The 60948-nt window shown below is 40.4% G+C and overlaps 2 protein-coding genes across 2 annotated transcripts; one reads left to right on the forward strand and one right to left on the reverse strand.

Moving 5' to 3' along the window:
• The first annotated feature begins 3580 nt into the window (after positions 1 to 3580).
• RPL31 (ribosomal protein L31) lies at positions 3581 to 8947 on the forward strand. The gene is made up of 5 exons (XM_067294665.1): positions 3581 to 3652; positions 4358 to 4474; positions 6027 to 6152; positions 8192 to 8304; positions 8881 to 8947. Exons 2-5 carry the CDS (start codon positions 4368 to 4370, stop codon positions 8910 to 8912), a joined length of 378 nt encoding a protein of 125 aa, XP_067150766.1. The 5' UTR covers positions 3581 to 3652; positions 4358 to 4367; the 3' UTR covers positions 8913 to 8947.
• Positions 8948 to 9500: 553 nt separating this feature from the next.
• Positions 9501 to 60096, reverse strand: TBC1D8 (TBC1 domain family member 8). The gene is made up of 20 exons (XM_067294675.1): positions 59970 to 60096; positions 47315 to 47425; positions 42924 to 43042; positions 40326 to 40554; positions 36385 to 36625; positions 28426 to 28633; positions 27044 to 27238; positions 24624 to 24806; positions 24065 to 24215; positions 22954 to 23168; positions 21978 to 22095; positions 17401 to 17686; positions 16741 to 16870; positions 16378 to 16476; positions 15706 to 15774; positions 14155 to 14395; positions 12808 to 12873; positions 12097 to 12186; positions 11770 to 11870; positions 9501 to 10473 (listed from the first exon to the last, which is right to left on the reverse strand). The coding sequence occupies exons 1-20, from the start codon at positions 60094 to 60096 to the stop codon at positions 10015 to 10017; spliced, it is 3438 nt and encodes a 1145-aa protein (XP_067150776.1). The 3' UTR covers positions 9501 to 10014.
• Between the last annotated feature and the right edge of the window lie 852 nt (positions 60097 to 60948).

A 60948-nucleotide genomic window follows, 5' to 3' on the forward strand; every position in this document is an offset into this window, starting at 1 on the left:
TCTACAGCTCATAACCCTTGATTTAGAATCTGAACAGTATTATGCAGCTTACCCTACCTGTTCATCATGACTAAAAACAAAAAAACACTGGACTGTTTTCTCTGTGAATTGCGATTGCAAAGGAGAATCAAATTATAAGCACAATCATGCAACTCTCCAAAAACACAACGTGGATCCTTCTTCGAACTGAACTAACTCACCCACAGCAAATCTCTGAGAAATATGCACTGTGTTTTGGCCCATTGACTCGGGATGCTGCAGACTATTACATATCTCTTTCATTATAATATTTAGGATTGAATTTTCCTTTGGCGGGAAAAAAAGAAATGCACTTTTTGCTTTTTTTGTATGTTTTCTGTTGGTATGTTTCTAAGAAAGATTTTATGTAATTATTAAATAAAAAGTAGTGTATTGTACAGCTGTTGTAATAATAACCTATTTCTATATAAAATAAAACTATATGGAATTATGTGGAAATTATTTTGTATATGAAATATCAACTCATTTCACAAGTATAAAGATTGTGCTTGTGCTTTTTTGTGAGTGGATATTTTGTAATAAACTAATGAACTAGAAATGTTTTTGTGGAGGAAACTACTGTTTCATGCTATATACAATTCAAATTATTATTTTTTTCCATTTAATGATGGACAGTTGTCTTTATTTGTAGAATAAAATAAAATAGCCACAAGGCTTTATTGCAGGACTTGCACACATTTTCCTTTGGCTGTTCAACTATGTCATTCACTTCAGATTTTTAATATTAGCTTAGCCTTGCAAGATGTTTGGCACCAAGTTAACAAAAACATGTACTATTCTATGGGATCTTTGTTATATCACAGACAACAAGAATGATAGTTTAAGAAGCTATATTAGCTGCTAGCCAAGACAGCTTGTTCCTCCCTAGTTCACTTAAAGCTTTAAAGACCACAAGCCAGCCCTGTACTTCCAACCAGCCAGTTTTAGATTAGGACAAAACAGAGAGCCCAACAGGCAGCTTGAAGAGTGGTTTGACCCGGGATATAACAGGGCTGTGATCCACGTCCACTAAGCAACAGCTTCATTGTTTAAGACGCCACTGTCCTGAGTTGTTTCGTGATACATATCTGCTGGAGTTGCTAACATGCCCACACCACAGTCTCATTCCCACTTTGGCATCATTGTGCAGACTCTTCTTCACGTTAAATTTAAATTGACTACCAGATGGAGCAGCCAAGGTACAGGTCTGCTTTCACTCTGCTGACTCTGTTGCAGGAAGGAGCAGCAACCTCCAGCAGAGAAGCAGGGTGGATACCACTTAATTCACCACAGCAAGATCCAAAGGAGATGCCCCTCAGAGCCCCCTAGGACAGCTCGCAGCTGCCTGAGCCAGCATTAGTGTCACGGGAGCACAAAGCCAGCTGGTGAGGGGCCTTCCCACACTGCTGTATCAAGGGTCATGCCACAGGGGCCCATGGGTTCAGTTCTGGTTTCTGTGCGATAGAGGAACAATGGAGAGTTGGGCTGGGGGCTGGAAATGGTAAAACTTTCAGAAAAAAACAAAAAGCTTCACTTGTCATGAGTTCCGGAAAAACACCCGAAAAAGCTAACAACTTCCTGGAAAAGACCTGCTGGCAAAGTGACCCTGCTGCTTCTGCAGCAAGGCAGGATGGGAGCACTCATTGGTGCACAGGCATTTCAGTCCCCACAATCCCTTCATTTTATTGTATTGAAGGAAGATGAGGGAAGCAAGTATCTGGTCTCTAAGAAAGTCTTTTTACCTCCAACTTTAGGCACCAATACTAGCTATCTGAGTTAGCCTGCTTATCTCCAAGTTCTTACATTCAGTGAAGCAAGAGTGACCCCACCAGATGAAAAATTAGAGAGCTAAACCCTAACTCAGGTATTTGTACTTGATGTCTGAAGGAGGCTCTTTTCATTAACTATAGACAAAGCCTAATGGAGGCTGGTCAGCTAAGTTGGAAGCCTAACTTCATTAATATCATCTGCTCCTTTAAGGACTTATTCTGGGAAAGGGGAGGGGAATGCATTATTTGTCTGTTTGTAGGCTAAAAAGTTAATGCAGGAAAGAGTAACAAAGGAACATGAGCATCTCAGAGGAAATACCTGTCGAAGTAACACTTGATGGATCTCAATTACTATGATGGAAGTCACAGGAAGAGAAAATTGCTGAGAAATTGTTTTACTGTCAGGGACAGGCATAATGCACCCACATCTGTCCTGATTTCCAGTCAGTATGCCCAAACCAAGCTCAACCTTAGAGCAAATACTTATCTTTCTAAAACCAGCAGTACTGTAAGTAGTTAAGAGCAAGAAGCTGTAAAGGGCGTGGGGTTGGCTTTCAATAAACTGGCTTATTATATTGTTTGGAAAGATACAAAACACTTGTGAGACAAGATTTACGTCACTATCTAGTTTTTCGTGCTGTCTCATTTCTCCTCTGTACACTCATTCTAGTTTTGGATTGCTGCATTTGTTCCCTGTTGCATGTGCATGGATGCCAGTCCTCTTTTACAGAGTTGTGCTGTTCTAGTTTACTATAGCTGAGATCTGGCTTGTTTCCCTGTAATCATTCAGTTTAGATTATTTTTCTAGGCAGTCAGCCAGACAGGGCAGTTATTGCAGACTACTGCCCTATGCTGGAATACTTAAGTTTTTCCTCTGTTCAGATTTGCAACTTCTATTCCTGAGACAATCTGTCTGCTAGATGTACAGTCCTCAAGCCAAGCTTCCTATACAATGCAATGCACAGCCTAAAAGAAAGACTCCTAAAAGATAACAAGTAGGTAGGGAGCAGCTCCAAGTCACCGGGATCAAACACAGAAAGGAGGCAGGTTCCTCAGCTGTGAGGGGGCGCCTTCCTTCAAGACCAAAGTGTTGTGAATCCTTTTCTGCAACAAGTCCCACAAGTATAGCAAGACAGCAAACAGGCCAGGGTGTTTTGTGTATTCACCAGGATTATATGTGTCCAGAGCACACATGTAAGAGCAGCTCCCACTTGTAAAGACAGACAGTTCCCTCTGTTTACAAATCCCACTTTAGGCTCGAGCTAGGGCCCCAAGCATCTCACTGGCCATCAGCTGACAGTACTTAAGGGCCTGCGGGGGCTGCCACTTCTGGCAGCGGCAACCAGCGAACAAGAAATGCACGGCCCCGATGAGGGGGGCAGCGGATCTGGGCTGTTGCAGGTCCTAAGCGCTGGCCCTTTGCTCGGCGAGGGCGCTGCCCTACGCTACAGACGCCGGCGGCCTCCTCGGACTGCGGCTTTCACGCCAGCAGCACCGCCATGTTGCAGCTCGGCCCCGGGCCTGCGCTCGCCGCGGGGCGGCCCCTACTTGCTCAGGGCCTTCGGGTCGGACAGGCGCAGCGACGCCGGGAGGCGGCTGGGCTCCTTCCCGGCAGCAGCCGGCCCTGTCTGCCGACGGCGACTACCGTGCGGCCCCGCCGCGGCCTCCTCGGCCCGGCCCGCTCAGCGCCCGTAGCTCCGCTCGCGCCCGGGGAGAGCGCTGCGCATGCGCGCCATCGCGAGACGGCCCCGCCGTGCGTCGGGAGGGAGCGCTCGCGCAGGCGCAGTCGGCCCCCGCGGCAACCCGGAAGGGCTCCTCTCGCCCACAATCCTCTGCGCGCTCCTTCCGGCCTGTGCCCGGGCAGGGTGAGTGGCCGTCCCGGGGGCGGCCTCTGCAATCCGCCTCCATCCGCCGCGCAGACCCCGCTGCGGGAGGGGTCCCCGGCGCGGCGCGGCGCGGGGGGCGGCCCTGCGCGCGGGGCACCGGGCGTTTACTCTCGGGGGCCGGCGGGGCCGCGCTCGATGGGGCTCGGGTCCGCCCCCCCCCCCCCGGCCTGCGCCGAGGCGGGCGGGGCGCAGGTCCGGGGAGGGCTGGGGCGCTGCGGGGCTCCTGCGGCGCTGCGCGGGCCTTGGTGAGGGAGGGGGGCCGCCGGCCGCCCACAGGCTGCAGAGAGCGTCTCTCTGCTGTAGCAGCATCCTTTCCTTTTCGGGACGGGCTGAGCTGCCTTCCCGGGTGGCCCGGGAGATGGGAACTGGAAATATAGAAGCAGCAGAGGGGGAGTGTTAGGGACGCTTGGGGCTGGCCGGGAGCCCGGTCGCCTTGGGAAGTGAGCGGGGAGCGTCAGATGTGTTTCCCGTTGCTGACGGGGAGATGGGAGTAATGTGTTTGTAATGCTGAAAAGTCACTACTTAAATTTGCAGGTGATGTGACCCAAGTAATCGTTTAATTAGCTTCTGAATGTGGGATTTGTGTGACTTGTAGTGAGCAAGAGAAAATGGGAGGAAGGGTGACTTGGGAAAAGCCCACGGGAAGTTCGCTTTGTGTTTGACACGTGCACACATGCTTTTCAGTGTTGCTCAGATGGCTCCTGCAAAGAAAGGTGGTGAGAAGAAGAAGGGACGATCTGCCATCAATGAGGTGGTAACTAGGGAATATACGATCAACATTCACAAACGGATCCATGGAGTGTAAGTTCTTGTTTTACATCAGTGAAATTAGCCTTATATAAAGTGGCATCTGGAAATGGGTTCAGCAGATTTTAAACTGTAGTGAATGACAGTCCTTGCTGGAGCTGATTCTGATGTGTGGTGTTTTAGTCCCTTGTTCTACAGCTGTGTCCCCAAGGGCCAGCTCTGCACCTGCACAGATCTATACAAGCAAATGGCTTTCAGGAACAAGCTTGTTTCCTTCATGAGTGTCCTTGGATTTAATTTGATATTAGAGCTATTTACCTCTGTGCCTAAGTCCTAATTCTTTCCTATCTGAAGTTAAAATTTTGTCTACTGTATTTAATTTATAGAAACTAAATATTGTTGTAATCAAATATTTGGTTCTATGCTTATTGCTGAATCGTATGAGGTTTAAATTGGGATATGATTTGACTTAAACAGTATTCATTGGTCAGTGCTGTGTAGATAAGAGTAACTTTGTATCTGACAAAGTGTTGAAGAGGGCTTGTTGTGAAACTGTTGTCTGTCTTAGATGCTCTTTAAATGTGTATGACTACAGTCACATGGAAGAAAACTATATCCAAAGCAAAACAATTACCTAAATTGCTAAAGTTAGCTTACAAGAGAGTAAGAGAGAGATGAGACGGGCTATTTTAAAACCAGGGGTAAGGATAGGAGGCCCTTGAATGGAAGGGAGATGTTCTGGCTTTGCCTGTTGTTTGTGGCAGTTCATTTTAATCTTAATGCTGATATTCCTGTTTTAAGGCTCTCCCCTGTATTTGGGCATAAGTGGTGAAATACTTTTTGTTTAATGCTTCTGTCACTTGTGATCACTTCCCCTCCCCCAACCCCCAATTTCTAGCACTAAATATCGAAAGTAGTGTACAAACTAAATATAATCTGCTGTGGGACCTCAGACCTGATGCTAGTAGCATGCCACAGTGTGAGTATAATATATACAGCAAGACACTCATAGTGCAGCTGTGGCTTTTAGTCTAAATGTGTGGTCTTGCAAAACTTATCAATAACTGGGGTCTAGCTGTACTCACAAAAGAATAGTTTCGGTGGTGGTATTAATGTAATCCTGATAATGCACATAAAGTACTTATCAAATAATAGTCAGCAGAAACTTATAAATAACAGGACCAGTTTTGTTCTTTTGTCATATATTGTAATACTGACATAGTTCCTTCAGGTTTGTACTGTTTCTCGTAGGCCTGCTCAGAGTATCTGTGAAAGCTCACTTCTCTTCAGTGGTACTGGCAAGAAGTCTTTAATGTCAGGATGCTAGAAAACAGTCCGAAGCCCTGTGAGATCTTGGAGTTGCAAAATTTTACTGAAATTATTCCACATAATTGTATGTGGTTTCTGTTAGGGACAGACATTAAGGCTGGCAGGTATTTACTACAGTAAAAGTCTGATCATACTATGGATGCAGCTAAGGCTGTTGAGCAATGAACGAAATTTCTTGGACTGTATGTTTAGAGAATGACATTGGTTGAACACTGCAATGGGTATCCAGTGCTGGGAGTTTCTTGAAGTTAAAGAATTACTCTTGTGTTTGTCCTAGGGGCTTCAAGAAACGAGCACCACGTGCTCTCAAAGAGATCCGAAAATTTGCTATGAAGGAGATGGGTACTCCTGATGTTCGCATCGACACCAGATTGAACAAAGCAGTCTGGGCTAAAGGAATAAGGTACATTTCTGTGACTTTCCTTATTGGATGAGAAAGGATCTTGCACCTGTGTATTTGGAGGGGTAGAAAATTTTGTATCCTTGTTGTATTTGCATTTTCTTTGCAAAAATTTCCTTTCTTACAGTATGCATAAGTGGGTAGAATCAAGGCAGGGGCTGTTTCAATTTCTTCTGATAACAAAGCTAATTTTTCCTTCACCTTTGTGTTCTGTGGAGCTCCCTCACTGAACTTGTAGCAAAGCTCCAGTAAACTCTGGAATCGGAAGATCTCTCCTCTTCCTTTGATAAGAAGAAACAAAAGGAAGGAGGGGATGAGGGTTTGGCCGCAAAACTATTGGGGTAGCATAATGTTCACTGTTGGAGCAGCCAGTTTTTAGGAACCTAGCTTTTTACTGATACCTGAAGTCCCAGGCTAGGTACCTGGGATTTGAGTAATGTGTCTGAATAGAGTTGCATATCTAAGCATACTAACTGACAGGGCCATTAAGCTTGTCTTGAAAGTACAAATGATAAGTAGTTTGGGGGCAGAGAGGAAACTTAAATGTCAAATCAACTACCTTTTAACGCATCTGAAGATGGCCTGAAGGGTAGTGACTGTGAGGAGTGGGACTTCTTAAACTGTAACAAAAAGTAAATTGGCAGAAATAAATGATGAACCGGTTACCCATGAACAGACCTCACTTTGAGCCCATGTCTTCTAAGAATTAGATGCCTAAGTCTAGCCATGTTGAGTATTCACAACCCTGACCCAGAGCTGTGTGCTTAAGCCAGTCATTTCTTAACAGAGTGGGAAGACGTGACTAGTTATTGGGTATTCGGGATTGGGGTTCTCTGTTATTCCTGTTAAGCTGTTTCATTTCAAATACTGTGAAGGGAGTAATTGAGCCAGATAACACTGTATCTGTAGAGTTTAGCAATGAGACTGCTAACAAGGACTTCCGTCCTGATATTAATGTATACAAGTATATTCTGTGGAGCAGGGAATCACCACATCTGTGTTTCCAGTGTGAGTTTACCTGTAACATCTTCCTCTTGAATGATAAGGGGAGGCAAAGATCAGAATGTTAGCTAGTGTGATGATCAGTGCTATAAGCAAAGTGGTAAAAATGCCTTCAGCTCCACTGAGGAAGGGGGAGAATTGAAACAAGTTCCCATGTCTTAATTACTGTGATCAAAAATGCTTTGTGCTGGGTGTGATTTAGTAGGTGTGCTCTGAGAATGCAGAGCAAGGAGGAATTTCCTTCTCATATTTTATGGAAGAGAGTACTTAGAGCAAGAGTTTCCCGAAATCCTAAGCTTATTTGAGGTGGGAAGGTCCTTTAAAAATGGTGTGGACAGAATGTTTTTTACTTTCCCTCAACAGCTTATTCTGGGCAGTCTAAGGGGAGGAAACTAAGCTACAATTTGCTTGTAAGAACAAAACCTGTTACGTAATTTAGTTGTTGTTCCACAGGCTTTGTGAGGAAGAAATGTTGATAGATTGCATGACCATAAATAAGACCTTGGTTCTACTGCTCTAATGTTGACCTGAATTCCTACATGACTTCTGGCATACAGCTTGGGCATTTCAGCTCTGACAGGGGCATCGGGCTTTCAGAACAGATGATTTTTTTTTTTGTTTGCTCAGTATTTTCTATTCAAGTAGAAAATACATGTTACTAACAGCTGCTTTGCTGATCATGTTTTTCATAGCATTTTCCTAGGATCAGTAGTGGACTGCTTGTGCACTTCCACCTTTGATGCTCTGGCTGGATTACGGGCCCTCATTTTATTCAGGGCTCAGTTAACTCTTACCTGCTCACTTTTTAAAAAGAGAGATGGTAGATGCTCCTCTAAGGCAAACGGTACAACTCTCTCTTATTAGGATGCTGACAGATATGGACTTGACTCATCATGTCTTTGTGCAAGTATATGAAGCTTAAGAATTTGCGGGAGTAGTAACCGTGGAGCAAAGGACCTTTACTTTCTTTTTTACAGTGAACTGGTTTCCATACATATTGTGTTGAAAATTAAACTATATAAATGTCACCTTCATTGTAGGAATGTTCCTTACCGTATCCGTGTGCGTTTGTCCAGAAAACGCAATGAGGATGAAGATTCACCAAACAAGCTGTACACTCTCGTAACCTATGTACCAGTCACAACCTTCAAAGGTAAGTTTGCATGCTCTCTTTCTTCCTCCATGCCATGCTTTTCTGAACAAGTAGTGCAGTCAGACTGCTCCTCCTACAGTGCAAAATTCAGATGAGAAGCATGCTGAGGGGGTCTGACTGCTGGCTTACCTAGCTCTGCTATAGAGGAGAGGGTTGCTAGCTTTTAATGCTGATGAAGCAAGCTAAGTGCGGAATTTAGTGGTGTGTTACACATGAATTTTGAATGAATGAGAAACACTGATCATAATTGTTAGGGTGATTTAAGGTTCGTGTTTTCCTATATAAAGTACATTCTCTGATGTCACAAGCTTGAGCAGGTTAAGGCTTTCTGCTTATCAGCTGACAAATACCTTATTTGCAAAATTGATTTAACATGAAGTTTTGTGTTTTAATATTTCTTGAAACACTTGCCTGTCTATTTTGTTCTCTCAGAAGTAAAGCAACAAACTAGCTTTCAAACTGCAGGTGCACTTTATTTTGAAGATTTGCGTGTATATATATATATATATATATATATATATATATATAGGGAATTGTCCTAGTAATAGATGATGATATAATTTTTTTGTTTTGCAGGTCTACAGACAGTCAATGTGGATGAAAATTAAACTTGATTTTCATTACAATAAAACTGTAAAAACAATCTTTATTCTGACTAAGGTTTCTTGCTGACCAGTGTCTTCAAGCTCTCGTTCCATGAAGTATTGAGCTGAACAGGTGATGAGCTCTTAAACAATCTTGCTTATTGGGGGCTTGCACATAGTGGTATAATTTTTTTCAATTAAAGATCATTTACACTTCTGTTATCTGTGAGTGGAATGAGGAGGAGGTGCAAGTGTGTTTTATGTGGGTGGCAAAGTCCCACTTTTTGTTCCTGTGGGAATTAAGAGCCATTACACAGGGATTTTAAGTTAAGGCTAAGTTTGCAAAAGATGGTCTAGCATTGATAAGTTAGATCAATACTTCATAGCTCTACTCTCCTGAAGCTAAAGCAAACTTCTCTCTAGCTTTGGTCTCCTGCTGGTCTTTTAGGTAGAATCAGTAGCCTCCTCCCAAGTAAGTCTGTGCGCTACCCTGAAAGATGGGATTCTGAGCAGTGAATTAAATGGGGAATGCACTAGCTCAGGGAATTGTTTTAATGAAGTAGGGATAAGGGCACTTGCCTTCTGTCAATTAAGAAATACTGTCACTGCAAGTCTAGTACAAAAAGGGTTTATTGAAAAGTGCATGTTTTCACAGACCAACATTAAAAGCACAGTCCATGTACACTTAACATTTCAGCAAGACATACAAATTGGGATACAGTCAAATATATTAAAATAGTTTCAATTACCAGCATTGAAACAAGTTTTCAGTATTAGTGCAAAAAAGGCAACCCAAACAAACTGCAGACAGTAGCTGAGAAGTGTTTTCCCCTGTTTAAAAAAAAAAAAAAAAAAAAGAGAAATGGAGCCAGCCTCTGCTCTCCCAGTATGGAAGAGGGCTGCAGCATCTTCACACTGCAGACAGATGTTTCCTTTTACATTCAAAACAAGAACATAATTAATAAATCAATGGCACAAAACAATCTACACACCCTTTAGCTTTTAAAGCTCTTAAACTGAAAACCACAGACAGACAAATTGTTTATCAAAAGTACACTGCTAACTGAAAGCCTCTTATATGTGCTTTGGCATAATTTCAGTGCATTTCATTTTGACAGGTTTGCTACTACTGTGTGTTCAGTTTTGTATGTTCACCTCGTGACTGGCAGCTCATTCCATTTGTTTTGAGACTATATTGATTTAGTTTTGCATTCTCAAGTTTTGGCTTCAGTTCTAAGGGTTTTTCAAAGAAATTAACTAATGACTGTTCAGTCAAGAGGGATGCCAAAATATGTTCAAAAGAGACAGTCCAGTCCCCTTCAGTTACAGGTGAAGATTGAGGGTCTTTGTGAGGGGTCTTCACAGTGTCAGTAAAAACAGCATCTTGGTCTGAAGCAGAAGCCTCGGGCTGCAAGTCCTCAGTAAATTCATCTGATCCACTCCCCAGGCTGATGCTTCTTTGTCCTACTTCTCCAATCTGAAGTAACAGTGTGGTCACAGTGGCAATGGCTTGATATAAATCATTCTCCTCTGGATCTTCATGAAACATGCTATACAAGGTTTTGCAGAATTGAATGAATTCCCTCTGGAAAGCATGAAAAACTGTAAAATCAAGCTACTGAACAGCCACAAAAAACAGTAACCGTAAGAGTCAGGAGAAGGCACAGTGCTGCAAAGGAATGCAGAGTGCTGTGTACAGTCATGCTCGTTTATATCTTACCTACTTAAAAAAAAAAAAGCTAGCAAAAGGATTTTGACCTCCACTGATTGCAGCAAACCTTGGTACTGCAAATCAAAAGGGGAACAGTAAGAAAGTATTTTGCTGCCTTAACTAGAACAAGAGATTAGGACCACACAGATGAACAAAGGGCAAGTGAAAGGATACAATCCATTACTGGTAGAAAAACAGGATGGCTGTTATTCAGAGTAAATTATGACAGAAATGGCCACCTAAAGGCCTGCAAGCTTTTTCTCCATCCTTTCCCAACTCATTTTCTTCTAATAACAACATTCAGACCTCTTCCCAGCCCAATCCCTTCTCGCCTTCCCTCACTCACCCATCACATGTCTGCCAGGCTATAAGACATTGTTTATATACCCTGTTAGGAAATCTGTGAGTCCTAGATTTTTATACGAATAATAGTAATCCAGTTTGGAAGGGACCTCAGGAGGTTCAATCGAATGATGGCTTTATGAGAGACTACATAGCCCTGCTGAGCTGAAAGATTAGGCACGTGTCACCATTTAAAAACTGAGCAGCATCAGCACAAAAGGGATTCTGGGTGTATTCTCATCTTCCTTTGCCTATCCATACATACAAATACAGGAAATAATACACTGGGGGGCTCTGTATGTCAACAACATAAACAAGGCCCTACTGGCTTTAGGAAAGAAGGTAAGATGACAGAGCCTTCAGCTGTCTTACACAGTTCTAGTCAGCATTTGGCTAAGCTGGGGCAAGTCCCAGGTAATGATGGACTGGGAAAAAAGTTATTGATTCAGTGGAAAACAGGTCCTGAAAGGCAAAATAGCAACATGCATTCTCTAAGCTTACAGGAATGCTCTAGGCTTAGGAGGAGGACTTTTTTCCAGCTTGAACAATCTGTTATGCCATGAAATTCTTTCTATTCACCAGCCAGTCTGAGCAGGGGGAGCCTCTAGAAAAGTAGCAGAGAGCTTGCAAACATGATACCTTCTCCCTCGTTCAGAACAGCCCAATCCTAGATATCTAAAAGACTGAATCTAAATTTAGGCTTAGCCTAAACACACACACACACACCAAAAAAAAAAAAAAAAGGAGCTAAACAGTTGCATTTAGTCGCATCATTTTTGAGTTCTTTCCACTTCTTTACAAATCGACTTCAGTCCCTGGTATACATACCTGGCTCATTTTTGGCAATTCCTTTTCAGTTTTAGCATCCTTTTCTTTGGCTAGATCCCTAAGCATCTGCTTCAATTGCTTTTGGTAATCTGCTGCATCCCCTTGTGTGGAACAGACACAAAGAATTAGTTTTATTATTATTTATTATTGTTAATTATTATTATTTTTTATTATCTTATTTATTGTTAGTATTTATTATTTTTAAGCCCACTGCAATAAATTTGTATTTCAAAATAAAACACAGAGTAGAAATAAGCAAATGGGGGTAACAAATGGAAAACTGGATAGCTCATATGCACATGCATTAGAGAACCATTTCAGACATACCATTCGATTTTCCAATAACTAGAGGTCTTGAAGTTGACAGCAAAGGATTCTTTAATGGTGACTGGCTGTCTCTTTCATTTTCTGTGAGAGCTATAAAAAAAAGTGAGAAATGTAGTGATTGATCCTTCAAATGTTACCTAATGGTTATTTATGCTTTTAAAATTTACATAGTTGCAGTAAGCAGAATAATAGGGTAAGGGTGAGTGTTCTTTAAACAGTACTTCATTAAATCATAGTGTAAAATTATGTTAAAATAAGATTGGTGCTGCAGTGAAAGAGTAGGAAGTTTGCCAAGAATGGCACATTAACAGAGATCTTTGCACATTAGAGAAGCTACAACAAAATTGTGTCACATAAGCAAAACAGGATCAAACTGCAATAAGGAGTTTTCTAATGTAAATGGAGTACCAGCCATTCAGAAATGTTTTTCCAATTCATATTCTGTCTGGAAGTAGCCAGATAATTGACTGCAAAACATCTCAGGCTGCAGCAGATGTGAATCTTAACATTGTAGATCTAAAAATTTCATCCCCCAAAAGTTCTGATTGTAGTGATTTTTAAACTGCAATGAACATAATTACACATGCAAATCCTATGTGCTCCCAGCTGAAGTAAGCAAGATAAGGTTCTTCATTAAGCAGCCTTTCCCAAAAGTTTTAAGCCAGAAGTTGTGGGGAAAGTTAAGTACTCATTTTCTTTCAAATTTCTTACCAGGTGGGATATGCAGCTTATATAACAGCTTTATCTTTTCATTCATTTCTCCATTATACATAACATCTGCAAGGAAAAAAAAAAAAAAAGAAGGAAGTGGACTAGAGCATTTACTTCCATAGTTTAAAATAAATCAGTCATTTCTGTGCACAAAAGATAATTGTTTGCATGGACAGCACATGCAAACACATGGCCAGTACATTACATGGAGATATTTCAGTTGTGTCCGATCAATGAGGAACAGCAGGTGACAACCATCTGCTTTGTTCTTTGTTCTTGTAAAATAGACTGCGAGCACCTAACCCTATGGAACTTGATCATCTTTTAAAAATACCAAAGAGGATGTCAGGGAATCTAGCAAAGGCTGTTTGTTGCCACAGATTAACAAGAACGTGAGAGGGGAGAGACATAAAATTCCTTTCCTTCGGGGACATATTCTTAATATTTTTTTCCTTTCAGCCCTTAACTGTTTTGGACATATTCTATAGAACAGCAGTAAGAACTTCACGTGTGACATAACTAATTTTTTAAATGACCAGTAGAAATGAGATTCTAAACTTTTAAATGCACCGAAATACTGTGAAGAGCTTTTTTTTTTTTTCCTAAAGATGTATCCCCCTAAGAATCAAAATCACATTCTAGTATAATATTCACATCAAAGAATTCTTGAAAGCTTAAGTGGCGAGAATACAGATTTACTGATTTTACTGCACCTTTGAGTACTGATTCATTTTTTTGCACTTAGAGTGAGGAACAGTTATGTGTCACTTTTATCTTCAGCAAGGTTTTGGAATGGGCGGTCTCATCTCATTGGAACAGCTGACGGCCTGGAGAACAGCTCTGTCACAGCTCTCAGTCCCTGCTGGTCATATGTTTTTGTTCTGCTAATTGTTGACATATGGGTCAAGCAACAGTCTGCTTTAGGAGACTACAATTAAAGTCTTCAAGAAGCAGTTAAAAACACGTATGCTGAGATTACAAGGGCTGAATGCAACAAGCAGGTAGAAGAGAGGATTTCCTAGCCTTCCATACAGACCCAAATGTAAGTTTAATTATGCTAAAATATTTTCTGCAAAACTACTACTATGAGAAATAAAATATTTCAATAAAATCTTCAATCATGTCATTAGGTTGCCTTTTAATTCTAATCTACATCAGATGATTGAAACGGTGAAAGTCGGTAAATATCGCTACCTACATTAATTATATGTCCAAGAAAAACATCTGTTTATATCCTCTTCTCTCAGTCATATCACATTTTAAAATCCGTGTCTCACCCAAATGCCACCCCCCATCTGTCCACCTTCCACCTGATGTGACAGCTGGGTGTCCCAGAGAGGCTGATACCTAAGCAGCTAGCGAGCCCCTTGAATTCGATGAGATGGTCCATGTTTTCATCCAGGAGTCGGAACATCCTTTCAGCGAGAACGTCAGTGTGTTCCCCGCAAGTCCATGGCGAGACAAGTTTGTAAAGGTTAGTGAACTGCTGGGAATCTATTCTGTACTGCTCAGCGTAAGGTCTGCTAGGGTCGTGTCGCTCAAAGACCGGACTTGTCATTTCCCAGTAACACCTTATTAAATGCTCTCTCTAGGAGAAATCAAAGGCAGTAGAGAAGAATTACAATGTGCACTATCAAAGAGAGTGCGACTGGCAGAAAAAAGCATTCACATCAAGGAAATGAACAAAATTCTGTGTGTGTGTGTGGTGTTATGATGATATCAAGACCATTCCTATGAGGAAAAAGGAACGTACGAGTCTTTAATTAGAGCAGCCAAGCTCCCTCATGATTTCCAAATTCAATGCAGGCTACTGAAACTCTATTAGCCACATCTGGCCCAGGATGCCTCTAATCATCAAACAGTACAAAGGATTGAAGAAAATTTAGGATGTCATACACACTTCACTTGTTCATTTATTCTCTCTGACCCCTCTATTTGGATACGGTTCCTATTTGTCTTCCTTTAGGGACCGGTTGATGTAAAACAGAGTCCTAACAAAATGAATTATCCCAGGGAAGGAAAGGACTAAAGAAAAAAGAATGATGAAGAAAACAAAAGAGAAAAGGGAAGGAGAGCAAGTGAGTCAAAGATCAAAAACGCAGCAACACAGAACAGGAGGGAAGCACTGAAGAGCATGTCATCAGCACCACTCTCTTATTGACAACTGATGGAGGGAGGATAAAACTGCTCTTCTCCAAAGTTATACAACATTAAGAACATACTACAATAACTTTCTCAGTTGCCCAGTATTTATGGCAAAAAAAAACCCACAGTTAATTACAGTATTTGTCCTTTACAGGTGATAATTACATGACTGGAGCTCTAAATCAAGCATATTTGCACAAGCTCAGATGTGTCTGTCTACAGGTGATTGTTTTATAAGAGTCTGAAAATTTTCTCCAGTTATCCCACCCAGTTCTGTCAAACAGCATCCTGATGTAACAGAACTGGAGTAGAAACTACTTTTAGTTGTAAAATAGTTTTTAGAAAATAGCACAAGTCCTGCCACCCCTTGGAGAACTGAGAATCTGTTTTTAAAAAGTATTAACAAGCAGGACTTAAAGTACTGCAGAGTAACATGTCACTAAGTTTTGTGAAAATTACCAGAACCCAATTTCTCTGAAACATTTCCAGGAAGCAAGTTAGAAAGGAAACACTGAAGTAATTCTCATTTGAATGATCAGTACATTAATACTGCTCTTTAATAACTGGATAACCACATAAAGGACAAAATGACAAGGTCCAGTTTAAGATCTCATCTAAATAATACCACACAGGCAGATGAACCCTCCCAGCAATTCCACACACAATGTCCAATTTGGCTCTGCTAAGTGAAGGCTGGAAATTATACCCAGAAGCCTCAAATAGCTTCATCCCCAACTTTTCAAGTAGACAGACCTTGAACAAGTCATACAATTCCTCTAAATCTTCAGGAAGAATCGAAACATCTGGGATGACAACTCGGAGCTTAAAAAGAAAGAAAAAAAGTACGTCAGTGACAATCCCTTCTACTGTCATCACTGACACAGGCAGGCCCATTGAGCTCTCCCAGTGACGGTACTGACGTTGTACAGCTGAGAACTGGAGTACTGAAGGTCCTTGTAACTTCTCTCCCTCCCTTAGATTCCCTGGTTGGACAAACCCATGGAAGAGAAATCCCTCAAGGGCTATTAGAAACAAAGACAGGAAGTTCCCAAGCTACAGGTCACAGGAGGCTGCGGAAGCCTCACATCATGCTTGCTTTCTTCTTATGCTGTGCCCTGGGCATCTGTCTAGGGCCACTGTCAGAGACAGGACACTAGGTGAGACTGTTCTTCAGGTTGACCCAGCAGGTTGTTCTTAATGTTTTAACAGCCCTGGAGATAATGCACTTAGCTGCCAGAGAAAAACAAAAACATCAGCATCCGAGAAAAGGGTTTTCTCCGGAGTCAGTAACGAGTCTTCCTTTTCTCATGATATGGTGCCTTTAAAAAAAAAAAAAAAAAAAAAAAAAAAAAAAAAAAAAAAGGCAAGCCAACCTGCAGTGACTAGGGTGTTAAACTACTACAATCTAAACTATATCCTACTCACCACATTTTGCTTGGTTGTATCTTCATGGCTTTGCAGAACACGGATTCTATGCTTGTAGCGCATGTGCTCTATCTGTTCCACAGAATGGTCTCCAAATTTCTAGAATGGAGGAACAGAATTTTATTAGACTGGAAATGCAACTTTGAAAATATTGCGAGTCCTTAAAGAACCCATGGGTTAAAGTATATTCAATCTTTTATTCATCTACCAATGTAGGTATTTATACTACACCTAGCATTGTGCATTTGAGCACATATTCAAGGATTCCTTAAAGATGTGCAACAACTATCAAAATATCCATGATGAATTTAGCCTTTTTAAACTATAACTTATCTGACCAATAGGCACCAAACTGTATTTTACCTCATAGGAATCATGAATTAGGTTAGCTATTTCAGTCACTGGAGAGGCTTCCTGATCATCACTGAAAAATGCATGGTGATTACCAATAGGTGGCAGAGGACTTTCTTCATTTTTAACATGCTCTAAAAACCTAAAGGGAACAAATACAAGCAGTAGATAATACTTTGCAGTACGCTCTTCTCAAGGCATAATATAAATAAGCAAATAAGCCTTATGGCTCAGACTTAGCAGAAATAAATTGTTTTTTTAGGCTGCTAGGCTTGTCAAAACTGTCTTAATTATTAGTCATCCTAGGAACTGCAAGCCAGCCAAATGATTAAATTTTGCCAAAGGAAGAAAAGTTCTGTCTTCTTGAAGTCTGGAGCAGGAAGCTCGTCACTCTAGGGAAGACACTAAGAGCAGCAGTAAATATTGCACAATTGACACAGTAAACGCATGCCTCTGCACTGCCAGGAAATTTCACAGGACAACTATTCGTCAAATTTACAAAGCCTATTGTTTAAGGCAGACACCGAGAAAGCTGCAGCAGCAAGCTAACACAAGGGTACTGCCTGTGCCTACAGAACGCCGTTGTTATGACGACAGCACCCAAATGCCTTTGTTTTAAAGCAGGCGGCTTTGTAAGGGAAGTAACACTGGAAATCAGGTGGGTGACAATACCTGCTCAGAATCATCAGGGCCTGTCCGTCGTCCTTGCTGTTACACAGATCCACTGCATTGGCTTCAAGGATAGCCAGGCCTAACTGAAAAATGGCTTTGATCCCATCATAGAAAAAGCAGTCCACCACATTCACAGCACTTTCTAAAGGCATGATACTAAGGAAAAGGGTAAGGAACCACGAAAGAGAAATGGAAGCTAAGGTAGTCAGATCCTTCATATGCTCCGCCAGCTCTGGAAGTTGCTCTTTTATAAGCTCTTCAAATACCGACTGGTCTACCTGAGCACCTACAAGTCATAAAGAAATAGCATTAGCCAGGACTGAAGCAAGAAAAATTGTTCTTTAAAGCTAATGATCACTGTCAGCTATCAATTGCAAGACTTTTGTGACATTTAAACTGACAAGATATGCACATAATTACAGTGAAAAACCCCATTATCTTCTTGTTGTGGTCTCAGCCCCAGCCCTAATGCCTGCACTCTTTACTATACTTCTTCCTGCAAAAAGACCAGGTCGATTTCTGCTAACTGCCTTTAGGGTGCTATAAAATAATAACAGCAGAAGCTTTGGTTTCGGCTAAAAGAGCACATAATAATTAAGTGCTAGCAAAAACAATTTTGAAGCATTTTACTGTTCAACTTGGGACCTATGCAATGAAAATAAAAGAGTACACATTCCTCTCCTCCAGCTTATGTACCCAAGAAAGTGGGCAGTATAGCTTTCATTCTCTCTGTAAGAAAATACAAGACTGTATCAAAGATGGGTACATACACTAAGCAGGAGGAAAAATATTATACACATATATGTATGTATGTGTATATATAGGGTTTGGGTTTTTTTTAAGAACAGAAGTTTTCTGCTTTTCCCAGATATAAGTTTTCCTAACCATCTCAGACAGTCTTTCCAAAAGGAGCACATGTGAACCCAGTTCCTTCTGTTTTAGCTACTAGATCCTCTTTTGTCAGCAGCTATTGCAGAATCAATATAATTTCATATAGTTGAAGTGGCCTGTGTCTACAAACCACATCTGCCACATCAGGAGTTTTAACTGAAGATGTTACCAGCTAAAAATGTTTTCTGAATACAAAAAGCAGTTAGCCTTTCAATTATTTTCTGTCTTTCCTTCGAAATTATCTCATGTAGATGTTCTTTCTCATTGTCCATATTCTGCTAATATTAGGAGACAATTCTGATTGCTATGAAATGGCCAATACATATATCCCTATCACTCAGAACTACAGTTGCCTAAAGGCAGGGTACAACTTGGACACTTTTTGGCAGAGAGACAGCATCTTTTGGTTTTGCACCCAGATCATAAAAATATATATATATGGTATTTCTCCATCTTAGAACTTCTCACAATAAGCCACAAAAGGCTTCCACTAGTGGCTGAACAAGCATTACAACATCACAAGTCAAAAATAAGTGCCCAGAGACATGCAAAGAGTTTTTGAGAAACACATAAGGCATGGTGCTTGCTCTGAAGAAAAGGCCTTCTCATGTCAGATGATCATAAATAAGAAGGGTAAAGAAAATAGAGAAGAAAAAGCAATAGTGTTACTCAACAGAATGCATTGGGGAGGGGGGAGGATTTTGCTTTTGTTTTTTGTTTTAAAGCAGGCTTAATACAAACAATTTAATGGCCACAGTTAACACAGGTGAAAAAAAAGAAAAGAACAGAGAAGTTTTTTAGAGGTATTTGAAGGATATCAGAGACAGATTGGCAGAGATACAGAAAAATCATTCCAGGTGAAGAGGCAGCATGGGAGAGAGTGGCAAAAGCAGAAGGTTAGAAGAAATGTGAAATGCTGCCTAGATCTTTTGCAGAAGATCATGTTATACTTAAATGTTGACGCTATAGACAAAAGCCAAATGGGTCTATTCAAAGTTACTTTTATGCCCTCCCTCTCATTAGTCATTCAGTAACCACGATATCTGAGCAATTCAATCTCTAATATCAAGAAACCATAGTAAGGTAGGAAAATGCCAGGGCATCCATTTAATAAACAAGAACCCAAGACACAAACTAAATGAATTCTTCAAGACTGAAAAGGCAAATCAGAGCACTGAAGCGAGGTCTTCACTATTTTAAGAATTACAATAGCAAGACGACGACAATCCAGCAGATAAAATGGGATAAGACAGCCTGCAGGTCTGTGGACAGGATGGAAAAAATCACAGTAACATGAGAATAGGCTATGCACAACTCTCACCAGTAAAGAACTGAAAAGCACAACTTGTTTCTATCTGGCAGCTATCTGGTTATAATTTCCTCTATGCACTGCAGAAGAGGCAAGGCCTGAGGGAATTCCTGAAGTAGGAGACAAAAGGTCAACTTACCAACCCTGCCTGCAGGCTTTTCCCATTTGTAAGCAGTGAAATGATGAAAAGGTTTGTTAAAAGACAGAATGGTCATAGCTGGCGGGACTGGAAGAGCTGATCTTGGGATAAAAATAAAAGGGTTGGGTAGGTAGAATAGGGCTGGATTGCCGAAGTACTGAAAGCGAAAATAAAAAAAAAATGATACTGAATGTCATAGAAAAAAAAGACCAAGAGAAGATGGAGCTAAGAAGGCTTGGAATAACCAAAGTCATTGATTCAGTAACCATTTTGACTGTACAGATTACTGACTCACACTAAAGAGGAAAAAGCATAGCGACAGGTACCAAGGTAGAGATTACTGGAGCTATGCAGAGATCAAAATTTGGACAACAGTTTTGGCAGTGTGGATAAAGAGGAAAAGTTGGTTCTTGGAAGTATAATAAATATAAGCAAGAACAATACCAAGTTTAGACAAGAGCTGCTTACAAGTCAAAAAAGAAGACCAAGTCAACTATGAAGCCAAAATCATGAACTCAAGCAACCAGAGGAGGTAGTGTGCAGAAGATCAGTAACACTGATTTGGCCATACTAAATCTTAGGATATATCAAAGCTGCAGAAGTAGCTGCTCAATCAAGCAACCATGCTGTGATAGTACTCACCTTTTCTTTTGGATACAGAGGATAAGAAAACAGACAGACAGTATAACTAAGACTATCGGCACTCAAACAATGTAAGCTGTTAGCCATGGTGAGTAACAGGCCTGATACAATCCCAAACTTCAGTAGAAGTCAGGGTAGCTATAACAGCAGGCCACAGGGGACCACTAAGGTTTAAGCTGGTACAAAGAATGCTACTTATGGGCAATAAGAAAGCTACTTACGGGCAATAACGCAGCAAGCTGCAAAGTTATCCCTAAGTCAAAACAAGCCCTAGGCTGATGATCTCTAGAAATACACAAGGACAGCTAAAAGCTGGGACTTTTAAAATCAAGAAAGGAAACAGGCAAATGCGAGGCTAAATCATCAAGATGGTAGTTTAAAGTCATGTCAGAACTTTGGTTCTTGTCTCCAAACAAGTCGGATATTTACAATGCCTAATCCACCAGCTGAAAATACTGAGGACATTCAAAACATGACAAAACTTCTGAAGCATCCAGCTGACTCGAGCAAATCTGCTTTAACTTGCACTACCTCCCAGTTCAGCGGCAAGACAACGCCTGTGCAGCAGCACAGTGTGAGGAGGTATTACAATACCATCCTCCAAGAAAAATATTGGAAATCTTCCCGGCTTTTTCTCTCCTGCTCCCAGGCAGTCCAGGACTGACCCACATCATTTGTAGCTCCCTGAACCTCTGCTGCCAGGGGCTTCTTCCTATCCCCATCTCCTCACAAGTCACCCAGATGCCTCCCTTTGCTACAGTGATGATGTCATGGCAGACACTGTAACTAAAGATTAAGGAGACATTAAAGAGAGAAAAACTATTAAACATTTCTATAACAGGAGGAAGTAAAGTCACTGCAAACAACAAATACTTTTTCTTGTATGCATACCTACAACTACTGTGTCAAACAGTTCAGCCCCTCTCTTTCTGTGCATTAGGCACATAGTTCCTGCATGCACAATTACCAAGTATATTTTCAGACAATCTTAAAAATAGTTGCATTGTGAAGAACTGAAAACACAACAGATGCAGTGCAAAGCATGAACTGCAGAGGGACTGGGATTATTTCTTAATGCTGCATCTCACATTCAAAGGTCCAACAGGGTTTTGTATTGGTTCTTTCTACAAAGTGTCATTTTAGATGCAGGCCTGTATTACACCAGCATCCAGCAATGCAGACAGATCAGAAACAGCTACCCTAGAAGATCCTTCCTAACTCTGCCTTAACAGCTGGAGTCTCTAATACTGAACACTTCTAACCAACAAAGACAAGCAAGCTCTTGTTCTATTTTTATCTAAGATTAAGGTTTAATGCAACAGGCAAAAGCACCACCTCCTCCTGACCAACAGGAAAAGAATGACAAACAATAAAAGTTGGGCATATATATAGTTCTTGCACTTAAATTATTCAAATCAAAAACAACACTACCTGGAACCTGAGCAAACACCACAGCAGATCACACACTAATACATGGACCACTTCACCCATGGATTATGGACCTCTGAAGAACCCCAAGCACTTCGTCCCAATGCCATTCAGTTGCCCTTCCCAGTGGGGTATTTAGGAAGGCGAGTGGGAGAGACGTGAGCTCACCTATCACTCGGTGGTTGAAGTAATCTGGCAGCATTCGCTCACACACAGCAACCAGCAGCCAAAAGGCTTCTTCCTCTTTGGCATACAACAGTAACACGGAGGTCAAAATATTCATAGACTTACAAGGACAAAGAAGAAAATGGGATTAGTGACAGAAAATCCTACTGAAAAAAGCTAAATTGTGGCTATTTTTAAAGGAAGAAAAGTACCATAACATGAAGGAAACAACTAAAAAAACAGCACGAGAAAGGTAATAGTGAATACATTGCAATCCAGGTGAGACATAAAGGCATAACAAGTTTGTCAAGCTTACATATACTGCTTTTCATAAGAGCAATAGGAAACAACTGAGAACAGCACAGTACTGGATGTGTCCAGATGCCAAGTAGGTAACTGATAGTACAAAATGTTTTGGGGTTGGTTTCCCCATTGCTCCCCATATTTGTATTTCAAAAGAAGATAAAGGAACTGGAACTGTTCTGCTTTTTAATCAGAATTCAGAGCTTGACAGAGGATTTTAGCTGACAAGCTGGGTATAGTACTTCATAGTCTGTCATCAGTTTTGAAGGAAAAGAGCAGAACTTCAGTTCATTAAACCTCTGCCCTAGCACTTCATGTGAATCTCATCTGTGCAGACCAGTTTACTTCCCCAGTCTCCAAGTTTTGTGCAAGAAACTCACTTTCAAACAAACAGAAGCATTAGAAATTCCCCACACACACACTTTAATGTGTAAAAGCATTTCCAAAATGCTGAGGGAATACATTTGTTAAGTCAGAGGGTACCATTCCACATCCTTGTTTTCCAGAGTAAATCACATTTAATACTTAAAATTACATGGTTTTGGTGCTAAAAAGACTTATCAAAACCACCATTAAAAATACTTCAAATTAGTGATAAAACCAAGAAAGAAAGAAAGAAAGAAAGAAAGAAAGAACGAACAAAAAAAGCAGCATTAATCCACTGAGAATTTTGCACCTGGCAGTATCCAATTTTGGGGTTCCTGTGTGCATATGCTGTGAGAACCCTTCTGAGCGCTGCTATCCCTGTCTCGTTCTGGAAGGCAGGGTGCTCGGGCAATGAGCGATGTAGGTCACGTTCGATTTCCTCTGTTGCCATGCAACACTTGCCCATGGAGGCCTCCACTAAATGTATGTAGTAACCAGGGTGTGAAGCGAGATCAGTCACAGCATCTGAAGGCAGTGGTAAGAGAGCAAGAGGAGATGTAAGTAGATTAGGATAGTATAAAACTTAGTCTTGTGGGAATTACTGGTCAAAAGAATGTAAGCAATGAGATAGTTTTCCCCAAAATCTATGAATTTAGTAAATCCTCAAATGAAATAAAATACCAGAATACTTGCTTTGAAAATGAAACAAATATTATCAAGGCCTACACAACACAACAGGATGCATAACACCTTAATATTGACATTGACCAGAAAACTTACTCAGGAGAAAGTATTACTGGGAGAAATGTACTCAGTGCTGTTTGTACTGTCCAAGGAGGAAAAACTCCACATGAAGGAATACATTTTACAAGTGTTTGAATATGTCAGACAGCAGATTAAGGACTAAACTTGAGATCATATTGTAGGAACGTTCCAGGTCTGCCAGATCTATGGATGAAATGAGTTGTTTTTTCCATCTCTAGTTTCTATTATTCCTGCCAACGTGCAACAAGAAGCAGGAGCAGGACTGCTGACTTTAAGATGTCATTATTTTGCAATAATTTGATTTGACGAGGGTTAAGCCAATATTTATGCTCAATCTAATTGTTCCTTGAAGGAGAACATTATTTTATGAAACAGAGGGATGATTTTAAATCAATTACACAGATGCAGCAGACATCATTTAAGTTTTCTGCCCATCATGTAATAACATTCCGAGATAAAATTCTTACAGCTCTACTTAGGTATTTACCTGCACTTATTATTTCAGTAGCTGAGCATCTGTAAGCACAGAATCAGATTACTACCATAAACTCCATTCAAAAGACGTTTTAATTGTCTTGGGGAGATTTCTTGCCCAAATGTTTTGCCGTGTTCAGAATCAGGGGATGGCTAAGGCCATCATCTCTAGGAGGTCTCACCTGAAAAGAGCAGCCAGAGTTTGCCTCTTAAGGATTCTGGGATTCCCATAGCAACAAGCTTTCTGATCTTCTCCGTGCGAAACATACACACAGTTCTGCCGTATTCTATGAAGTGGTCATCCCACAGGCTCTCTTTTATTTGCTCCCTAGACTGGAAACAAGAAGATATCTTTTAAAAGAACTAACCATGTGCATGCGAGACCTTGTAAACTGAAACATTTTACACATTAGAAATTCTGCAAGTTTTTTCCAGGACCAATGGACGTGGGAAGTCTGTTCCAAGGAATAAAACTTTCCCCATTTTGCCTACGCAGTTCACCACACAGGGGAGAGCAGAACTAATCAAAGACAGAAATTACAAATATTTACCAGAAAGAAATGGGGGAGGAAAGAGAAGGAAAAAAATCCAATCAAACAGAGAAGCAATTACCCTATATTCAGCATGCACACAACTTCTCCAGCCAATACACAGTTCATTCTACTAAAAAAATATATATACATTTGAATGTTACCACAGCTATTTTAAAAAATTCTGCAATGTCCCCCAAATCTTACATACCTTTCCAAAGTCAAGGCCTGCCACTCCTGCCTGATGAAAGTCTGATCTTAGTGCTTCTGCGTTGAGCAAGTAACTGCTCTCCTTTTCACATTCACTTTTGTCCTTGCTTTGTGGACCCTCTCTTCCCAGATCCCCAGACTCACAGTCCCTGAACACACATGTTGATCCAAACACAGGAGCGTTCTGCAATACAGAAGCAAAGTGGGTAAAAACTGAGAAGTTGTTAAATGGTGTGTTCAGGACAAATAGCAGCCTAACTTTCTGGTTTTGCCTTTGCCGGGACTGTTCAGACTTCATACCAGAGCTAGGTGCTTCATTAAGAATTAGCAGTGCTTCTCTTGGTCATCTGCAATCACTGCCCAAATTCAGTGAGCATTGCAGGTCGTCAGGACCCTCCCACCACTTTCTCTTCCTTCTTTTTAAAGGAAAGAAGGACAGACAGAGGCTTGCCTCCTGGATAATTCTGACTGGAGTTCTTCAGACTGCCAAGTCTTGGGTCTTTCCAAGTTGTCTATTCTGTTACATTGCTTGAATGGTCCTTGCCAAGCTTTTGGCTCTTGCCAATTAGTGCTCTCCAGGATGGATCGTGAATTAGCAAGGGCCAGGGCCTGCACATAGCCACTCTGTTTGGGATGGCAGAGTGTTAAATACAACAGGCATAGGCCATTCCATGCCAGTTATCCTCAGAACTAAAGAACTGTCTCAGGAATATTTAATTTACTATAACAGACCAAACTGGCCCATTACAGCATCAACTAATTGGTATTTTGGGTGAGGAGAGGAAAGAGCTATGTAATTTAAACTACTCTCTGAAGGGAAGAAAGATGAAGGGCGGAATTAACTTGCAACAGTTCAAGGTTACTTTATTGGACACAGAAGACCACAATTACTTGAGGAAAAGCTGAATTCGGGCATAAGAAAAAGCAGGTAACATTTTCTACATCCTTTATTCCTCCTTGTCAACAAAAAGACATAGCAAACGTCTTTAAAAGTGTAAAGGAAAAGGGACAGCAATGCTGATTCCCTGAAATGCTTGAATCTAGTCCTGAGAATGGCCATTCATTTTCAGGTAGCAAAGATGCCAAGGCACATATTCTTTCTGCTCGCTACAGATGGTTGACTGTCCTAGGGAAACCTCTGAAGTATAAGCAGCTACAGTTTTTTCAATTCAGTGAGTACCTGCTCATGTGTTACTGTTCTGTATGCTGCAAGATTACATATGTATGTATATACACCTAGCTCCATATTAAACCTTAAGCATTTCTGGAGCTGCATGAAGAAGGCAAAGTGTTTTATACCTTTCAGGAGGAAAGGCCTTAGTCTAGACTACCAGAATTATCTTATAATTCATTTGTACATCAGAAAGAGCTGTATTGTGGTTCAGAGTTGGGGGGGGAACATATAGGATCTCAGACTAACTTAGGTTGGAGAGGACCCTCTTTTTCAATTCCTCACTTAAAGGAGGGCAACTCTGATCAGGTTGCTGGGTGGCTGTGTCCAGTCAACTCTGGAATATCTCCAAGGATGGGGATGCCACAGTCTCTTGAGACATCCTGTTCCAGCATTTCCCTCCCTGTGAAAATCTTCTTCCTTTCATCTAATCAGAACTTCCCTTGTGACCGTTGCCATTCATCTTTTAGCTTGTACCTCCAAGAAGAGCCCGGCTCCATCTTCTCTTTAACTGTCCGTTAGACAGTGGAAGACAGCACCTAGGTCCCCCCTTACCTTCCTTTTCCAGGCTGAACAAGCCCCACTCCCTCAGCCTCTTCTCATAAAGCACACGCTCCAGCCCCTGACCATCTTTTGGCCCTCCACTGGACTTACTCTAATTTGTCAATGAATTTCTTGTATGGGGTGGGTAGGGACAAAATTGGACACAGTACTCCAGATCTGCCTCACAGGTGCAGAATAAAATGGAATAACAACATCCCTTGACCTGCGAGTTACAGCCCTGCTGTACAGCCCAATACGTTGTTGGCCTTCTTCACTGTAAGGGCACGCCGCTGACTCATGTGCTCAACTTGTTGTCCACTGTGACGCCCACCCTCCAGGCCTTTCCTGCAGAGCTGCTTTCCAGCCAGCCAGTCCTCAGCTTTTCTGTTGCAAGGGGTTGCTCTACCCCAGGTGCCAGACTTTGCATTTGCTTTTGTTGAACTTCACAAGATTTCTATCAGCTGCTTCCTCCAGATTGGTGAGTTCCGTGTGAAGGGCAGCCCTGTCCTCCAGCATATTCACTGCTTCCCCCAGTCTGGTGTCAGCCATATACTTGCTGAGGGTGCACTCCATTCCATCATGAGGGTCATTAATGAAGGCATCAAACAACATTGGCCCAAAAATCGACCCCTGAGAAATGCAGGACAACGGAGCAATGGATAAACACAATGAATTTATAATTCAAAAAAAACCCAGAAGTTCAGTACCTGATTCTTATCCTGCAAGTTGTTACAGTGTGCTGGGTTGCTGGAGTTCACTTCTTTTAGTCTCTGGAGCAGGTTCTCCACCAAAGCATCCCGGTCCTTCAGCTCAATGAACTGAAAGGCAGTCTTGCTCCTTATACTAATAATGATGGGATTGGGAAGAAGGCTTGTGTCCTCCATCTTTTCTATGGTGATTACCTTTTCCAGAAACATTACAGAAGACACATTGTTCACCACACATATAGAAACATCTTCAAATATTCTACATGTAGCAAAATGTACAACAACGATTTATTTGCACACATGCTTTAAACATGACTATTCATATTGGCTTTCCTTGGTCAGACACATCCTCCCACATGAAGGTTTAGGGTCTCTTTAAAAGCTCAAAGCAGGCACGAAGAAGTATCCCAGTTACATTTTTTTGAAGATGACTTCTTCACCCACTTTTGGAGAGTGGGATAAGGGGAGAGAAAAATAAGAAAAGAGAGTGATGATTAATATGCAATTCAGAAGAGGATCAACTTGATCAAATTCTGGGGTGGAGGAGAAAATTTACTTTCACATTTTTAAAGATGGGGAAAAAGATTGTTTTGTTGTTTCTGATTAAGTATATAACATTCTTCTTGTTTTCTATTTCTGTATCAGTGGAAGATAAGTTGCTACAGTTAAGATATCATTTGAACATTACTCTGTTATTAGTTGTGGATGAAAGGAAAGCTTTAATTAAGAGATCATAACAGCCCTGTATCCACTGCAGATCAGGCAGGTGTTTGCTGACAGCCTCCTTCTCCTCCTCTACTCCCACCACCTTCCTGTGCGTTCTCCCTCCATTTAAGCTGCTCTCTGATTTCATGGAAATTTGGCATCTCTTCAATGCCTCCAGAATATCCCCTTTTCTGTCAGTCCCACAGGTTTGTAGAGCATCCACAGGTTTGCTAGAGTTTGTCTATGGAGGGAGAGCATCAACACTTCTAAGTTACACCCACATCCCCATAACAGAAAAGGATGTAACACTGTTATATTGCTAGAAGGGTCCAAGTAGTCTCCATCAACGTCAAGCTGAACGTGTGTTTTTGTGGAGCTGGGATGGGAGTGCTATTTGAGTCTTGGAGTGATTAGAATCTGTTTTTGCAATGCCCTATCATGCTGCATTATCTGTCAACGCTCCGTTTTGAGAATCATGTTGACTCACCCATATGCATTTTAGGAATTTTATGTCCTAGTAAGTCCCAGAACAAACTTTACAACAATCCTGTAGGCACAGTGCACACAAACATCCTACTCTTTTCCATCAAATGATAGTTTGCAGATAAATCAAGTGACAGTGGATGTTTATGACAGAAAAGACAGATATGAACTTGAAATGAAACAAACAACTCTACCTCTCTAAGTGGGATGATAACATTGCAGCAGCCATTTTCTTTGCTGGCAAAACAGATATAACTGTCTGAAGTATACATCCTTCCCGCTGTGTGACAGCGACTAAATGGTGTCCACAGAGAACAGTCTACAACTTCATGTAGCTTCTCCTTCCTGGGCAATCTGAAGAAAGCCCGAAAGAATTCATTCTGCGCTCTGGCTTCAAGATCCCTTAAGAGAAAGCATTAAGAACGAATCACAAGATCCTGAAAGCCAAGATATCAAGTGCAAAGATTTTTTTACCTTTTTGATCTCACCAAGAGCAAGAAATACAGAATAAAAGCACTGTACACAATCTTCATTACTGTACTACTGTCTATATGAACAGATCAATACAAAATTAACTTTCAGATACAAAAAAACAAACCATCAACACTTTCTTGTTTAACAATTAGATCAAAAGCAATTACTTTACTAACTAGGAGAGGGAAGAACATAAATTAATTTAGATCACTCCTTATTTTTTCATTTAGCCATACATTTTCTATAATGATTGCTGTACTGCCTTCCAGCCTCAAAAAGAGATACAAGTTTCAGGGCCTAGGAGATAACTTTCATCTGAAGAATGTACTTTTCTTCTCTTTCCGAGAACGAGCAACAGAGATTATCTTTAAGTTTCTTATTCCTGCTCCCAGTAACATCACCAGAATTCTGCAACCTGCACCCCAGGGATTTGCTTCTGCATCCAAAAGTAATACGTTTGCTTGCTGAGCATTACCAAAGTGATCAGTAACAGAAGAGTTAATGATGGTGACATCATCGCATCATTGACTTTCAGAGGTATCAGTCTCTGAGATCCATCAAACAGTTGCAAAATGAAAAGCAATTTCAGGCCACTTACAGACTCAAGAGGGAATAACAGCATCAGCTACATTCAGTTTGGATTTGGCTTGCTTCCATTCACCCATCCACATAAATGAGAGAAAAGTTTATATAAATAAACATTTTATTTCTGAACCATGGTTATACAAGCCAGGGTTGTTAGGGGGCTTTTTCCCCTCCCCTTTAAATGAGGAATTCTGCAACAATTTGTAGAGCTGTGCAATTACATTATACACAGGCCATGGTTATTATCCCACCAACAGCAGTTCCAGAAACTTTAGGCTTTAGGACTTAAATTCTATCATCTTCTTTACTACAAGTAAATTTTTCCAAACTTGATTCACCTTAGCAGGGAGGAAGAGATAAAAAAAAAAAAAAAAAAAGAGCTTGACTTTGTTCCACTGAAAGAATTTAAAGCGTGGGCTGAAATATAGAGGGAGTGGTACCTTGTTGCTGTAAATCCCCTCTCCACTCCTTCCTCCACCCTCCCCTTCTCCATACACCCTCTCCCTGTCCCAGCCCAGCTGTTTAAAAATAAGAAAATTATATAAATGAAGGCTCAACTTCAGAGAGTATGTCAAGGGTTTTTGTTTTGCCTTTTTTTTTTTTTTACTTTCAGTTCCATCTGTAAAAAGCTAAAGCCAGGTGAAACAGGGAGAAAGAATCAAGAACAAACTGAGAAACAAGAAGGGAGGATCAAGTGTGAATAACAGAAAAGACAGAAAACACTTGACCAGAATTCTGCTGTCGTTTCCTTCTAAAGTAATTATCCTCCTTAATAAGATTATCCAAGGAAAACAGACAAATAGGCTCCTGTTTTTCAAAGAACAAAGAGAAACACTCTTTGTGAAGGAAGACTAAGAGTTTGCGCCAAAGCTGAACTTCCACAGCAAAAGAAACTCTGATAAGTGCCTGCAGTGATCTGCTATTGTGACAAAGCTAGATCAGGATATGCCTCCTAGTTAACTCAGCACAAAAATATTTTCCATTTCTGCACAACACAGATGAATGTTACTGATAGCATCTGCAGTAAGTCCTATGTAGAGCTGTTTTCTCCTGTTAATCTGCTGGGAAGGTAAGTTCCTGCCAGAATCTATTCAGTTCTTACAATTTCTATGCCTTTACATTAAAAGAAGTGTTATATAGAAGAACGGAATCTCTGTTAAGATAGGGATTTTCAGTAATTTAAGAGATAACTGTTTCAAAAGCTCCAAAATCTGCACGCCAATTCTGAATGCTTTGGATTTTGCTGCATCTCTTGGGGCTGCAAGCTTCAAATGCCAGGTCTTTCAAACAAGAAGTACCCTAGCTACAGGGGTTTTTTTAGCTGAAGAAAAACTTTACCACATTTGAAACTAAGTAAATTCACCAAGCAATTTTCTTCGTGGCACAGCAACCAGCCCCACTCGCCCAGCATCACATAACGGGGAAGAACGCCAATCTTAACATCCCCAGAACTGTCTATACACAATGACTCATTAAACGGATCATACAGGGCCACCACAGAGACCACACCTGATTCACTGCTGCCCTCAAGAAAAGTGCTGAAACAGGGGTCAACTTTCTGGAAGGCAAGATCCGGGAAAGAAAAACAGTAGCTCAAGAATGAAATACTGCCAGCACTTGCTGTTGCAGGCTCAAGTAAAAGTTTTATTAGAAAGTGGCACACACTAGTAATATTTCCTGTTAGGTAGGCAAATTCTAGGGCTTCTAGCAATTGTTTCCCTTCGTAAATATAGACAAACAGTGTTAGAGCTTGTTAAAAAAAAAAAAAATCCTACAACTCCTCCAAACACTAAAAAAAATTAGACAGGCAATTTTTTAAATGTGATACAGCAAAGATACAGCAACTGGTCCAGGTCACCAGCTCCCACAGCTTCCATCTGGGTTTCAGAATACCTCTAACTCTCAACAGAAGCACAGCTTTTCTACCTACTGCCCTACCTGTTTGAAACTTTCCTCTTTGTTTTTCCTGATGGTTTGGTTTTTAACCAAACGTAACATACTGAACCAATACCTAAGAAAACAAGGAAAACTAACATATAAATATATGCTGACATATAAATAGCGTTCATCATGTGTATACGTATACACCAGAAGAATAAAAACCTAAAGGACGTAATTTTGTTCCCTACTTTTCAGAAGAATCTGCAGGCTCTCTCCTCCAGGCTCTTTTTAATACAGTTTCTGACCTGCACATTACTGGATTCTTGGATTATCTCCGATTCCAGCGCTTAAGAGCGAATTGAGAGACTGAACTGTGGTAACTGTTTGTGTGTGACCCATAAGTTACCTTATAAGAGTTTTAAATTAAAGGAAGTAAGGCACAAGACTAAAAAAGACTGATCCTGCATAACAGGATCAGGAAACTTAATGTTATGTCCTCGCTGTCAAATGTTTTTTCTCCGCTTTAAATCTAACAGAAGTCAGCTTGGCAAGACCATAGTTCTGCTGAGTCATTCCCTGACTATTCCCAGGCAAAGAATGAGACCACATAATGTGGAGCCGCTGAAACGGGAGGGAAGAAAAAAAAAAAAAAAAAAAAGAATTAGTACCTAGTTGACCTCCCGCTTTTGGAGAGCAATTACTACAGGACACTGCTCTTGCTATTCAGACTCCAGAAAGTTACAGATTTTGAAAGTAACATATCCAGCAATATTCACCTTGTTTACCCAAAGAACTGCTAAATCCCTGTGGCATGAAAAGCTTTTTGTAACCAGATTTGGAAAAGTTACCGGATAACTGCCAACATGGACTTGTCAGCGACAAACGTAAAACCAACATAATTCTTTTATATAACAGGGGCACCGAAGTTGTAATTGGAGGAGAAAGATGTTTTAGCCTGCCTTTATGAAAGTCTTGATATTCTCCTCACATGAAACAGTGTTGTACCAGGCTAGCTGAGAGACAGTACCCAAAAAGCAGCCATCAGAGGCTCACTACTAAACGGAAGGCTCTATTGAAGGGACCTCCACGGGGGCTCTGTCCTCGATTCAGTATTTTCATTAGCAAGCTGAATGATGGAACAGAGACCGTAGATATTAAATTTGACTAATGAGCCAAAGAACAAGATCAGTATTCAGTCCGATATTTGTAAACTGAAGGAATGACATGGAAAAAAAAGCAGTAGAAACATTTTTAGATGTACACAGTAAACTGTACAAATACAGCATGCAAACCTACTCCAGAGATTCTCCAGAAGAGACCTAGGGGTTACAACGGATCACAAACTGAAGACAAGTTAACAACAACATGCTATTACAAGAAAGAGGATCACAGTACTGGGATGTATGAGGAAGCACCCAGCTTTCAAGACGTAGCAATGCAGCCCTGGAGCTAAAGCACACGCAGCCGTGCTGCTTTGTTTCTGGCCAGCACTGGCGAGCTTGCAGCTCGAGCTCTGCATCCAGCTACCGCCTTTCTGCAAAGGTACAGAATAAATGAAGCATGTTCAGAGAAGAGCAGCCAGAAGGATCAGAGGGCTAAAAACAGGAGCAGTAAGAAAAACCTGGACAAACTAGGGCAGTGCAGTTTAAAGAAGCAGAGAGAAAGGAGATGCGTATCAGTCTCCAAAAATACAAATGGTTCCTGTAAATAGAGAGAAAATCTGTTCTCTTTAATACTACTGGATAGGACAAGAAGCAATAGACTTAAAAAGCAGCAAGAAAGATTCAAGTTAGACTTTAGGAAAGACTTTTTAATGGTAAGACAGTGAAATACTGGTATGGATTCTGACATTTCCATTACTGGAAATCCTTAAAAACAGGTTAGGCAAACATCTGTCAGGAATGACATAGGGATAATTCAAACTCTGCCTCTTGCCAGGGGGATGGAATAAAATGAGGTCCTTTCTAGTCATAGTTTCCTTATTGCCTAAGTTCTGTGGCATTGTCAGATTCTCTCTCAGAAGGAACCGTGTGGACTGAAGTGACATTTATGATTCAAGATATTTCAAACAGTTTCTATTCAGCTTAGATCAGTATTAAAAACCCTCTTTGCTTTTATATGAAGCAAAGCCATCCTTATTGGCAATTCACAGTTGTACATGAAGAAAAGATACAAACAGGTTGGACCTTAGAGAAATGCATAGCACTTTTGAAACTTTACTGACACTGAAGCTTTTAAATCATGTGTTCAGCTCAGGCCATTTCCTTAATACGTCTGAGGAATGCAATTGATATTCGTGCATCCTGAGAGAGATGGAAATAAAAAGTAAAATAAATCTATAACAGAGATTTTACTGCCTTATTAGAGAAGAATAGTTACGCCATGGCCCAGTAAGACTGTATGGCACACGACTGTGTCTGCAAGGAACAGCACTTGTAATTATCAAACACCTCAGCCTCACTTTGCTTTTTAGGGCAATTAAATGGTTGTTAATCCCTTGTAATCCATTGTGCCAAGCCCTATCCTTCCATTCAGAAGGATGGAAACTTGCATTTTATCTTGTTTGACTCTGGCCATGATATAGCTCATGAGTCTTCTCTCTCCACTCTTCAGCTGGATGACCCCCAAGAGGCTCAGAAACAGTAGCAAAGATTTCTGTTTTTCAGAGTGCAGTATATACAGACTATAATGATATTAAAAATGCCTTTTTTAAAATAAAGATACCGAGATGAGCCTCTTGTAAAAGAAACCCCAACAAACAAAAGCAGTCTACAGAACCTTCCTTAATTTGACTCAGTTATAATAATTTAAACAACGTGTGGCTTATTGCTTTCATTTTGATAGATGACATTGCAGTATTTGCTTTCAAACCATGCACAAGAATTAATAAAGATAATGTATTAGGGGGCCAAATGTCAAGTGAAAAAATAGTTGTTCTTGTAGTATTACAATGCCTTTAGAAAAAGGCAACACACAACAACTTCACACAACAAAAAAGTTCAACTCCCCAAAATACATTAGCATTAGAAACCAGTTTATCCACTATTCAAACTACAGTCTTGCTTAATCACATTACATCAAAATGGTTAATGAAGTGTGACAAAGGGCACCAGAAATTGCAACTTATCCAGCCACTACCTAATTTACGTAGAGGAAATGCAATTTTGGCATCTTCCAGGTTTTCCCTTCTGCCATCTCAAGTTACAGCACAGCAGCTTGGTTAGAGAACATCTTGCCCAGGAATCCTCTAGCGTTTTTATGTCTCCCTCCTCCTCATTCCCTCCCCCCTCGTCCCTCCATTTTAAGTTGGAAGGAAGGGGAGGGAAAAAAAAACACCTGAATAAATGTGTGGAGTGATTTCTATTGCTCGTTTGTTAGCATACATACTAATTCTCAAAAGTGCTGCCAGGTACTTTGTTGATTCCCTGAGAACCTCCATATTATGGCATATCATTAAGCTTATACTGCTCTCTGTTGCTGTAATTTTAGGACTTATTGTGGTTTTTCTTTCAGTTAATACCTTTGATTCAAAGGCTCTTTTGGAAAGAGAAAACAATGAATTAAAAATCAGTAGACTGTGAAAATATCTCCCCCCAAAGTTTTTTGTCACACCTCCTCTAGCTTTACTTCCCTTGCTTCAAAGATGTAATTTTTTAGTCTAAAAGCAGGAGCATGGTAGAACAGTAAAGAATGAAAAGCACAGAAGGAGGCTTGGAAGCAATCTATTACTCAGTCAAAGCACACATCCTACATTTCTTAGGCCAAAAGCCCACAATATTAGCAACATCCAGTTACACACACATTTTAAAAATCAGTTACAGCTGTTGTGTTTAAAGGAATCTTGGCTTTGAAAACAAGTCCATAAAAAGTTTGTGGCTCATCACTACTGTATCAATCTAACAAACATCTCAAAATGAATTTCTTGATGAGGTCACGGATGAAATCCTGGTCTCAATGATTTTACTTAATGTGAGTATATATAAACTACAGGGAAAGTAAGTTTTGTTTTGTTTTTTAAATCTCTTATGAAACTTTGCAGAACTGTTTAGCTGAAACATATATCCACTACTAGTGCAAAAACACACCCCTGAAACAATAAAATGGGTATTCATTTTTTTGACATCTATTTTGGGGGAAACGATACCCTGGAAGTAACACCTGGCTAATTCTCTTTGTACCTCTGGCAGAAGGAGAGGAAGGAAAAACAGGAAACAATATGATTCAGAAGTGGATAAGCGTTCCACTCACATTTATTTGGAAAAAAAAAAAGTATTTTAAACTAACACTGATGTCCTAGGCGAATTCCAATTTTGGCTATTGCATTCTGCCCACCTAAAATTCCTCTCTACAGCTTTGCTTCCCCTTTCAAATAACAGCAAATAAAACAAAGTTCTGTGTTGTGTTATTGTCAGAGAATAGTTATCAATTTCTCCTTAAGAATCAAATGCATTTCTGCAGTGGGAGAGGAATGCATAGATGCATTTCAGAGAGGCATTGGATAGAACTGACGACAGCATATAAATCTGTTACCACAGGCTCTGTAGGGTTTTTTTGGTTTTGTTTGTTTTGATTTCTATGCCTGCTTGTTAAGTTGGCTACAGTAATCATACTAGTGGGGAATTCCATGTATCAGATATGATCAAAAGTAATGATTCTACAGGATTGACAGCACTAGAAAAACCTATGCATAGCTGAAATTATAAGCAAAAGAATGCCACTGTTCAGGAAAAATGGAAGGTAGAAACTATCTGTCACTGGAATTTACCTTTCCAAGGAACAGCGCTTTTAAAGCAAAAATAAAATGTGTGTGTGTGTGTGTGTGTGTGTGTGTGTGTGTGTTTATATAGTATCTTGCAGGCAAGATACTTTGTTCCATATATATATACACATATACACACACACACATATATAAAATATATTTTATACATATTTATATATATATATATATAGAGAGAGAGAGAGAGAGAGAGAGAGAGGTGCATTTTAATTTGTAGGCAAAATACTTTGTTCCATGTATACACGTATATATATGGAACAAAGTATTTTGCCTATAAATTAAAATGCACCTATTGGACACACTTTGGTACATTATAAAGCTTGTTTTCCCCCCCTAGTCGAGTAGACCTTTGAAGTTTTACTCCGCTAATAAAGCAAACCAAAAATCCTGTTATTTTACCTCAGTGCACACAAGGAAGAACAATTCAGCTTTTTACCTCTTTGTAATCTGAGTAGGATCCTGTAGGCCTGGATCCAGTTCAAAGATCTCATTATCTAGTAGTCTTCGGAGTGTTACATCTGCCAGTTGCTCCATTATCCTGAATGCCTCAGCAATATTGAGGAACGTGGAGAAATCACGTTCTTTGTTTGGAGTGGTGACACGGACAGTATCAGTCATGAAGACATTGGAGGTTCTTTCCAATTTCTGGACCTCAACCCAAGGAATGATAAGTTTTACTGCCATTGGAGAAAAAGGAAACGTGTGTCAGGAATTATGTTTAAATTTTTCAGATTTGGGAATATGCAAATGCAGAATGAAATGTAAACAACGGAAGAGACGAAACACTCATTTTTACAGACAACAGGCAAGAAAAAAAATGAAATGCCTGTTCTTGCCCCATCAAATTTTTTTGCCCTCAAATTTTTTCCTATTTTCATAAAAGCTGTTAGATTGGGGAGTTCTATCTCTGCAGAACACCTCCAAAAGCTTTGTTCATAACTTCTTTACAAGAAGTTTCTGCAACCTTCTTAATTACTACCAGAAAAAAAATGTCTTTTCAAGAGCAGGAAGAAAATAGGGGAAGTAAACTTACAGGCAGGTGGAAAATTTATTCCAATTACAAGTACAGTATTTTAACTTTTAAAATAAAGGTTACTCCCACACAAAAAGAAGCTTTTGCACCCGGACATTTTTTAAAAGTTTAAGTAATACTGTGACTAGAACATCAAAGAAAACTACCTAGGCATGGGGATCTTCCTATTTTGGTTGCCTTTTACTTGAAAGGTACAATGGCAAACTTTGACATAAACATTAATATAAACAACAAGTCTGAATACGTTTAGAGAAGAAGTATAGGACAGTGGTCTCTATAGTAAAACACTCCGCTGAATCATATAAATAGAAACAGAAGAAAGAATCAGCTTATTTTAAACAACCACTGAAGGATGTACTTGCCTCTTGTAAGAATTTTTGGCTAGAAGTTAGGCCAGGAAGGACTTTAAAATTGAATCGATTTCTACTTAAAAAACTGCTGGAACCTGCGCAGGAAGCTCTGTGCCAACAACCAAAGACTATGCCCCGTAACATCCCCTGCTTGTCTCATGGTGCCAATAAGTAATAAAAAGGCAGTAATAACAAACATTGTCATATGTATGACGCTTATCCATGATCATTAGTTATACGAGTAGCTACCCTCGGCAAGTTTTCTATATTACATGAACCACAACTGTCAAGATTATTTACAGATTAAATTTTTTCTTAAATAAAATACAGCTGCGTCAACACACAAACTGTGGTGAACGGTCATAAAATAGTCTGTATCGGCACAGGCAAGGGAACAAAGATTAAAAACAGTGCTGTAGCAATAACATTACTGTTCAAACAGATCAGAATCACACCGGTTCTACAGTGTTTGCTATAGAGACAGCACAGCAGACAGTAATAGGCCAAAACTTTTAATGAAAGGATCAAAGTCTGCAATGTTTTAGAAAAAGGAAAATTGTATTTAAGGTAAAGAACACTTTACCTTGGCACTTCCTTTCAAGAACTCTGACATTCTAACCCTTAAAATTCTGCAAATACTTAGCAGTCAAGATAAAAGGAGACTTATCCTGAAGAAAGTTCAATGTACTGTATGCTCATATAAACCATAAGCTAGTTTTATGAGAAACTGAAAACGGGTTCTAGTATTTTATTCCAGATCATTTCAACATAAAATAAAACAGGGAAAAGATTTGCCAGAAGCAGAGGACTTAATACTTTGCCTATAAAAGATATTTCAGTCTACTATTTGGGGGAATTTTTATGCTCAAAACCGTAACAGAATTAATTTTATTGCAACTCATATATTGGTTTTCTCCCAGTGCAGTACTGAAGAATGCAATAATTGTGATTTATCAGCATTATTTTCTAGACCAATTTAACCAATGTTACTTTTTGATTACTACCTGAAAAAAGGATAATGAATCCCTTGTTCTACTTACAATCAGCATCAAGTTCTCAAGTATTAACAACCAAAACTACAGTAAATCAGGATTATTCAGTATAACTCAAGTGGTTCATAACTGCAACAAAAATTAGCCTTGAAACTGTAGTAATCATATTTATCAGAAACAGGGAGGTGGGAAGCATTTCAAGATATAATGTTTCCCACTGAGTGAGAGAAGTCTTGTTTAACCAAAAAAAACCCCCAAACCACCTCAGTTTTTTATTGCTCATTTCCAGGTACAGGAACATGAAGGCAGTAAAACTGATTGTAACACTGAATGACCAGTTTACTTTCCTTGTTCAAAATGAAAAGTCACAAACATGTAGCTGTGTGTGTGTGTGGGGGGGGGGGGGTTGTTGTATTTTCATAATGAATTATTATTAAAGAGAAATGATTTCTTCTTAAGTAATACAGTGTGATGTTGTTCTTCCAGTATCATTTAACAATCTAAGGTATTGCATAAACAAAACGTCTGGAATAGTAGGAAGGATTTTTCTCCTCTCCTTCCTCTTTCACTCTTTATCCTTCATTAATAAGTATCTTTTATGCTTTGTGTGCTTTGGTAGACTGGTTATCTGAGATTTAATTAGTGAAAGTCTGCAATGACAGCAAGAAGAAATAATTCACAAAGGACATTATTTAATATTACACAGAAAACAAGGAAATTAAATAAGGACTCAGATATCTAGTATGTATCAAAAACTCCATTATATTCTTTCAAATCAAATTCAACTTTTGTATTTATAACGAGTAACAAACATATTGGTATTTTAAATCTAACTCTGCCCACTTCTTGAAGATATGACAAAATAATTGGCCTGAAATAAAATAAGGAGAAAAGGATCTCCAACTCTAGGTATGTCCTTGTATGTTTTAAATCTTAGCAATTAACATTTACTATCTTACTTATTTTTACAGTAATGTACTTCAGCTTTAAATCTACAATTTCATTTAACTAGCCATCCCAATTCTAAATCTGGCCAGTAAATGGTAATGTTTTCCTAATTGTTATAACTGACAATTCTTGCTAGGTTTATTTTACTATCCTTGCTGAAGATGCAGCAGAATATACAGGACTCACGAAAATAACAATTCAAGCACGCTCTTATGAAACAGAGGAATGCTATACACTTTAAATAGCTACATCTGTTTTTACCTTCCAGTATCTATTCTGACAAGCTTATCATAATCATACTGCTCTTCCTCTGCAGTAGGAAATCATGACCAAAGTCTTACAATTAGCTTCCTAAAGTATACATTCAGATTTTTAGTCACCATCGCACACAAATTTGCCACTTGAAGATCTTAAAATCATGGGACATGCTTGTTTTAACTTTCCTGTGCTGTTGTTCTGAAATGAGTAGAAAAGAAAGTTGACCTTTCTCACTTGAAAATACTGAATTTTCACACTGCTGTTTAGAGAGCAAGATATAGCTTTGTTTCCTGTTCTATTTTCAAATACATAGCTAAATTTGCACATTTCTGGTAGCACGCTTTCTTAGTCAACTAGCACTTCCTTTACTATCTTGCTGTCTATTCCTGCACTACCAACAGCTGTGTTAAAAGCAGCTATTATTGTGCTTCCATGTATGTGGGAGGGACTGTTCCTTAGCGACCATTTTCAGCATTAAAACTATCTATTTAAGAATCTGTAGGAGGTCTCTTACATTTTAAATCTGCTTAACATTAAAAGAAAAAGACCTAAATACCAACTGTATCTACATACTCTTATATATTCATTTTTATTATGTTCATATTTTATTTTTAATTGGGTAAAGGATGAAGTGAAAAAACAAATTAAACAAGATATTTCATCCAAACAGAAAAAAAACTCAGAAGATAAACTTCAGAGCAGAATTACATTTTTCATAAAAAAGAATAACTGCTTTTGCATTTAGTTATATTTACATCTCTGCATAGCATTAGATTTCTTACATATTTACACTTACATTCTTTGCCCAGGAAGAAGGAATAAAAACAGAGATGATTGATACTCAAATAAAGCCAGCCCTGCCGAGGAACTTTTCCTTTCCAACAACAGCAGGAATAATAGGTGATCAACTTCTCTGCTTCAGGAAAATTAAATCTGGATTCAAATTTCACTAGGGCTTCTCGGAACTTTTCAGGATCTTCCTCCTGCTCAGCCAGTTTACTGCTGGTTTCCTCTGCAATCAGTGCCTGATTCAAAAACAGGATAACATATTATGATAAACCTGCAGTATTTGCATTCAGACAAGTTACTACAAGCTACCCATTCAAATTTTAAAAAACACAGCTCTTTCTTAAAAGGAAATTCAAGTTGATGTGCAAGTTTCACAAATGAATAAATTTCTACAGTGCTTGTATCTCTCATACATTACTCATACTTTCACATCAAGACTCCCTGTGTGTCTCCCCCTACCCCACAATGAGTCTGGCAGAAACATATTTACAGTTTCACTGCTGCTTGTAATTCCTGTTATTTGGCAAAGGTACAGTAATAACTTTGTATACTGATCAATACTGTTTTCCTACATGAAGCAACACAATGAAATGTGTCAATAACTTGCAACATGCCTTAAACCATTAAAAATATGACTTAAGAACGTCTACATAGAAATAATTAAATGTTGAGAATTTTAATAGCAGTATTACTAGAAAGGAGTTAAATGCATATTGCACCATTCTGATAAGTAGCTTGCATATTACAGTACCTGAGGTAATTTGCAATTACTAAGCAAACCCAATACGCCAAAAGTCTACAGTAGAGGCCAGAGAGTCCAAAACCTGGCCTTTAGTACTGAGTAATGAAACCTGAAGAATCTTAACTACTCCTCTGTGCTAGGTAATTCTCCACCACAGTATTATCAAGCCATACAGCGCACTCAATCTGTTCTGTACTAAGAATCCCTGCAGTACTAACAGAAGCAGAAGTGAAGCTTTTCAGCAAGGTGCAGGGCACTGGAGTCAAGTTTTTAGCCTGCTTTCCTAAAGAATCCAGATTTACGCAATGCTGCTTTGTTTCCTCCCCTTCTTCCCCAACTCCAGAACCCACTGAGATTATAACAGCAGGGTTGAAATTAGCCAATAACATTATGTTCCCACAAGCTTTCCAAAACAAAGAAGTGGGTAGAGAAGAGCATCTTACTAAAATTTTTACCAAGGAAAAAGCTGCAGCAGGACCCGACTTACAGCCACCAGAGACCTGCACAGGTGGCAGCCATTATCAGACTTCTGTGGGAGCGTGTATTTTATTAGAAGCGGTGTACCAGAAGCCAGGCTTTGTAAGTTCAACTGGATGTGACGTTATTCCTTTAAATCTGGTCTTCAGCTGCCAAATTCCCCTAACTTTAGAATTCCACCTTCAGCCTTTTAAAGGCACGCTTATTTGTACAGCACTGAGGATACCCGGCAGCTTCACTGCAGTCCAGTGACCGAGACTCATACATCCTCCAAAGCCAACAGCAATTTCCACGCTGAATCCTCACGAGCGGAGCCCAAGAAGACATGCAGTGCCCTCACTGCAGGGTCCAAGCACCCAGGCACTGCCTGGCCTGCCAGGCCAAGGCTGACTCTGTGCCAGGGGCCTGCTCTCCCTGCGCAGTGGCGATTACATCATCATCGACATGGATGTTTCGCTAGTAGATTCAGCCATTTGGGCTATTTCCTACTGAAATCTCCAAGCCTGATCAAGCAGGACGACAGTATTGAAAATGGATGCTTGGGCAGAACTGGCCAGGAGAAATTGATGGGATAAAGCTAGGAAAAAATATGGGAGATGAGAGGAGAAATGTAGTAAGGAGAAAAAGCTGAGATAAATGAAGAGAAGGTGTTTAACAACGTTTTGGAGAGGAGAAGGAATTAAAAATAGATGCTTAAGGAAGCTTGGCTATACACCACAAACTCTTACAGGAAAAAGAAGAATAGGAAGTGATGAAGATGAAATTAGATTTGAGATCAGGCAGCTTCCATGGAGATGCAAGAACACAGGCCATAGCAGATTCAAACATCACAGAGAAAACCTATCAGCTATACCCCACTCTAACCACAGCACAGACGTACCCATACACCTGGTATTACATACACCTTCTTTTGACTGAACACACATGATGGAACAGGGTTTTTTTCACCCTACAGAAAGTATTGCTGCTTAGCATGGAGCATGCAGCCAGCACTGTCATGCCAATGGCAATACTTGGCCCAAAGAAGATTTAGGAAATCTTGCTCTACAAGAAGCTGCTAGCTGTGTAGTCTTGTATGAAAATACAGGAGCACAAACATCTCCCAGCTTCTTACAAGACTGGATGACAACAAATTAGCGAGACCATGGATGTGCAGAAGTGTGGAAATCAAGACATGAACAAGAAAAGTAGGCACGTTTTGTGATAAATATAATTGCATTCAGGATGAACACAGTAGCTAGGTCAGTGCATTTTACCAAAAAAAAAAAAAAAAAAAGTTTACATAGGCAAAAACAAATTTGAATGACAATAACTTCATGACATTATTTTTAACAAATCCCATGTGAGTGGGCAGGGAAGGGTGAAAGCAAGACAAAGTTTCCTTACCTTTACTTTCCCTTTGACAAAACTAACAATATCTTCTTTATTGTCAAAAACAAACAAAGTATGGAGCAAGTTTTGTTCCAGCCATTCCCAATGCTGGTTTATCTCCTCTACAGTGGCACCTAGAAAAGCAAAATTAATATATTGAAACTCATGCTATAAAATAAAATTGAAAGGAAGAAGAAAAAGCAATAAAATACATTTCATAAATTCATTATGAGATACTGAACTTTCAACCTCGAAATTCTCAGTCGCAAACAGGCCAAAAAAGTCTAATATGTAACAGTATAGTTAGAGGAAAAAACAAAAACCTTACTGTTGTAGAGAATTAGTTTTAGTGCTTTTCATTTTTAGTATCTTCACAAAAGTTCTTGGCCAGCAAATGCTACATTAAAAGTCAAACTTCCTGATGTTTCTTTCTCCCTCCCTTTGCATGCACATGCGTATGTATACACACATGCCATACACAGCTTTGAGAGGAAGTTACATAGTCATAATTTGTATCTTATTTGAAAAATTTTCTGTAGTAATTAAAGCACCTAAAAATAAAGGAGTTCAGTTCAACAGCACTTAAGAGATCTACAAGAGTGTGTTTGTACAGTTTGGGGGGACAAATACAGTGGATAGAAAAATCTTAGAAAAATAGTGGGATTTAAGGGTTTTGTCCCCCTCTCTTTTTTTTTTTTTTTTTTAAGGTAGTATGTTCACACTAACTCCAGAAATAACATTTCAGTCACTTGCTTGTGTTGGCTATTTCTGCTTAAAACTGACCTATAGCTGCATCTCATTATGACACAAGGACAAAAAATCAGTGCAAAAGAGGCAAGATACAGGAATATTAGGAGAAAATCTGACTGCTCTAGCTCTTACTGGTTCAGTGATTAAACATTATAGGTAAAAACGTAAAGGCAGAAAAAGATGCTTTTTCTAGTGCCTAGCTAGTGGAAAAGGGGAGAGTAGTAGTGTGGCATGAAACAAAAAGCACAGAGGAGTATAATAATAAGATGAATCTCAAATAGAAGACCCATTATCTCAAATTTTGATTTGTGTGTACCTCAGAGAGACAGCACGTTGCCTCACAATGAAAGATGATAAATTTAGCTTAGGATTTTCCACCTTCCTCTGCTCTGTTTCCCATAAAGAATGCCAACTGGCAGGGAAACTTTCCAAGCTTTAACTTCCTTAACACTGACAGGAAGGTCTGGTGATGGAACTTCATAAGTATCATCAATCAAGGTTTAAAAAAAAAACACACACAAGAAAGAAGAGACACTTAAATAGCCTTTACATAAAGAAAACATTATATTAAATGTTATGAACACCAGAAACACAGCCATTTTATGTTGAAATGTCTGTGCAAAGCAAATGCTGATTTGAATTTTTACATCTGAGCAGCCTAAAAGACACCAACTTTGTGGGAGAGCTGGTGGGCTCTCTTGTGAAATAAGGCATGAGCAAGGAGTCTTTCACAGCAGCATCCACATTGTTCTTACTGCTCTAAGTCTTGGCTCAAGCAGTAGTTATCTTTTACTGAGACTATTGCAATCTTTCCTGCCTGCCTTTAGGTATCCCCACAGATTCTGCTTAAATACTGAAAGATCTTTCTCTCTTTTATTTGACAGGCCAACCCAACAAATTTTTGGTCCCTTCTTTATTTCTAATTCACATTCCATGGCTAATACTGATACCACACATGCCTTGTCAGTCTCTTTCTTACTTCTCTTCCTGTGCCCAAGCTCTTCACAGCATTTTGTTTTATTTCACCTTTTGTCTATTTTTTGTGAGTCTGTACCAAATGTATATTCAATCTAACCATCAGCTCACTCCTCTTATTCTCTTCTTTAAACCTATTTATTTAATAATTGCCATGCTCTCCCTCTCTCAGATGGTCATCACTTCACTTGACTGTTACTGATGTTTCTATTTGGGCTACAAGCTTTCTGAAAGTAAAGTCATAAGTGTCATAAAGTCATAAATCTACACTATGGCTGAGGTTAGGGATTTTTTTCCCCTTATTGGTGTAACATGGTTAACCATCTGGATGAAAACAGCTCTGCCAGAACAGCTGTGCTGGGTATGGATCAGATTTCCTAGCAGCCCTCAGAGATTTGCAGAAGACTGTAACACAGACATGACCTTTACGCATAAATTACCATTTAAGCCTACAGCTCCTAGAACAGAGAACTGTCAACAGGCAACTGAAAAATGTCATTTTAATTAACTGTCTAACAACGCGATGGCTATCCCTAATGAAGTTACATCAGGAGACTGCTAGGAGTTCCTGGAACTGCTCTTGTCTTTACTACGTAGCAGGAACCATCCTTAATTTGTTTGACAGACTGCTCCTTAAAAATCCAGTAACAAAACTCTAACATCACATTTGCATGAGCTTCTTCAGCACCTCACTAAGAGACAGCAAGTTTGAGAAGCGCAGAATAGGGCTCACGTGCAGAAGGCACTCCTGCATGGCCCCAGCACACCGCTGCCCCGTGCGGGGAGCACCTCAGCACAGAGCGGCCTTCAGCAGCCCATCCCAAACATACTCAACCAGCAACACGCAGGAAAAAGGCTGTAGGGACAGCTGTAGCATGGTGGGGAAAGCAAAGTAATTTGCAGGCCTTCAGCTTCCTAAGAAAAGGGTCAAGTCGTGCTGTTCTTCTGTCTGCTCTTGCCAAAGCCAGTTTTTCCCTGGACACTCAAGTCAGGGTTTCACAACAAAAGTACTATTCAAAAACAACTTCTGCTACTGTGGATCTTAATTTCTATCCAGTTCCTGCAACCACAAATGTGTTCTACCTATACAGTACACAAAACAGAACCCTCTGCTTTCCATTCTGTTGCTATAAATCTCATTTTCTTAGGGCTGTGTATTCATTTAGAAGGGGAAAAGAGAATATTTTAGAAAACATTAAACACAATTTTATCTCAGCAAAATCCTGAACCATTCCAACTAGGCAAGTTTTTGATTTATATTTCCTTTAATAAGGAGAACTCAGCTGCCACTGTGCAATAATAGTGTGGATAGGGCACGGATCAGCCCCAGAAAGGAATATTACGTACACTCAAATGACCATGACAGCAACACTGAACTTACATTTCCAGTGAAAGCTGTCTTCAGAGGAGTATAACAGCATGAAGCTCTTGAATTCTTAAATTTCTCAATGAGGTGGCATTTTAAAAAGGGGGGGGGGATGGGAAGGGGACATAAAGCACAGGGCAATTACAAAAACAAGAAAACCCACCCACAACAAAAAATAACACTAGTAGACTTTACACAGCCTTCTTCACACATATCCGTCAATGTATAGTAGTTTTGATTTGCAACCCTTCACTTCAGTGTGGTATCTTCAAAACACAGCTATTTTTCAGACACACAGAAACTTCCCCTAGACAGCCCTTTCTCAGTGTAGAACATTTCCTTAAGGAACACAGGGAAGAATTAGAGTATTCATGGGGGAAATGCAAACAGATCTCAGCTGGGACCACTGCAGAGATGTAGAACGAGCTTGTAAGAACCTAAAAGAAGAGTGTGCTTTCATTTAAAGAAGTACTATGTCAGATACCATCACCAATATGTCAACACACATATTAGCTAACTATTTCACTGCTTGATCCATATAATAAATGAAAGGAAAACCTACCATAAATTTCAACAGTAGCATTTTTACAGACTGGAAAAGAAGGAATGAGAACATCACTGAAGACTGGCCAACAAGAACAAGATGTAAAAACAAGTACATTCAGATGGCCTTCAGCATGCCATGGTAAGGCAGCTGAAACATCAGTATCACTTTCCTGAAGAAAGGTTCAATCTTTGAAAGTTGCAAAAACACTGCAGAAGAGATAGTGCACAATGGGCCAGGCAATTATGCACTTCCCAATGACAAGTTCATTATCATTTAAATATTGTAGCATCTTTTAAATGTTCCAGTTATACTTTGTTATAATCGAGAGTTGTGAGGGATTTCCTAGTAAGCAAGTGAAAAGAACTACAGATATACATACTGGTGAAAGACTAGACTTAATAGCTTCTTGCTGTAAGAAACTATTACTCCCACCTGAAAAGATATGCATATGAACAGAATCACACTTGCAAGAGACAGAAAATTAAAGCAAAACAGCCTCAGCTAAACAACCTTTCTATAGAAGCTTAATTTTCCTAGTTAACACATTCTCATGATTAACACCTGGAATTTTAACCAAAGGTTAATTTGATTGTTAAACAAGCTATAGCCAATAGCTTTACACACTCACACCACTAGTTTGGGTTACCTTGAGCTTCTTGGACATGCAGATACTGAGCATGCTCAGAATCATGCTCAGAATTTTTTTTTTCGTATGTGACTCACCAATAGCTATGGCCCAGTAAACTTCGGATCCATTCAATAACTCACCACATGCTATGGCAGAGTAAACTTGTGATCCGGGAACTTGAAGTAAAATTCGAAACGGAGCAACACGTGCATTAGAATCTAACACAGCATCCAGGGCACCAACCAAGCGACCTGCAGCCACACGCAACCAAAAAAAAAAAAAAAAAGAAAGAAATTAGCACCAGCTGTCACTGTAACCAGTTCTATAGTTTTCCACATTTAAAACTGTAAGAATAGAACGATAGCAACATTTTCCTTCTTTTATGCTCCAATTTACAGATGTTCAAAATGTAAAAAGCAAACCAGATTAGAAGCTTATAAAGTTTTTGGGGTTTCCAGTTTTGCCATATACACACACTCACACAGAATTGAAACGGAAGACGTGAGGGAACCTTAAGAAGTTATTGTTCCAGTCCCTGCTCTGAAGCTGGATAAATATACCTATACCATAAATGGTATTGGTTGTGGGAGGTTTTGAAGAACAGGTTAGACAAAGATTCAACAACCTCCCTAATTAGCCTATTCCATTATTTTCATTACATATTCTTACAATAGAAACAAACAAACAAGCCAACCACCTCAAACCTTCCTGCTGGAAATTAGTCCCACTCCCAGGAACATGGAGACTAATTGGCCACAGACACTTTTTATGTTAAGTATTAACATCCTGAAAAAGTATCATCATGGTTCCCCACCCTTTAATGATTTCTCTTTTTCTAAATAAACCCTGATCACCTCATCTTTTCCTTATGGGACATATTTTTCAAATGGCCCATCCTTCTTCTCTAGAATTTCTCCTGTTTATCTCTGTCTTTAAGCGTGATGCTCAAAACTGGACACGATACTCACTCCTGATAAGGTCTCAGCTGCAGTAAGAGTGGAAAATCACCTCCTGTATCTTGCATACACATCTCTGTAACAAGATCCAGGAATATTTGCAGCAGTATCTTTCTGTAACTCAGCAGTTGCCTTAAATACAGGCAGACTAATTTCAGAGAGCAGGAGCAATTGCTGCCTCCCCAAAAGATTTTTGAGTCCAGCTGCTGGAAATTGCTGGCCTTTCCCTTTACCTCCCCCATAGCAGAGAGAACCAAATTGTGCACAGAAAAGTTCTTCCAGTACCATGATTTGCAAGCTGGCATGTTAATGTAACTCAGAATTGGTTTATGCCACCTACAAATAGCAATTCAGAAGAAGCTTTATATCCAATTCATCTGTACTTGTTGCAAAGCAGCGACCTGTTACAGAGAGAGATAGCAAACACCTAGAAGTTGCTTTAGCCATGTTAGTTTAGACCACTAAAATATCTAGAAAGCTTTCTGAAATATTACATTTTGCCTTTGCACATTTGACTTTTCCAACCTAAATGCTGCATTTACAGTTGTATTTTTGGGGTTTTTTGCCATTTATTCAACATAAAAAGAACTATTTCTAGCCTGCAAAGGTTTTGCTAGCTATTGGTGTCATGCACAGATTTTATAATCACATTTTCTAGTCCATCACCTAAATGATTAATGGAAACAATAAAATGAGACCTACAAGACCTCATCTGAAACGTCTTCTCACTTGGACAACAAACCACAGATAGATAATTTGAGCAGAGCGAAGCAAGTTAATTTGAGTAGAGTAGCAGCAGTGCAGCCGCTTTGTAGCCTAGGAGGTATAAGAATCTCGCAAGGAACAGGGTCAGAAGCCCTCCTAGAATGAAGATAATTATATCAACCACTTCCTCCTTGCGTGCACACACACCTTTGATGGGGCTTTCAAAGCCAAACAAAAGTTGGACACAAATGTTTTAAAACTATATTGTGAGATATTCAATAACAGTTCACTTGTGAATTAAATACATCTCAAGACATCATATCCATCTGTTTAAAATGGAGACATGAATTTGGAGACCAATGCTATATATAACATCAGAAAATGCCAAATGCTCTCCTGTTACTGCAAGAAAAAGACACCAAAATTCCTCCAAGTACAAAACCCAGCAAATTATCCATACTTGCAGAAAACAGCAAATTCACTGTGTAGTCTTCAGAATAGTTTGATTACAGCCAGTAAGATAGCATCAAAAGATTCAGAGAACAAAAGCACGGTCCAACTTTCAAATTTCAGAAGATATGACACATTACAACAAAGAAAAAGAAGAAGAAACTTATGAAGTGCTGCACATGTTTTCCCCTGATGATAGCTCTAGGAGAAAGATTCCTTTTTAATTCACTAAAGTCACTGAAAAAAGCCAAATAAAAGCAAGTACTTCTAAAATTCCAAAAGAACACCTAAACATCTGATCTGTGAAGTAGAGAAATTATAGAAAAAGGGCAAAATGTGCATAAAGTATAGAACTGCAAAATTTTGTTTTTATTTGTCTGTGCAGAATTAATTCCTTTTTCTGTTCCTGAATAACTGACCCGAGCAACCAATTCCTCTTCTCTCTTTTTACTTCTGCTTACAATTTCCATCTTGCTTATCAACTATTCAAAACAAAGTTTCTTCCTTCAACATGAAAGCTGTGCAAATAAAAGAAAATAATTCCCTAGTCTAAATTATCCATAGCTAGAATATTAACTAGGGACAATAGAGAGAAGCCATAACTAGGAATCAAAGAGAAGGGGGGAAAAAAGAGTGTGGGCATCATGATAGCAGTTTCAACCAAAATCCAAGTGCACTGTCACTTTGCTTTACTGCTCTTGCATACAGAATAAAGTCTAAGGTGGCTGGCTGGATTCCGGGGAGTTTCTCCAAGGGCTGAAAGGGGAGTCTTGTCCACCTGCCTCTTCTCTCTGCTGGCAGTGCTTGTGGTGGGGTCAGACAGTAGGTAGTGAGTGCACAGGACTAACACCAGGACAGTTAAATAAATAAATAAATAAATAAATGAGTACTTCGGAAGCCGAGCAAGCAATACACATCAGTCTCATACCTGTATTTGGCTCTCATTCAACCCCCTCAAGCCAGAATATTCAGTATTGCTGTAGGCTATGCAATAGTCTCAGTTTGACATTTTAATTTTCTTCTACCATACACAGCAGTAACCTTGTTCAGTACAACTTCATCACCATGCGTTAGCGCCTGTACTTTTGCAGTGGTACAGCCACCATGAAGTTGATATTTAAATAAATGAGTGTTGTTCCCCCCACCAACAAAAAAAAGAAAGAAAAAAGGAGACAGATGAAAAAAGGAACTTCTAATAACTAATCTGCATTTGCAAGAGTATGAAAAGAATGCAATACTAACAAATAAATAAAAGCCTTATATGATAATTCAGTTGAAACCAAAGTAGAATGAAAATTATTAAAACTAGAGGCAAAATTTGCCAAGTGTTATTTAGATCATACTTGTTTTGACTAACATTTGAACCAGAACACTTGCACTGTGTTTCTCACTGAAGCAGCAAAAAAAAAACCTAAAAAATGCCCTAAAACAAAGAAGAAAATTCACAAAGTACACAGATTTTGAAACATACTTTGAAAAACTCTTAGCTTGCGAGCAAGCACCTTTCTAATATTATGTCCTAATAGCTTGTTCCATGAAAGGGTATTTCCAAAGAGTCTCTGGCTCACACATTGATGCATTTGGATATCTTCAGTTAGGGTGAAGCAGACTTCTTTTTGTATCACAGGCAACAGTGAAACCACTTATGTCTATAGGACAGTCAAAAATTAAAAGGAAACAGAAGCAGAGGAGGGAAAGAGAGAGGAACTGCTACATTGGCTTCTATGTCAAAATTCTCACAGGTATTTTTTCTTACTCTATGTGGGACAAGATTTTTGGAAGGAACTTATAATTGAAAGTACCTCCTTCCCTTTAACCAGCTATTCTACCAACTTTTCATTAGCTTTTTGGGCACCCCAAAATGCAGGACTATTTCAGGAAAGCAGTTAACCGTATACTAACTTCACTAATGAAAATTGCAGACCTGGGTTTTGTAAGACTTCTGTTAACATCCACTAACAGAACATCTCAGGTTCTTCAAAAGGTACTTGCTTCTTCACATACAAGCTGAATTTCAGATGGAGAAAACACCCACCTATTTTCTTTTAGAAGTAAGCCTATAAAACAAAACTGGGAAACTCACTACAAATTCCACACCTTACCTAGAGCTTTTACTTCATCGCTACTTTCAGAACACCTACTTTTGTGCATATTTCATCACTTCGATATTGAAAATTAGAGTATCTCAAAGTAAAAACAAGTGATGTACTTCTTTATAACTTCAAATCAACTTTAGCAAATTCACACAGGTATTATGCATACAACACCATAGAAAACCTCAAGCATAAAAATATGCAAGGGACCAGGGGATTTATTTTCAAATCCTGCAACAAAGAAGTAGTCTCTCTTTGTCAGAATTCAATATATAACATAAACAGTATGCAAACTGCACATTACACAGTGAACTAGATTTTATTATCCAAGTAAATCCCAATTGAATGTACAACAAACTTGCTCAGCATTTCTTCAAATAAAAAAAATAAGTCAAGGATATTTTATATGGATCTGGTTCTCAAATGCGCTATCAAACCCGGCAGAGGAGCGCCGGACCCATATCAATTTGCCAAGCTGTTCAACTCTTCCAAAGCTGAGGTTCCTCCTGGCTGGCCCAGAAGTTAACTGTGGGCACCTGAGACTTCTTAAGTCAAAAAAGTAATAACATCACAAGGACTCTAGGAACTGCAAACACTGGTGGCTGCTCTGCAGGACCATTCACAAGAGCAGTTTGTGGCTCATGTGCTTACCTACATCCCAACAAAGCTCGGAGTTAGATATTTGTACCCTTTTTTGAATCAGACTAGGTTAATTTTGTAAGACCAGACAACTGAATCTGGATTGAAGGATTTATAATTACAGTGACAGTCTAACATATTGCCAGGTTCTTGCTCCAATACAAAGCCACAGTACAAAGTACACCTCTAAATTCATCCTCGAGAGCTTAGTGCCACATTTTATTGCTGCTTCCTACTACTTTTCCTCTAACAAAAAAATCTATAAGCTAAAAAAAAAAGCCAAGGAAGCAAAAGCAGCAGTCAGAAAAAATGAATACTTTACACAAAGTACAAGACTCTTCCTGGAATGTGGAAGGAGCTAACAATACAGGTTGCCTCCCAGTAGATGCAGTTTCGCAATGAGAGTTAACAGCTACAAGAGGCACTCTGAGCCGTTCAGATATGAGAATTTTGAAGAAAGAGCAAATCAAGCAACTAAGATGGTCATAAAGATGAAGGTTTTTTTCTCCCTCCTGTTTTGAGGACAGTAAAAACTTTCAATAAATCAGAATTAATCTCAACTCTTTGAGGCAGAGAAATGCTAAGTACCCTGAACCCTAATTACACTTCTCTGCACAGGTTCCTCCATCTGAACTTCTCGCAACAACTTGCAAGCAATTAGAGTTTCACAATAACCACGGAGGCTAGCAATTAGCTGTATTGTGCAGGTCAGCAAGCAGACTAAACAACCAGTCCACCATCGGACAAGAACTCAGGAGAACCAGGAAAGAAACACCGAAGTCCCGATTCCTCCTCAGCTCCCATTCTTCCATATGCTCCAACTATAGCAGAAAGGAGGTTTTCTGACCAACAGGGACAACCTCCAGCCTCACTTTGCAGAAGGGCAATTGCAGGGCAGCACAGCCTAGCACAGCACTACCCACCTGGCTCTACAAAACCATTCTGCAGCTCTCTGTACAAGCGCTGTGCCTACTGACAGAGGGATGCGGACGCTGCACGGCCAGCTCCACACCAGCCTCACCAGCCCTGCAACACAGGAGGCATGACTGGTTAAAGCCACTAAGGCAAGACCAGGAGCCGAGTTATACTGAGGACCACCCTGGCGTTGTCCTGAACTTCGCCTCTGTCCTAGGGGCTTACACCTTAACTCAGAAGAGCATGACTGATCTCACAGACACTTGGCACTGTAGGCTTGGGCAGAGGTTGTCAAGCCACATCAAGGTAGGATTGGGCCCAAGCCAAAGAGCTGAAGCTACTGTTTGCCAGTGGTGGCTCCCAGAATAAAAGTTTTGGGGTGTCTTTAGTTCTTTCATAGTGTCTTATTTCTTCTAAAAGTTCAAAACGCAGGTGTTTAACAGATTCTTACTTTCACTCAGGCCTCACTAAAATCTACACTTTTGCTAGGTAAGAGCACTGTCAGTTACGCAGGCCATTAACAACTTCTTAGTTTAGTAGTTTGACTTCTTGGCTTTTCACTGGACACTGCCTCTGTTGAATTCTGTAAAATTACGTAAACAGGTTTTGATGCAACACAGCACACATGAGAGTGTATTTCTATCAGGCTTCCCCCCCACACACACACAAAAAAAGTTGCAGAACTTATTAGGATAAATATGTAAGGAAAAGGATGCAGGAATACTACTCAAGCTCTGCTGTAGACAGACTGTTTCTCCTTTGTAATGATAAGGGCTCACCACATTTAAAGATAAGCACAGACAACATTAGATTTCAGCAAGAAGGCCTAATGCTTCAAACATTTATTATACTGGGGAAACATAAACATTCAAGCCCTTAAATTACTTCTAACATATGCTTTGCCAGATCAAACGTTGGCACCAGGTAAGGTGTTTTTTTTTTTTTAATCTGACATGTAAAAATGAATTGAAACAAATTGTTTAAGTGTTATTCCTTAGTCTCGGTGCTCCATGGGACACGGACATGGGTTTTTGGTATTTTACTTTGGAGTTCAGTGACCCATTTGTTCTGTAATTTTCATATTCTGGGGAATGAAGTTGTTGATATTCCTCTCATGTTGGACCACAGTATGAGGAGGGAAAGTCAACAATGTAGAAAATCAGAAGAATCATGCACCTACCATCCTCAGGTCATGGAAACCGCACTGTACCACTGAAATACTAGTTCATACTGTTATGAAGTAATATTTCTTCTCATTCCCTGTTCTTTTCAAACCATTTTTATAAGAATGCTATTACTACAGAATTCTTGCAGCTGTTTATCTCAGCCTACAGTCACATTAATAAAAGTCACGTTCAGATTAGGCCAAGCCTATTTTTATAGCCCTGAAGGCCACAGAGCCAAATGCTTTGATTCTCATGTTACAAATCCATAAATATGGAATTGTTTTCTACCTGAAAATTAACAAGAAGGTGGGAGACACAAGCTGCTGCTTGTAGTCCCCTAAATTACCAGGACACAATATATTATTTTGGGTACTACCATAAAAACCGTCTCTCTCCTTTTTGGTGGGTGCTGTACATAATAAAGAGAACAACCTAGCATTACTTAAATTCTGTCACCACAGATATGCTCAATTATTTTCCTGTCTTTTTATGCTTAGTTTGGCCTCCACAACATTAAGAAAAAAAAAGGTTATTTTAACTGTTTACTGGTTTATAATGCTGAATGGGCTACTGGCCACTCTGTAAGCAGACACAGCCCAGACACCTCTCTCAATACACAGGTATATCCTTGCCTTAAATATCAATACTTAACACAATGTTCTCTTTTCGGCGCATGCCTCTGTGTTGCTTTTCTTTTCAGCTTACCCATCTCAGCATTGCTGTGGTTTATGAGCATAAAATATATAAGACAAGTTAAGAGAGCCCAAGTGGCACATGAAGAAAGCACAGGGTTCAGGTGTCAGAAATCCTGGTGTTTGGTTTCCTAGTTCAGAGTCAGAGTCAGGGCCCTCCCGCTGCAATCTCTACTTCTAACTCAGGCCTCCAGGCCAAACTCCTTCACGGAGAAGTCATCCTCTTAACAGAGGGTTTCTAAGCATGCATTCTTTTAAAAAAAATGCTACAGTAAAATAAGAAAAAAATAAACAGAAGGCTGAAGGGAAAAAAACCTGCTGATCTGAATTCCACTCATGGGCAAGGCTAGATAACATTCTGACAAGAGTCCAAGTTTTCAATAAACTATTTGGATTTTCCCCCTCCTTGTGCAAGGCTTCAGAGAGAGTTCTTCCTTAAAAAAACAAAGACATAAATACAGATACTGAGCACTAACAAGTATCTTTTATTAACATTACTACTGTGACATTTTCCTCCCCTCAAACTACTACATTTATTTTTAATAAATGCTTTTTTAATTACAGATCAAATGTAACCTTTACTTATCAGCAACTTGTTTTGGTATCTTGGACATTTTAATACTAAAAGGTAACTTCCCCTGATACTGATAGGCAGGCTTTACTGAGGTCTTTGTCAGGACAGCTCTTTTAATAAGCTGCCCATCTTGCCTTTCACCAAAGTTACAAACACCCTCCCAAAAGATAAAAAAAGTTTACGGGAATATTCATTTGCATTCTCTAATAAAAAGCCAAGACTTGACCATACTTTTGATGCACTACAAGAAGCCTAACCTACAATCTACTTGTCTTCTCATGCTATAGTGTAATAAATGGGGGCAATCAACATGGAAACCTAGACTTATAATCACGGGGAACTCTCAGCTTCTGCGGTCTGCTGGGTTTTTACTGTCATAACGGAAGACCTCCTTAGGTATCTCCAACAAAACAAAGATTTAGGATGTAACCATGTAACAGGTCAATCGCTGCCCTTCTCCAAAACAGACCATATTATGAAATTATTTACCCTTGGGAGAGGAACAGGACTGACAAAAGCTGATGTATATAACATGATTACTGTGCTATTTGGACTGGAGAAAATGAAAGAGTAGTAGAAGACCTTTTACTTTGTGTTTAATTTCTAGAAAAGGACATAGAACTTATCAATAAGCATTTTTCTGTATACATTAAAAAATTAAAATCCAGGCAAGGGGAAATAAGTTATATAACTAATCAGATCTCCATCCACAACGAGGAGGCACTCTATAGATCAGTTTGAAAACTATCACCTTACAAGAATTTTTTAAAGAGAAAATAAAACCCTAAGACGGGGAGTTTACTTCAGTTAGTGGTATATGGCTCAAGTAAGCGTATTTATCACACCTGTTTTTATTGAAGGAATGATAAAGTTCACACTCATATACAACAGATGCTTCTTTTTGCCAGAGTGTTATTTGATATTTAAAGTTGTGAACTGTAAAGGTTTATATGAGCTCAAGGAGAAGTGGCTTTCTCTTCAGTATGTTCATCCACTGAGAATTAAAAAGACCACATTCACCTTGGAATGTGCCCTCAGCTGAAAACTTTTGGAGGCTGGGGAAATATTAGGGGGAAGTATCATAATTAAATTAAAAGCACAGGTAAAACAGGAGCGATTCATAACCTTTTATCAATCTTTAACTTCTTGGTTGAAATAGAATCACTGTACCTCAAAAAGTAAAGACAAAAAGCTGCTTGAAACAAAGTCTACAGACTTCAGAGGTCTTTAATCTTATTTGTAAGAGGGAAAATTCACAAGTATTTAAAAGAATCTTAAGTGTTTTTTTAATATATACCAAGAGGGTGCAATGTGAAATACTGCGTAAACAGAAACTGCTTGGGAAGAGTGAAAAGTTACTCTTAATCCACTGCCCATGACGAAAACATTCCCAACAGGTCACAGAACAAGCAGTTTTGCTGTCAAAACACAAAAAGCTAATCTAATCAAACAGGAAGCTAAATGGAGCTTTCAACATCCCCTAATAAAATGAAAGTAGCAACACTGATTCACTTACAAGCTAAACTATCTTGCATTATTCTACCATAAAGGATTTGACAGTATTTTTGGCTACTTATGGCATCTCAAGCTTATCATTAATATGTAAGCTCAGAAATGAAGGTATCAGCAAGTATCCACATCCAACCAACTTTGAGCTATGACATGGTTACATCATAAATCTTTCTTTTGTTGGAGATATCTAAGAAGGTCTTCCATTATGGCAATAAGAACCTAGAACTAAAAGAAACTGCTGAGCTAAATCATTCTAAGAATTCTATAATCTAAAATTAGTTAAAAACTAGCAATTAGTTGCAACATTATAATTTAGTTTCTGCAGATAAAGTGTTTCTAAAACATTACCGATTTCCTTCCTAAATCCCTGATCCAAACAAAGCTCTCAGGTAGAGATCCGGATTAGGTGGTAAGTTAAACATTTACTTGAGAAGTATAACCCTGGGGAAGACAGAAAACAGAATTACACTGGTCAGATAATGAACAGATAAATATAACCTCCATCATTTTTTGTACCTACTGTTTGCAAGTCCAGGGTGTACATTCAGTAAATGCCCTAGAACACAAATTAAATAACAGTAGTAAATATAGTCTCTCTCTTATAAGCACCTGCTCAGAGATTGATTCAAACATACTACCCAAAGAAAGAAATGCAGACATGGGAGAAAAATGCTTTCATGAGATGTATCTTTGCTAGTCCATCCTTCAGGAATTGAATCCACACAAAATATACCCTCCAGCTGTGCTAATTCGCTTTTATATAATGGACAAAATGCCCTGGTAAGGAGAGAGAAGAGTATAGTCCTGGAGGAAAAAACATGCAAATACAAGAATAGGGCCATAAAACAGATGTCCTCACATAGGCTCAGTGAAAATATCATGTTGTAATAACACGCACAAGGACAGCTCAAGCATCACCTGATTCTGCCACCACTCTTCCACTTCATTTAAAAGACAGGTGGGTCATGGGTGGTCCATTGCATCCTCTGCACATGCTTTTGCTTTTCTTTTTTTTCCCTCTCTCCTTTCAGTTGATCCCACATGGAATCTCAGCCTAACAAAGCCTGAGTATATACTTCAACCTACTCCTTAATGGTGAAGCTAACAGATCCTCCTTACTGAGTCACCTGTTTTCATGAAATGTACAGGATCTTCACATCTCTGAAACTTTCTGTCAAATTTAACTGAAATTGGACAGGGATCAAGTTACTAGAGGGGAAGGGAAAGGAAAACAGACACAGATAACATTCTCACTTAAGCTTTGTTTTCCCAGTAAAACAAACAAAATGTTCTAACCTAGGGCTCTACAGCTTGGTAGACCACATACTGAAATATAGTAATATTTTATTGACCTTTTCATCTGTAAATTTCAAAAAGGTAGGTACAAATAAAGTGTCTCTATATCCTTGTATAGCAAGAATCATGACATAAATTTGCACTGAAAGGAAACAGATTTACCAGTAAAGTCAGACTGCTTTTCAGTTCTGGTCTCCATTTTGATTGTTCCAAGTATAAATAACAACAAAAAAATGAGTTACCTGTCTAACTCTAGCTATGCTTAATGCTCCCCCATACTCGTTCTTCTTTTAGAGGATGCTAATTTCTAAGCCCTTTCAAATACCAACATTTAAGATGATTTAAGAGTATCAGAATTTATGGTTCTCTTAGAAAACTTTTTCTGATGGTAGAAGAAGAATGGGGAGAAGGGAGACAGGAGTGGCTTTTTTTAGCCAGCCAAAAGAGATTTGTGCAAGCCTGTGCACTGTAGATTCAGCAAAATGATTCACCTGAAACTCAACCAGACAGAAAAGCAGTTGGTTTTGTTTCAAGCTTGCAAACATCTGCCACAGAAACCTTAGGCATGACGAGTTAACGTTTGTTAACTCCTCTCATCCTCATGATCTGGACCTAAACCAAGCAGCTGTAAAAGCAGACTATTTTAAGTCTGAAAATGAATCCACGTCATCCTAACAACCACAGGAGAGTGGCCCGTCAGTTCCACACAAGGTGCAGGGGGAAACAGGAGGATAGATGGCAAGACTTCCGCTGACTTTGTCAAGGCTGGGATTTCATCAGTAATATACTGATAACCAAGTTCAAATTAAGTTTTGTGCTCCTTTATGACTCCACAACCAGTATAAACTGCAATTAAAAAAAAAAAAAGAGAAGGAGAGCGAGCGAGCACATGCAGAAAACAATATTACCTACTGGCAAGGGTCAATGTTTCAACAGCAAAAGCTTTTAATAAAATAAAAAATTAAACCAGATAATGTAGCTTTATAAAAAAAATGGATTTGAAAATACCTGATCATTCTTTCAAGTATATAAGCCACCACTAAAAATTCTGATTTCTTAAAAGGCACAAAAAATATTCTGATCCGCTTTTAAGCAAAAATCAAACTGGTGGAACTGTATTATTTCTCCAACGCATTATTTGCTGTTTTGGTTCAAATCAGGTTGCTAACGTCTCCGAGCCAGGGGTCTGTCCCAAATTCCTTATCCAGCCGCTGTACCAAGCCAGCGCAGCGCGACACCCCGCTCTCGCCGGGGCGAAGCGCGGATTTACGCCGCTGTGAGGGGCTGAGCGCGACACTTGTTTCCTCCGCAGGCGCCCCCGACCCTACGGACCTAGGGGACCTCCCAAACAGCAGGGCTGCGCGTAAGTAACACCGGAAAAAAAGTCAGGATCCGTTTTTCCACCGGAGCGGGCTAACAGACCCCCCGCCCCCCCACGCGCGCGCGACACGTCCGTTGGCCGAGGCGGGACGCCCGGCCCGCGCGCAGGTAACGGCCGCCGGGCCCCGCACAAAGGGGCGCAGCTGGCGGCCGTTTCCCACCGCGCCGCCCCCCGCGGGGGCGCAGACCCAGGCCACGCGGCGCCGCTCCGCGCCGCTGCCCGCCCCGTGGGCTGCGCGGCAGCGCCAGGGCCGCTCTGCCCCCTCGTCCGCGCCCCTCGCCCGGACCCGACAAAGCGGCTGCCCCTGCCGCCCGCCAGCTCCCCCCCCCCCCCCCCGGCGCCGCCAAGTTACTTCGCGACGGGGCGCCTGCGGGCGGCTGCCCCCGGCCCTTCCTCCCCCCTGGCTGCTGAGGTACCCGTGAAGCGGCCGCCGGCGTCGCCGTGGCCCCGACGCCGCTGCAGGATGAAGTAGCCGCTGCTCTTCTGGGTGACCCAGAGCTTGAGGGCGTTTTTCAGCAGCACCTCCTCGGGCTTCAGCCACATCTTTCCCCCGCCGGCGCTGCCTCGCGGCCGCGCCGCGCCGCTAGCCCCCGCACCCGCTGCCGGGCCGCCCGGGTCACATCCCCCCCGCGGGCTGCGCGGCGCGGCGCCGGCTCCCTGCGCGCGGGGCCCGGCCACCGGGAGGGGCCGGAGGAGGGGCCTGCCCGCCGCCGCGGCCCCCCCCCGCGGCTCCGGCCGCTTTGTGCCGCCGCCGCCGCCGCAGCGGGGCTCCCGGTCCCCGCGGCGGGGGTCCCGCGCGCCCGCCCGGCCTGCTGCGGCCGGGCAGAGCGGAGGGCAGCGGGAGCAGCCCCGGCACGCTCTCCTGCCGGGCCGCCCCGGTGCCGGGCAGCCGCGGCCGAGCCCGAAACCGCCGCCCTGACCCCGGCCCCGGCCCCGCTCCCGGCCCTGCCGGAGGAGTCACCGGCCGCCCCGGCGGGCGGGCAGGGCAGGGCGGTGCGGGGGCCCGGAGCCCGCACCCCGGCCCCACGGCACCCTGGGGCTCACGACACTCTGGGGCCCACGGCCCCCCTGGGCCCGTGGCACCCCGGGCCCATGGCACACCAGGCCCGTGGCACCCCGGCCCCGTAGCACCCAGGGGCAGCACAGCAGGCCCCATGGCACATAGGGGCCCAGCGTGTCTGCTGCCATCCAGGCAACGCCGATGGGCTCACAGTATCTCAGCGTGGTGCCGGGCATGGGCAAGGGCGAGCGCCTTTCCCCATTACGGGGAGCAACAGCTGGGTCGCTTCCGCGGGCCTCCGCAGTCTGTGGGTGCTCATGCCCCGTGGGTGTATCCATAGCAATATATCCCACATATACCCAAAGCTATATACCCATATATACCCCACGTATACC

Source organism: Apteryx mantelli, chromosome 1 (genome assembly GCF_036417845.1).
Source record: "Apteryx mantelli isolate bAptMan1 chromosome 1, bAptMan1.hap1, whole genome shotgun sequence".
Lineage (NCBI taxonomy): Eukaryota > Metazoa > Chordata > Aves > Apterygiformes > Apterygidae > Apteryx > Apteryx mantelli.

Coding starts and splice junctions, on each gene's coding strand:
- RPL31 (XM_067294665.1), top strand. CDS start 4,368: ATGGCTCCTGCAAAGAAAGGTGGTGAGAAGAAGAAGGGACGATCTGCC. Junction 4,475..6,026: donor CACAAACGGATCCATGGAGT/GTAAGTTCTTGT, acceptor TGTTTGTCCTAG/GGGCTTCAAGAAACGAGCAC. Junction 8,305..8,880: donor ACCAGTCACAACCTTCAAAG/GTAAGTTTGCAT, acceptor TTTGTTTTGCAG/GTCTACAGACAGTCAATGTG.
- TBC1D8 (XM_067294675.1), bottom strand. CDS start 60,096: ATGTGGCTGAAGCCCGAGGAGGTGCTGCTGAAAAACGCCCTCAAGCTC. Junction 47,426..59,969: donor CGCCGGCGGCCGCTTCACGG/GTACCTCAGCAG, acceptor GTGTGGCTGCAG/GTCGCTTGGTTGGTGCCCTG. Junction 16,871..17,400: donor GCCCTGATGATTCTGAGCAG/GTATTGTCACCC, acceptor TGTTCCCTTTAG/GTTTTTAGAGCATGTTAAAA.